The sequence below is a fragment of the Acipenser ruthenus genome, chromosome 20 (genome assembly GCF_902713425.1).
Source record: "Acipenser ruthenus chromosome 20, fAciRut3.2 maternal haplotype, whole genome shotgun sequence".
NCBI lineage: Eukaryota > Metazoa > Chordata > Actinopteri > Acipenseriformes > Acipenseridae > Acipenser > Acipenser ruthenus.
In genome coordinates this window covers 545,678-617,766 of record NC_081208.1, presented here as the reverse complement: position 1 = coordinate 617,766, position 72,089 = coordinate 545,678, and the positions used below count along the sequence as shown (strand labels likewise).

Sequence of the window (72,089 nt, the reverse complement as noted above, 5' to 3'; positions counted from 1 at the left end):
GCTTCAACAGCTTCAAACTTCACAACCCATCCAGTCACAGAGGGACCTTCAGCTGAGCCCTCTACACATGGTGCCACCTCTGCAGAAGTGAGTTCTACACCGCATTCAACTGCAGAAACGTCATCAACTGAATCAAATGCAACATCCTTTACAACACCCGCATCTCACTCCAACACAACTTGGGAATCTTCAACAGCATCAAACTTCACAACCCATCCAGTTACCGAAGGACCTTCAGCTGAGCCCTCTACACATGGTGCCACCTCTCAAGAAGTGAGTTCTACACCACATTCAACTGCAGAAACGTCATCAACTGAATCAAATGCAACATCCTTTACAACACCCACATCTCACTCCAACACAACTTGGGAAGCTTCAACAGCTTCAAACTTCACAACCCATCCAGTCACAGAGGGACCTTCAGCTGAGCCCTCTACACATGGTGCCACCACTCCAGAAGTGAGTTCTAAACCGCATTCCACTGCAGAAACGTCATCAACTGAATCAAATGCAACATCCTTTACAACACCCTCATCTCACTCCAACACAACTTGGGAAGCTTCAACAGCTTCAAACTTCACAACCCATCCAGTAACCGAACGACCTTCAGCTGAGACCTCTACACATGGTGCCACCTCTCCAGAAGTGAGTTCTAAACCGCATTCCACTGCAGAAACGTCATCAGCTGAATCAAATGCAACAGCCTTTACAACACCCGCATCTCACTCCAACACAACTTGGGAAGCTTCAACAGCTTCAAACTTCACAACCCATCCAGTAACCGAAGGACCTTCAGCTGAGCCCTCTACACATGGTGCCACCTCTCCAGTAGTGAGTTCTACACCACATTCGACTGCAGAAACATCATCGTCTGAATCAAATGCAACATCCTTTACAACACCCTCATCTCACTCCAACACAACTTGGGAAGCTTCAACAGCTTCAAACTTCACAACCCATCCAGTAACCGAAGGACCTTCAGCTGAGACCTCTACACATGGTGCCACCTCTCCAGAAGTGAGTTCTAAACCGCATTCCACTGCAGAAACGTCATCAGCTGAATCAAATGCAACAGCCTTTACAACACCCGCATCTCACTCCAAAACAACTTCGGAAGCTTCAACAGCTTCAAACTTCACAACCCATCCAGTAACCGAAGGACCTTCAGCTGAGCCCTCTACACATGGTGCCACCTCTCAAGAAGTGAGTTCTACACCACATTCAACTGCAGAAACGTCATCAACTGAATCAAATGCAACATCCTTTACAACACCCACATCTCACTCCAACACAACTTGGGAAGCTTCAACAGCTTCAAACTTCACAACCCATCCAGTCACAGAGGGACCTTCAGCTGAGCCCTCTACACATGGTGCCACCTCTGCAGAAGTGAGTTCTACACCGCATTCAACTGCAGAAACGTCATCAACTGAATCAAATGCAACATCCTTTACAACACCCGCATCTCACTCCAACACAACTTGGGAAGCTTCAACAGCTTCAAACTTCACAACCCATCCAGTAACCGAAGGACCTTCAGCTGAGCCCTCTACACATGGTGCCACCACTCCAGAAGTGAGTTCTAAACCGCATTCCACTGCAGAAACGTCATCAACTGAATCAAATGCAACATCCTTTACAACACCCGCATCTCACTCCAACACAACTTGGGAATCTTCAACAGCATCAAACTTCACAACCCATCCAGTTACCGAAGGACCTTCAGCTGAGCCCTCTACACATGGTGCCACCTCTCAAGAAGTGAGTTCTACACCACATTCAACTGCAGAAACGTCATCAACTGAATCAAATGCAACATCCTTTACAACACCCACATCTCACTCCAACACAACTTGGGAAGCTTCAACAGCTTCAAACTTCACAACCCATCCAGTCACAGAGGGACCTTCAGCTGAGCCCTCTACACATGGTGCCACCACTCCAGAAGTGAGTTCTAAACCGCATTCCACTGCAGAAACGTCATCAACTGAATCAAATGCAACATCCTTTACAACACCCGCATCTCACTCCAACACAACTTGGGAAGCTTCAACAGCTTCAAACTTCACAACCCATCCAGTCACAGAAGGACCTTCAGCTGACCACTCTACACATGGTGCCACCTCTCCAGAAGTGAGTTCTACGCCACATTCCACTGCAGAAACGTCATCAACTGAATCAAATGCAACATCCTTTACAACACCCGCATCTCACTCCAACACAACTTGGGAAGCTTCAACAGCTTCAAACTTCACAACCCATCCAGTAACCGAAGAACCTTCCGCTGAGCCCTCTACACATGGTGCCACCTCTCCAGAAGTGAGTTCTACACCACATTCGACGGCAGAAACATCATCGTCTGAATCAAATGCAACATCCTTTACAACACCCGCATCTCACTCAAACACAACTTGGGAAGCTTCAACAGCTTCAAACTTCACAACCCATCCGGTCACCGAAGGACCTTCAGCTGAGCCCTCTACACATGGTGCCACCACTCCAGAAGTGAGTTCTACTCCACATTCAACTGCAGAAAAGTCATCAACTGAATCTAATGCAACATCCTTTACAACACCCGCATCTCACTCCAACACAACTTGGGAAGCTTCAACAGCTTCAAACTACACAACCCATCCAGTCACCGAAGGACCTTCAGCTGAGCCCTCTACACATGGTGCCACCTCTCCAGAAGTGAGTTCTACACCACATTCAACTGCAGAAACTTCATCAACTGAATCAAATGCAACATCCTTTACAACACCCACATCTCACTCCAACACAACTTGGGAAGCTTCAACAGCTTCAAACTTCACAACCCATCCAGTCACCGAAGGACCTTCAGCTGAGCCCTCTACACATGGTGCCACCTCTCCAGAAGTGAGTTCTACACCACATTCAACTGCAGAAACGTCATCAACTGAATTAAATGCATCATCCTTTACAACACCCACATCTCACTCCAACACAACTTGGGAAGCTTCAACAGCTTCAAACTTCACAACCCATCCAGTAACCGAAGGACCTTCAGCTGAGCACTCTACACATGGTGCCACCACTCCAGAAGTGAGTTCTACACCACATTCGACTGCAGAAACTTCATCATCTGAAACAAATGCAACAGCCTTTACAACACCCTCATCTCACTCCAACACAACTTGGGAAGCTTCAACAGCTTCAAACTTCACAACCCATCCAGTCACCGAAGGACCTTCAGCTGAGCCCTCTACACATGGTGCCACCTCTCCAGAACTGAGTTCTACTCCACATTCAACTGAAGAAACGCCATCAACTGAATCAAATGCAACATCCTTTACAACACCCGCATCTCACTCCAACACAACTTGGGAATCTTCAACAGCTTCAAACTTCACAACTCATCCAGTAACTGAAGGACCTTCAGCTGAGCCCTCTACACATGGTGCCACCACTCCAGAAGTGAGTTCTAAACCGCATTCCACTGCAGAAACGTCATCAACTGAATCAAATGCAACATCCTTTACAACACCCGCATCTCACTCCAACACAACTTGGGAAGCTTCAACAGCTTCAAACTTCACAACCCATCCAGTTACCGAAGGACCTTCAGCTGAGCCTTCTACACGTGGTGCCACCACTCCAGAAGTGAGTTCTAAACCGCATTCCACTGCAGAAACGTCATCAACTGAATCAAATGCAACATCCTTTACAACACCCGCATCTCACTCCAACACAACTTGGGAATCTTCAACAGCATCAAACTTCACAACCCATCCAGTTACCGAAGGACCTTCAGCTGAGCCCTCTACACATGGTGCCACCTCTCAAGAAGTGAGTTCTACACCACATTCAACTGCAGAAACGTCATCAACTGAATCAAATGCAACATCCTTTACAACACCCGCATCTCACTCCAACACAACTTGGGAAGCTTCAACAGCTTCAAACTTCACAACCCATCCAGTCACAGAAGGACCTTCAGCTGACCACTCTACACATGGTGCCACCTCTCCAGAAGTGAGTTCTACGCCACATTCCACTGCAGAAACGTCATCAACTGAATCAAATGCAACATCCTTTACAACACCCGCATCTCACTCCAACACAACTTGGGAAGCTTCAACAGCTTCAAACTTCACAACCCATCCAGTAACCGAAGAACCTTCCGCTGAGCCCTCTACACATGGTGCCACCTCTCCAGAAGTGAGTTCTACACCACATTCGACGGCAGAAACATCATCGTCTGAATCAAATGCAACATCCTTTACAACACCCGCATCTCACTCCAACACAACTTGGGAAGCTTCAACAGCTTCAAACTTCACAACCCATCCGGTCACCGAAGGACCTTCAGCTGAGCCCTCTACACATGGTGCCACCACTCCAGAAGTGAGTTCTACTCCACATTCAACTGCAGAAAAGTCATCAACTGAATCTAATGCAACATCCTTTACAACACCCGCATCTCACTCCAACACAACTTGGGAAGCTTCAACAGCTTCAAACTACACAACCCATCCAGTCACCGAAGGACCTTCAGCTGAGCCCTCTACACATGGTGCCACCTCTCCAGAAGTGAGTTCTACACCACATTCAACTGCAGAAACTTCATCAACTGAATCAAATGCAACATCCTTTACAACACCCACATCTCACTCCAACACAACTTGGGAAGCTTCAACAGCTTCAAACTTCACAACCCATCCAGTCACCGAAGGACCTTCAGCTGAGCCCTCTACACATGGTGCCACCTCTCCAGAAGTGAGTTCTACACCACATTCAACTGCAGAAACGTCATCAACTGAATTAAATGCAACATCCTTTACAACACCCACACCTCACTCCAACACAACTTGGGAAGCTTCAACAGCTTCAAACTTCACAACCCATCCAGTAACCGAAGGACCTTCAGCTGAGCACTCTACACATGGTGCCACCACTCCAGAAGTGAGTTCTACACCACATTCGACTGCAGAAACTTCATCATCTGAAACAAATGCAACAGCCTTTACAACACCCTCATCTCACTCCAACACAACTTGGGAAGCTTCAACAGCTTCAAACTTCACAACCCATCCAGTCACCGAAGGACCTTCAGCTGAGCCCTCTACACATGGTGCCACCTCTCCAGAACTGAGATCTACTCCACATTCAACTGAAGAAACGCCATCAACTGAATCAAATGCAACATCCTTTACAACACCCGCATCTCACTCCAACACAACTTGGGAATCTTCAACAGCTTCAAACTTCACAACTCATCCAGTAACTGAAGGACCTTCAGCTGAGCCCTCTACACATGGTGCCACCACTCCAGAAGTGAGTTCTAAACCGCATTCCACTGCAGAAACGTCATCAACTGAATCAAATGCAACATCCTTTACAACACCCGCATCTCACTCCAACACAACTTGGGAAGCTTCAACAGCTTCAAACTTCACAACCCATCCAGTTACCGAAGGACCTTCAGCTGAGCCTTCTACACGTGGTGCCACCACTCCAGAAGTGAGTTCTAAACCGCATTCCACTGCAGAAACGTCATCAACTGAATCAAATGCAACATCCTTTACAACACCCGCATCTCACTCCAACACAACTTGGGAATCTTCAACAGCATCAAACTTCACAACCCATCCAGTTACCGAAGGACCTTCAGCTGAGCCCTCTACACATGGTGCCACCTCTCAAGAAGTGAGTTCTACACCACATTCAACTGCAGAAACGTCATCAACTGAATCAAATGCAACATCCTTTACAACACCCACATCTCACTCCAACACAACTTGGGAAGCTTCAACAGCTTCAAACTTCACAACCCATCCAGTCACAGAGGGACCTTCAGCTGAGCCCTCTACACATGGTGCCACCACTCCAGAAGTGAGTTCTAAACCGCATTCCACTGCAGAAACGTCATCAACTGAATCAAATGCAACATCCTTTACAACACCCGCATCTCACTCCAACACAACTTGGGAAGCTTCAACAGCTTCAAACTTCACAACCCATCCAGTTACCGAAGGACCTTCAGCTGAGCCTTCTACACGTGGTGCCACCACTCCAGAAGTGAGTTCTAAACCGCATTCCACTGCAGAAACGTCATCAACTGAATCAAATGCAACATCCTTTACAACACCCGCATCTCACTCCAACACAACTTGGGAAGCTTCAACAGCTTCAAACTTCACAACCCATCCAGTCACAGAGGGACCTTCAGCTGAGCCCTCTACACATGGTGCCACCTCTGCAGAAGTGAGTTCTACACCACATTCAACTGCAGAAACGTCATCAACTGAATCAAATGCAACATCCTTTACAACACCCGCATCTCACTCCAACACAACTTGGGAAGCTTCAACAGCTTCAAACTTCACAACCCATCCAGTAACCGAAGGACCTTCAGCTGAGCCCTCTACACATGGTGCCACCACTCCAGAAGTGAGTTCTAAACCGCATTCCACTGCAGAAACGTCATCAACTGAATCAAATGCAACATCCTTTACAACACCCGCATCTCACTCCAACACAACTTGGGAATCTTCAACAGCATCAAACTTCACAACCCATCCAGTTACCGAAGGACCTTCAGCTGAGCCCTCTACACATGGTGCCACCACTCCAGAAGTGAGTTCTAAACCGCATTCCACTGCAGAAACGTCATCAACTGAATCAAATGCAACATCCTTTACAACACCCGCATCTCACTCCAACACAACTTGGGAAGCTTCAACAGCTTCAAACTTCACAACCCATCCAGTAACCGAAGGACCTTCAGCTGAGCCCTCTACACATGGTGCCACCTCTCAAGAAGTGAGTTCTACACCACATTCAACTGCAGAAACGTCATCAACTGAATCAAATGCAACATCCTTTACAACACCCGCATCTCACTCCAACACAACTTGGGAAGCTTCAACAGCTTCAAACTTCACAACCCATCCAGTAACCGAAGGACCTTCAGCTGAGCCCTCTACACATGGTGCCACCACTCCAGAAGTGAGTTCTAAACTGCATTCCACTGCAGAAACGTCATCAACTGAATCAAATGCAACATCCTTTACAACACCCGCATCTCACTCCAACACAACTTGGGAATCTTCAACAGCTTCAAACTTCACAACCCATCCAGTTACCGAAGGACCTTCAGCTGAGCCCTCTACACATGGTGCCACCTCTCAAGAAGTGAGTTCTACACCACATTCAACTGCAGAAACGTCATCAACTGAATCAAATGCAACATCCTTTACAACACCCACATCTCACTCCAACACAACTTGGGAAGCTTCAACAGCTTCAAACTTCACAACCCATCCAGTCACAGAGGGACCTTCAGCTGAGCCCTCTACACATGGTGCCACCACTCCAGAAGTGAGTTCTAAACCGCATTCCACTGCAGAAACGTCATCAACTGAATCAAATGCAACATCCTTTACAACACCCGCATCTCACTCCAACACAACTTGGGAAGCTTCAACAGCTTCAAACTTCACAACCCATCCAGTTACCGAAGGACCTTCAGCTGAGCCTTCTACACGTGGTGCCACCTCTCAAGAAGTGAGTTCTAAACCGCATTCCACTGCAGAAACGTCATCAACTGAATCAAATGCAACATCCTTTACAACACCCGCATCTCACTCCAACACAACTTGGGAAGATTCAACAGCTTCAAACTTCACAACCCATCCAGTCACAGAGGGACCTTCAGCTGAGCCCTCTACACATGGTGCCACCTCTGCAGAAGTGAGTTCTACACCACATTCAACTGCAGAAACGTCATCAACTGAATCAAATGCAACATCCTTTACAACACCCGCATCTCACTCCAACACAACTTCGGAAGCTTCAACAGCTTCAAACTTCACAACCCATCCAGTAACCGAAGAACCTTCCGCTGAGCCCTCTACACATGGTGCCACCTCTCCAGAAGTGAGTTCTACACCACATTCGACGGCAGAAACATCATCGTCTGAATCAAATGCAACATCCTTTACAACACCCGCATCTCACTCCAACACAACTTGGGAAGCCTCAACAGCTTCAAACTTCACAACCCATCCGGTCACCGAAGGACCTTCCGCTGAGCCCTCTACACATGGTGCCACCACTCCAGAAGTGAGTTCTAAACCGCATTCCACTGCAGAAACGTCATCAACTGAATCAAATGCAACATCCTTTACAACACCCGCATCTCACTCCAACACAACTTGGGAAGCTTCAACAGCTTCAAACTTCACAACCCATCCAGTTACCGAAGGACCTTCAGCTGAGCCTTCTACACGTGGTGCCACCTCTCAAGAAGTGAGTTCTAAACCGCATTCCACTGCAGAAACGTCATCAACTGAATCAAATGCAACATCCTTTACAACACCCGCATCTCACTCCAACACAACTTGGGAAGCTTCAACAGCTTCAAACTTCACAACCCATCCAGTCACAGAGGGACCTTCAGCTGAGCCCTCTACACATGGTGCCACCTCTGCAGAAGTGAGTTCTACACCACATTCAACTGCAGAAACGTCATCAACTGAATCAAATGCAACATCCTTTACAACACCCGCATCTCACTCCAACACAACTTCGGAAGCTTCAACAGCTTCAAACTTCACAACCCATCCAGTAACTGAAGAACCTTCCGCTGAGCCCTCTACACATGGTGCCACCTCTCCAGAAGTGAGTTCTACACCACATTCGACGGCAGAAACATCATCGTCTGAATCAAATGCAACATCCTTTACAACACCCGCATCTCACTCCAACACAACTTGGGAAGCTTCAACAGCTTCAAACTTCACAACCCATCCGGTCACCGAAGGACCTTCCGCTGAGCCCTCTACACATGGTGCCACCACTCCAGAAGTGAGTTCTAAACCGCATTCCACTGCAGAAACGTCATCAACTGAATCAAATGCAACATCCTTTACAACACCCGCATCTCACTCCAACACAACTTGGGAAGCTTCAACAGCTTCAAACTTCACAACCCATCCAGTCACAGAGGGACCTTCAGCTAAGCCCTCTACACATGGTGCCACCTCTGCAGAAGTGAGTTCTACACCACATTCAACTGCAGAAACGTCATCAACTGAATCAAATGCAACATCCTTTACAACACCCGCATCTCACTCCAACACAACTTGGGAAGCTTCAACAGCTTCAAACTTCACAACCCATCCAGTAACCGAAGGACCTTCAGCTGAGCCCTCTACACATGGTGCCACCACTCCAGAAGTGAGTTCTAAACCGCATTCCACTGCAGAAACGTCATCAACTGAATCAAATGCAACATCCTTTACAACACCCGCATCTCACTCCAACACAACTTGGGAATCTTCAACAGCTTCAAACTTCACAACCCATCCAGTTACCGAAGGACCTTCAGCTGAGCCCTCTACACATGGTGCCACCTCTCAAGAAGTGAGTTCTACACCACATTCAACTGCAGAAACGTCATCAACTGAATCAAATGCAACATCCTTTACAACACCCACATCTCACTCCAACACAACTTGGGAAGCTTCAACAGCTTCAAACTTCACAACCCATCCAGTCACAGAGGGACCTTCAGCTGAGCCCTCTACACATGGTGCCACCACTCCAGAAGTGAGTTCTAAACCGCATTCCACTGCAGAAACGTCATCAACTGAATCAAATGCAACATCCTTTACAACACCCGCATCTCACTCCAACACAACTTGGGAAGCTTCAACAGCTTCAAACTTCACAACCCATCCAGTCACAGAGGGACCTTCAGCTGAGCCCTCTACACATGGTGCCACCACTCCAGAAGTGAGTTCTAAACCGCATTCCACTGCAGAAACGTCATCAACTGAATCAAATGCAACATCCTTTACAACACCCGCATCTCACTCCAACACAACTTGGGAAGCTTCAACAGCTTCAAACTTCACAACCCATCCAGTTACCGAAGGACCTTCAGCTGAGCCCTCTACACATGGTGCCACCTCTCAGGAAGTGAGTTCTACACCACATTCAACTGCAGAAACATCATCAACTGAATCAAATGCAACATCCTTTTCAACACCCGCATCTCACTCAAACACAACTTCGGAAGCTTCAACAGCTTCAAACTTCACAACCCATCCAGTAACCGAAGAACCTTCCGCTGAGCCCTCTACACATGGTGCCACCACTCCAGAAGTGAGTTCTAAACCGCATTCCACTGCAGAAACGTCATCAACTGAATCAAATGCAACATCCTTTACAACACCCGCATCTCACTCCAACACAACTTGGGAAGCTTCAACAGCTTCAAACTTCACAACCCATCCAGTTACCGAAGGACCTTCAGCTGAGCCTTCTACACGTGGTGCCACCACTCCAGAAGTGAGTTCTAAACCGCATTCCACTGCAGAAACGTCATCAACTGAATCAAATGCAACATCCTTTACAACACCCGCATCTCACTCCAACACAACTTGGGAAGCTTCAACAGCTTCAAACTTCACAACCCATCCAGTCACAGAGGGACCTTCAGCTGAGCCCTCTACACATGGTGCCACCTCTGCAGAAGTGAGTTCTACACCACATTCAACTGCAGAAACGTCATCAACTGAATCAAATGCAACATCCTTTACAACACCCGCATCTCACTCCAACACAACTTGGGAAGCTTCAACAGCTTCAAACTTCACAACCCATCCAGTAACCGAAGGACCTTCAGCTGAGCCCTCTACACATGGTGCCACCACTCCAGAAGTGAGTTCTAAACCGCATTCCACTGCAGAAACGTCATCAACTGAATCAAATGCAACATCCTTTACAACACCCGCATCTCACTCCAACACAACTTGGGAATCTTCAACAGCATCAAACTTCACAACCCATCCAGTTACCGAAGGACCTTCAGCTGAGCCCTCTACACATGGTGCCACCACTCCAGAAGTGAGTTCTAAACCGCATTCCACTGCAGAAACGTCATCAACTGAATCAAATGCAACATCCTTTACAACACCCGCATCTCACTCCAACACAACTTGGGAAGCTTCAACAGCTTCAAACTTCACAACCCATCCAGTCACAGAGGGACCTTCAGCTGAGCCCTCTACACATGGTGCCACCTCTGCAGAAGTGAGTTCTACACCACATTCAACTGCAGAAACGTCATCAACTGAATCAAATGCAACATCCTTTACAACACCCACATCTCACTCCAACACAACTTGGGAAGCTTCAACAGCTTCAAACTTCACAACCCATCCAGTCACAGAGGGACCTTCAGCTGAGCCCTCTACACATGGTGCCACCACTCCAGAAGTGAGTTCTAAACCGCATTCCACTGCAGAAACGTCATCAACTGAATCAAATGCAACATCCTTTACAACACCCGCATCTCACTCCAACACAACTTGGGAATCTTCAACAGCTTCAAACTTCACAACCCATCCAGTTACCGAAGGACCTTCAGCTGAGCCCTCTACACATGGTGCCACCTCTCAAGAAGTGAGTTCTACACCACATTCAACTGCAGAAACGTCATCAACTGAATCAAATGCAACATCCTTTACAACACCCACATCTCACTCCAACACAACTTGGGAATCTTCAACAGCTTCAAACTTCACAACCCATCCAGTTACCGAAGGACCTTCAGCTGAGCCCTCTACACATGGTGCCACCACTCCAGAAGTGAGTTCTAAACCGCATTCCACTGCAGAAACGTCATCAACTGAATCAAATGCAACATCCTTTACAACACCCGCATCTCACTCCAACACAACTTGGGAAGCTTCAACAGCTTCAAACTTCACAACCCATCCAGTTACCGAAGGACCTTCAGCTGAGCCCTCTACACATGGTGCCACCACTCCAGAAGTGAGTTCTAAACCGCATTCCACTGCAGAAACGTCATCAACTGAATCAAATGCAACATCCTTTACAACACCCGCATCTCACTCCAACACAACTTGGGAATCTTCAACAGCTTCAAACTTCACAACCCATCCAGTTACCGAAGGACCTTCAGCTGAGCCCTCTACACATGGTGCCACCACTCCAGAAGTGAGTTCTAAACCGCATTCCACTGCAGAAACGTCATCAACTGAATCAAATGCAACATCCTTTACAACACCCGCATCTCACTCCAACACAACTTGGGAAGCTTCAACAGCTTCAAACTTCACAACCCATCCAGTTACCGAAGGACCTTCAGCTGAGCCTTCTACACGTGGTGCCACCACTCCAGAAGTGAGTTCTAAACCGCATTCCACTGCAGAAACGTCATCAACTGAATCAAATGCAACATCCTTTACAACACCCGCATCTCACTCCAACACAACTTGGGAAGCTTCAACAGCTTCAAACTTCACAACCCATCCAGTCACAGAGGGACCTTCAGCTGAGCCCTCTACACATGGTGCCACCTCTGCAGAAGTGAGTTCTACACCACATTCAACTGCAGAAACGTCATCAACTGAATCAAATGCAACATCCTTTACAACACCCGCATCTCACTCCAACACAACTTGGGAAGCTTCAACAGCTTCAAACTTCACAACCCATCCAGTAACCGAAGGACCTTCAGCTGAGCCCTCTACACATGGTGCCACCACTCCAGAAGTGAGTTCTAAACCGCATTCCACTGCAGAAACGTCATCAACTGAATCAAATGCAACATCCTTTACAACACCCGCATCTCACTCCAACACAACTTGGGAATCTTCAACAGCATCAAACTTCACAACCCATCCAGTTACCGAAGGACCTTCAGCTGAGCCCTCTACACATGGTGCCACCTCTCAAGAAGTGAGTTCTACACCACATTCAACTGCAGAAACGTCATCAACTGAATCAAATGCAACATCCTTTACAACACCCACATCTCACTCCAACACAACTTGGGAAGCTTCAACAGCTTCAAACTTCACAACCCATCCAGTCACAGAGGGACCTTCAGCTGAGCCCTCTACACATGGTGCCACCACTCCAGAAGTGAGTTCTAAACCGCATTCCACTGCAGAAACGTCATCAACTGAATCAAATGCAACATCCTTTACAACACCCGCATCTCACTCCAACACAACTTGGGAAGCGTCAACAGCTTCAAACTTCACAACCCATCCAGTCACAGAGGGACCTTCAGCTGAGCCCTCTACACATGGTGCCACCTCTGCAGAAGTGAGTTCTACACCACATTCAACTGCAGAAACGTCATCAACTGAATCAAATGCAACATCCTTTACAACACCCGCATCTCACTCCAACACAACTTGGGAAGCTTCAACAGCTTCAAACTTCACAACCCATCCAGTAACCGAAGGACCTTCAGCTGAGCCCTCTACACATGGTGCCACCACTCCAGAAGTGAGTTCTAAACCGCATTCCACTGCAGAAACGTCATCAACTGAATCAAATGCAACATCCTTTACAACACCCGCATCTCACTCCAACACAACTTGGGAATCTTCAACAGCTTCAAACTTCACAACCCATCCAGTTACCGAAGGACCTTCAGCTGAGCCCTCTACACATGGTGCCACCTCTCAAGAAGTGAGTTCTACACCACATTCAACTGCAGAAACGTCATCAACTGAATCAAATGCAACATCCTTTACAACACCCACATCTCACTCCAACACAACTTGGGAAGCTTCAACAGCTTCAAACTTCACAACCCATCCAGTCACAGAGGGACCTTCAGCTGAGCCCTCTACACATGGTGCCACCACTCCAGAAGTGAGTTCTAAACCGCATTCCACTGCAGAAACGTCATCAACTGAATCAAATGCAACATCCTTTACAACACCCGCATCTCACTCCAACACAACTTGGGAAGCTTCAACAGCTTCAAACTTCACAACCCATCCAGTTACCGAAGGACCTTCAGCTGAGCCTTCTACACGTGGTGCCACCACTCCAGAAGTGAGTTCTAAACCGCATTCCACTGCAGAAACGTCATCAACTGAATCAAATGCAACATCCTTTACAACACCCGCATCTCACTCCAACACAACTTGGGAAGCTTCAACAGCTTCAAACTTCACAACCCATCCAGTCACAGAGGGACCTTCAGCTGAGCCCTCTACACATGGTGCCACCTCTGCAGAAGTGAGTTCTACACCACATTCAACTGCAGAAACGTCATCAACTGAATCTAATGCAACATCCTTTACAACACCCGCATCTCACTCCAACACAACTTGGGAAGCTTCAACAGCTTCAAACTTCACAACCCATCCAGTAACCGAAGGACCTTCAGCTGAGCCCTCTACACATGGTGCCACCTCTGCAGAAGTGAGTTCTAAACCGCATTCCACTGCAGAAACGTCATCAACTGAATCAAATGCAACATCCTTTACAACACCCGCATCTCACTCCAACACAACTTGGGAAGCTTCAACAGCTTCAAACTTCACAACCCATCCGGTCACCGAAGGACCTTCCGCTGAGCCCTCTACACATGGTGCCACCACTCCAGAAGTGAGTTCTACTCCACATTCAACTGCAGAAAAGTCATCAACTGAATCTAATGCAACATCCTTTACAACACCCGCATCTCACTCCAACACAACTTGGGAAGCTTCAACAGCTTCAAACTTCACAACCCATCCAGTCACCGAAGGACCTTCAGCTGAGCCCTCTACAAATGGTGCCACCTCTCCAGAAGTGAGTTCTACACCACATTCAACTGCAGAAACTTCATCAACTGAATCAAATGCAACATCCTTTACAACACCCACATCTCACTCCAACACAACTTGGGAAGCTTCAACAGCTTCAAACTTCACAACCCATCCAGTCACCGAAGGACCTTCAGCTGAGCCCTCTACACATGGTGCCACCTCTCCAGAAGTGAGTTCTACACCACATTCAACTGCAGAAACGTCATCAACTGAATCAAATGCAACATCCTTTACAACACCCACATCTCACTCCAACACAACTTGGGAAGCTTCAACAGCTTCAAACTTCACAACCCATCCAGTCACAGAGGGACCTTCAGCTGAGCCCTCTACACATGGTGCCACCACTCCAGAAGTGAGTTCTAAACCGCATTCCACTGCAGAAACGTCATCAACTGAATCAAATGCAACATCCTTTACAACACCCGCATCTCACTCCAACACAACTTGGGAAGCTTCAACAGCTTCAAACTTCACAACCCATCCAGTTACCGAAGGACCTTCAGCTGAGCCTTCTACACGTGGTGCCACCACTCCAGAAGTGAGTTCTAAACCGTATTCCACTGCAGAAACGTCATCAACTGAATCAAATGCAACATCCTTTACAACACCCGCATCTCACTCCAACACAACTTGGGAAGCTTCAACAGCTTCAAACTTCACAACCCATCCAGTCACAGAGGGACCTTCAGCTGAGCCCTCTACACATGGTGCCACCTCTGCAGAAGTGAGTTCTACACCACATTCAACTGCAGAAACGTCATCAACTGAATCAAATGCAACATCCTTTACAACACCCGCATCTCACTCCAACACAACTTGGGAATCTTCAACAGCTTCAAACTTCAGAACTCATCCAGTAACTGAAGGACCTTCAGCTGAGCCCTCTACACATGGTGCCACCACTCCAGAAGTGAGTTCTAAACCGCATTCCACTGCAGAAACGTCATCAACTGAATCAAATGCAACATCCTTTACAACACCCGCATCTCACTCCAACACAACTTGGGAAGCTTCAACAGCTTCAAACTTCACAACCCATCCAGTTACCGAAGGACCTTCAGCTGAGCCTTCTACACGTGGTGCCACCACTCCAGAAGTGAGTTCTAAACCGTATTCCACTGCAGAAACGTCATCAACTGAATCAAATGCAACATCCTTTACAACACCCGCATCTCACTCCAACACAACTTGGGAAGCTTCAACAGCTTCAAACTTCACAACCCATCCAGTCACAGAGGGACCTTCAGCTGAGCCCTCTACACATGGTGCCACCTCTGCAGAAGTGAGTTCTACACCACATTCAACTGCAGAAACGTCATCAACTGAATCAAATGCAACATCCTTTACAACACCCGCATCTCACTCCAACACAACTTGGGAATCTTCAACAGCTTCAAACTTCAGAACTCATCCAGTAACTGAAGGACCTTCAGCTGAGCCCTCTACACATGGTGCCACCACTCCAGAAGTGAGTTCTAAACCGCATTCCACTGCAGAAACGTCATCAACTGAATCAAATGCAACATCCTTTACAACACCCGCATCTCACTCCAACACAACTTGGGAAGCTTCAACAGCTTCAAACTTCACAACCCATCCAGTTACCGAAGGACCTTCAGCTGAGCCCTCTACACGTGGTGCCACCACTCCAGGAGTGAGTTCTAAACCGCATTCCACTGCAGAAACGTCATCAACTGAATCAAATGCAACATCCTTTACAACACCCGCATCTCACTCCAACACAACTTGGGAAGCTTCAACAGCTTCAAACTTCACAACCCATCCAGTCACAGAGGGACCTTCAGCTGAGCCCTCTACACATGGTGCCACCTCTGCAGAAGTGAGTTCTACACCACATTCAACTGCAGAAACGTCATCAACTGAATCAAATGCAACATCCTTTACAACACCCGCATCTCACTCCAACACAACTTGGGAAGCTTCAACAGCTTCAAACTTCACAACCCATCCAGTAACCGAAGGACCTTCAGCTGAGCCCTCTACACATGGTGCCACCACTCCAGAAGTGAGTTCTAAACCGCATTCCACTGCAGAAACGTCATCAACTGAATCAAATGCAACATCCTTTACAACACCCGCATCTCACTCCAACACAACTTGGGAAGCTTCAACAGCATCAAACTTCACAACCCATCCAGTTACCGAAGGACCTTCAGCTGAGCCCTCTACACATGGTGCCACCTCTCAAGAAGTGAGTTCTACACCACATTCAACTGCAGAAACGTCATCAACTGAATCAAATGCAACATCCTTTACAACACCCGCATCTCACTCCAACACAACTTGGGAAGCTTCAACAGCATCAAACTTCACAACCCATCCAGTAACCGAAGGACCTTCAGCTGAGCACTCTACACATGGTGCCACCACTCCAGAAGTGAGTTCTACACCACATTCGACTGCAGAAACTTCATCATCTGAAACAAATGCAACAGCCTTTACAACACCCTCATCTCACTCCAACACAACCTGGGAAGCTTCAACAGCTTCAAACTTCACAACCCATCCAGTCACCGAAGGACCTTCAGCTGAGCCCTCTACACATGGTGCCACCTCTCCAGAAGTGAGTTCTACACCACATTCAACTGCAGAAACTTCATCAACTGAATCAAATGCAACATCCTTTACAACACCCGCATCTCACTCCAACACAACTTGGGAAGCTTCAACAGCTTCAAACTTCACAACCCATCCAGTCACAGAAGGACCTTCAGCTGACCACTCTACACATGGTGCCACCTCTCCAGAAGTGAGTTCTACTCCACATTCAACTGCAGAAACGTCATCAACTGAATCAAATGCAACATCCTTTACAACACCCGCATCTCACTCCAACACAACTTGGGAAGCTTCAACAGCTTCAAACTTCACAACCCATCCAGTCACAGAAGGACCTTCAGCTGAGCCCTCTACACATGGTGCCACCTCTGCAGAAGTGAGTTCTACACCACATTCAACTGCAGAAACGTCATCAACTGAATTAAATGCAACATCCTTTACAACACCCACATCTCACTCCAACACAACTTGGGAAGCTTCAACAGCTTCAAACTTCACAACCCATCCAGTAACCGAAGGACCTTCAGCTGAGCACTCTACACATGGTGCCACCACTCCAGAAGTGAGTTCTACACCACATTCGACTGCAGAAACTTCATCATCTGAAACAAATGCAACAGCCTTTACAACACCCGCATCTCACTCCAACACAACTTGGGAAGCTTCAACAGCTTCAAACTTCACAACCCATCCAGTCACCGAAGGACCTTCAGCTGAGCCCTCTACACATGGTGCCACCTCTCCAGAACTGAGTTCCACTCCACATTCAACTGAAGAAACGTCATCAACTGAATCAAATGCAACATCCTTTACAACACCCGCATCTCACTCCAACACAACTTGGGAATCTTCAACAGCTTCAAACTTCAGAACTCATCCAGTAACTGAAGGACCTTCAGCTGAGCCCTCTACACATGGTGCCACCACTCCAGAAGTGAGTTCTAAACCGCATTCCACTGCAGAAACGTCATCAACTGAATCAAATGCAACATCCTTTACAACACCCGCATCTCACTCCAACACAACTTGGGAAGCTTTAACAGCTTCAAACTTCACAACCCATCCAGTTACCGAAGGACCTTCAGCTGTGCCTTCTACACGTGGTGCCACCACTCCAGAAGTGAGTTCTAAACCGCATTCCACTGCAGAAACGTCATCAACTGAATCAAATGCAACATCCTTTACAACACCCGCATCTCACTCCAACACAACTTGGGAAGCTTCAACAGCTTCAAACTTCACAACCCATCCAGTAACTGAAGGACCTTCAGCTGAGCCCTCTACACATGGTGCCACCTCTGCAGAAGTGAGTTCTACACCACATTCAACTGCAGAAACGTCATCAACTGAATCAAATGCAACATCCTTTACAACACCCGCATCTCACTCCAACACAACTTGGGAAGCTTCAACAGTTTCAAACTTCACAACCCATCCAGTAACCGAAGGACCTTCAGCTGAGCCCTCTACACATGGTGCCACCACTCCAGAAGTGAGTTCTAAACCGCATTCCACTGCAGAAACGTCATCAACTGAATCAAATGCAACATCCTTTACAACACCCGCATCTCACTCCAACACAACTTGGGAATCTTCAACAGCATCAAACTTCACAACCCATCCAGTTACCGAAGGACCTTCAGCTGAGCCCTCTACACATGGTGCCACCTCTCAAGAAGTGAGTTCTACACCACATTCAACTGCAGAAACGTCATCAACTGAATCAAATGCAACATCCTTTACAACACCCACATCTCACTCCAACACAACTTGGGAAGCTTCAACAGCTTCAAACTTCACAACCCATCCAGTCACAGAGGGACCTTCAGCTGAGCCCTCTACACATGGTGCCACCACTCCAGAAGTGAGTTCTAAACCGCATTCCACTGCAGAAACGTCATCAACTGAATCAAATGCAACATCCTTTACAACACCCGCATCTCACTCCAACACAACTTGGGAAGCTTCAACAGCTTCAAACTTCACAACCCATCCAGTCACCGAAGGACCTTCAGCTGAGCCCTCTACACATGGTGCCACCTCTCCAGAAGTGAGTTCTACACCACATTCAACTGCAGAAACTTCATCAACTGAATCAAATGCAACATCCTTTACAACACCCACATCTCACTCCAACACAACTTGGGAAGCTTCAACAGCTTCAAACTTCACAACCCATCCAGTCACAGAAGGACCTTCAGCTGACCACTCTACACATGGTGCCACCTCTCCAGAAGTGAGTTCTACTCCACATTCAACTGCAGAAACGTCAGCAACTGAATCAAATGCAACATCCTTTACAACACCCGCATCTCACTCCAACACAACTTGGGAAGCTTCAACAGCTTCAAACTTCACAACCCATCCAGTCACAGAAGGACCTTCAGCTGACCACTCTACACATGGTGCCACCTCTCCAGAAGTGAGTTCTACTCCACATTCAACTGCAGAAACGTCATCAACTGAATCAAATGCAACATCCTTTACAACACCCACATCTCACTCCAACACAACTTGGGAAGCTTCAACAGCTTCAAACTTCACAACCCATCCAGTAACCGAAGGACCTTCAGCTGAGCACTCTACACATGGTGCCACCACTCCAGAAGTGAGTTCTACACCACATTCGACTGCAGAAACTTCATCATCTGAAACAAATGCAACAGCCTTTACAACACCCGCATCTCACTCCAACACAACTTGGGAAGCTTCAACAGCTTCAAACTTCACAACCCATCCAGTCACCGAAGGACCTTCAGCTGAGCCCTCTACACATGGTGCCACCTCTCCAGAACTGAGTTCCACTCCACATTCAACTGAAGAAACGTCATCAACTGAATCAAATGCAACATCCTTTACAACACCCGCATCTCACTCCAACACAACTTGGGAATCTTCAACAGCTTCAAACTTCAGAACTCATCCAGTAACTGAAGGACCTTCAGCTGAGCCCTCTACACATGGTGCCACCATTCCAGAAGGGAGTTCTAAACCGCATTCCACTGCAGAAACGTCATCAACTGAATCAAATGCAACATCCTTTACAACACCCGCATCTCACTCCAACACAACTTGGGAAGCTTCAACAGCTTCAAACTTCACAACCCATCCAGTTACCGAAGGACCTTCAGCTGAGCCTTCTACACGTGGTGCCACCACTCCAGGAGTGAGTTCTAAACCGCATTCCACTGCAGAAACGTCATCAACTGAATCAAATGCAACATCCTTTACAACACCCGCATCTCACTCCAACACAACTTGGGAAGCTTCAACAGCTTCAAACTTCACAACCCATCCAGTCACAGAGGGACCTTCAGCTGAGCCCTCTACACATGGTGCCACCTCTGCAGAAGTGAGTTCTACACCACATTCAACTGCAGAAACGTCATCAACTGAATCAAATGCAACATCCTTTACAACACCCGCATCTCACTCCAACACAACTTGGGAAGCTTCAACAGCTTCAAACTTCACAACCCATCCAGTAACCGAAGGACCTTCAGCTGAGCCCTCTACACATGGTGCCACCTCTCAAGAAGTGAGTTCTACACCACATTCAACTGCAGAAACGTCATCAACTGAATCAAATGCAACATCCTTTACAACACCCGCATCTCACTCCAACACAACTTGGGAAGCTTCAACAGCATCAAACATCACAACCCATCCAGTTACCGAAGGACCTTCAGCTGAGCCCTCTACACATGGTGCCACCTCTCAAGAAGTGAGTTCTACACCACATTCAACTGCAGAAACGTCATCAACTGAATCAAATGCAACATCCTTTACAACACCCACATCTCACTCCAACACAACTTGGGAAGCTTCAACAGCTTCAAACTTCACAACCCATCCAGTCACAGAGGGACCTACAGCTGAGCCCACTACACATGGTGCCACCACTCCAGAAGTGAGTTCTAAACCGCATTCCACTGCAGAAACGTCATCAACTGAATCAAATGCAACATCCTTTACAACACCCGCATCTCACTCCAACACAACTTGGGAAGCTTCAACAGCTTCAAACTTCACAACCCATCCAGTTACCGAAGGACCTTCAGCTGAGCCCTCTACACATGGTGCCACCTCTGCAGAAGTGAGTTCTACACCACATTCGACGGCAGAAACATCATCTTCTGAATCAAATGCAACATCCTTTACAACACCCGCATCTCACTCCAACACAACTTGGGAAGCTTCAACAGCTTCAAACTTCACAACCCATCCGGTCACCGAAGGACCTTCAGCTGAGCCCTCTACACATGGTGCCACCACTCCAGAAGTGAGTTCTACTCCACATTCAACTGCAGAAAAGTCATCAACTGAATCAAATGCAACATCCTTTACAACACCCGCATCTCACTCCAACACAACTTGGGAAGCTTCAACAGCTTCAAACTTCACAACCCATCCTGTCACCGAAGGACCTTCAGCTGAGCCCTCTACACATGGTGCCACCTCTCCAGGAGTGAGTTCTACACCACATTCAACTGCAGAAACGTCATCAACTGAATTAAATGCAACAGCCTTTACAACACCCACATCTCACTCCAAAACAACTTGGGAAGCTTCAACAGCTTCAAACTTCACAACCCATCCAGTAACCGAAGGACCTTCAGCTGAGCACTCTACACATGGTGCCACCACTCCAGAAGTGAGTTCTACACCACATTCGACTGCAGAAACTTCATCATCTGAAACAAATGCAACAGCCTTTACAACACCCTCATCTCACTCCAACACAACTTGGGAAGCTTCAACAGCTTCAAACTTCACAACCCATCCAGTCACCGAAGGACCTTCAGCTGAGCCCTCTACACATGGTGCCACCTCTCCAGAACTGAGTTCTACTCCACATTCAACTGAAGAAACGCCATCAACTGAATCAAATGCAACATCCTTTACAACACCCGCATCTCACTCCAACACAACTTGGGAATCTTCAACAGCTTCAAACTTCACAACTCATCCAGTAACTGAAGGACCTTCAGCTGAGCCCTCTACACATGGTGCCACCACTCCAGAAGTGAGTTCTAAACCGCATTCCACTGCAGAAACGTCATCAACTGAATCAAATGCAACATCCTTTACAACACCCGCATCTCACTCCAACACAACTTGGGAAGCTTCAACAGCTTCAAACTTCACAACCCATCCAGTTACCGAAGGACCTTCAGCTGAGCCTTCTACACGTGGTGCCACCACTCCAGAAGTGAGTTCTAAACCGCATTCCACTGCAGAAACGTCATCAACTGAATCAAATGCAACATCCTTTACAACACCCGCATCTCACTCCAACACAACTTGGGAAGCTTCAACAGCTTCAAACTTCACAACCCATCCAGTCACAGAGGGACCTTCAGCTGAGCCCTCTACACATGGTGACACCTCTGCAGAAGTGAGTTCTACACCACATTCAACTGCAGAAACGTCATCAACTGAATCAAATGCAACATCCTTTACAACACCCGCATCTCACTCCAACACAACTTCGGAAGCTTCAACAGCTTCAAACTTCACAACCCATCCAGTAACCGAAGGACCTTCAGCTGAGCCCTCTACACATGGTGCCACCACTCCAGAAGTGAGTTCTAAACCGCATTCCACTGCAGAAACGTCATCAACTGAATCAAATGCAACATCCTTTACAACACCCGCATCTCACTCCAACACAACTTGGGAATCTTCAACAGCATCAAACTTCACAACCCATCCAGTTACCGAAGGACCTTCAGCTGAGCCCTCTACACATGGTGCCACCTCTCAAGAAGTGAGTTCTACACCACATTCAACTGCAGAAACGTCATCAACTGAATCAAATGCAACATCCTTTACAACACCCACATCTCACGCCAACACAACTTGGGAAGCTTCAACAGCTTCAAACTTCACAACCCATCCAGTCACAGAGGGACCTTCAGCTGAGCCCTCTACACATGGTGCCACCACTCCAGAAGTGAGTTCTAAACCGCATTCCACTGCAGAAACGTCATCAACTGAATCAAATGCAACATCCTTTACAACACCCGCATCTCACTCAAACACAACTTCGGAAGCTTCAACAGCTTCAAACTTCACAACCCATCCAGTAACCGAAGGACCTTCAGCTGAGCCCTCTACACATGGTGCCACCACTCCAGAAGTGAGTTCTAAACCGCATTCCACTGCAGAAACGTCATCAACTGAATCAAATGCAACATCCTTTACAACACCCGCATCTCACTCCAACACAACTTGGGAAGCTTCAACAGCTTCAAACTTCACAACCCATCCAGTCACAGAGGGACCTTCAGCTGTGCCCTCTCCACATGGTGCCACCACTCCAGAAGTGAGTTCTACACCACATTCGACTGCAGAAACTTCATCATCTGAAACAAATGCAACAGCCTTTACAACACCCGCATCTCACTCCAACACAACTTCGGAAGCTTCAACAGCTTCAAACTTCACAACCCATCCAGTTACCGAAGGACCTTCAGCTGGGCCCTCTACACATGGTGCCACCTCTCAAGAAGTGAGTTCTACACCACATTCAACTGCAGAAACGTCATCAACTGAATCAAATGCAACATCCTTTACAACACCCACATCTCACTCCAACACAACTTGGGAAGCTTCAACAGCTTCAAACTTCACAACCCATCCAGTCACAGAAGGACCTTCAGCTGACCACTCTACACATGGTGCCACCTCTCCAGAAGTGAGTTCTACACCACATTCAACTGCAGAAACTTCATCAACTGAATCAAATGCAACATCCTTTACAACACCCGCATCTCACTCCAACACAACTTGGGAAGCTTCAACAGCTTCAAACTTCACAACCCATCCAGTAACCGAAGGACCTTCAGCTGAGCCCTCTACACATGGTGCCACCACTCCAGAAGTGAGTTCTACACCACATTCGACTGCAGAAACTTCATCATCTGAAACAAATGCAACAGCCTTTACAACACCCGCATCTCACTCCAACACAACTTCGGAAGCTTCAACAGCTTCAAACTTCACAACCCATCCAGTTACCGAAGGACCTTCAGCTGAGCCCTCTACACATGGTGCCACCTCTCAAGAAGTGAGTTCTACACCACTTTCAACTGCAGAAACGTCATCAACTGAATCAAATGCAACATCCTTTACAACACCCACATCTCACTCCAACACAACTTGGGAAGCTTCAACAGCTTCAAACTTCACAACCCATCCAGTCACAGAGGGACCTTCAGCTGAGCCCTCTACACATGGTGCCACCTCTCCGGAAGTGAGTTCTACACCACATTCGACTGCAGAAACATCATCGTCTGAATCAAATGCAACTTCCTTTACAACACCCGCATCTCACTCCAACACAACTTGGGAAGCTTCAACAGCTTCAAGCTTCACAACCCATCCAGTTACCGAAGGACCTTCAGCTGAGCACTCTACACATGGTGCCACCACTCCAGAAGTGAGTTCTACACCACATTCGACTGCAGAAACTTCATCATCTGAAACAAATGCAACAGCCTTTACAACACCCGCATCTCACTCCAACACAACTTGGGAAGCTTCAACAGCTTCAAACTTCACAACCCATCCAGTCACCGAAGGACCTTCAGCTGAGCCCTCTACACATGGTTCCACCTCTCCAGAAGTGAGTTCTACACCACATTCAACTGCAGAAACTTCATCAACTGAATCAAATGCAACATCCTTTACAACACCCACATCTCACTCCAACACAACTTGGGAAGCTTCAACAGCTTCAAACTTCACAACCCATCCAGTCACAGAAGGACCTTCAGCTGAGCCCTCTACACATGGTGCCACCTCTCCAGAAGTGAGTTCTACACCGCATTCCACTGCAGAAACGTCATCAACTGAATCAAATGCAACATCCTTTACAACACCCGCATCTCACTCCAACACAACTTCGGAAGCTTCAACAGCTTCAAACTTCACAACCCATCCAGTTACCGAAGGACCTTCAGCTGGGCCCTCTACACATGGTGCCACCTCTCAAGAAGTGAGTTCTACACCACATTCAACTGCAGAAACGTCATCAACTGAATCAAATGCAACATCCTTTACAACACCCGCATCTCACTCCAACACAACTTGGGAAGCTTCAACAGCTTCAAACTTCACAACCCATCCAGTCACCGAAGGACCTTCAGCTGAGCCCTCTACACATGGTGCCACCTCTCCAGAAGTGAGTTCTACACCACATTCAACTGCAGAAACGTCATCAACTGAATCAAATGCAACATCCTTTACAACACCCGCATCTCACTCCAACACAACTTGGGAAGCTTCAACAGCTTCAAACTTCACAACCCATCCAGTAACCGAAGGACCTTCAGCTGAGCCCTCTACACATGGTGCCACCTCTCAAGAAGTGAGTTCTACTCCACATTCAACTGCAGAAACGTCATCAACTGAATCAAATGCAACATCCTTTACAACACCCACATCTCATTCCAACACAACTTGGGAAGCTTCAACAGCTTCAAACTTCACAACCCATCCAGTCACAGAAGGACCTTCAGCTGAGCCCTCTACACATGGTGCTACCTCTCCAGAAGTGAGTTCTACACCACATTCAACTTCAGAAACGTCATCAACTGAATCAAATGCAACATCCTTTACAACACCCGCATCTCACTCAAACACAACTTCGGAAGCTTCAACAGCTTCAAACTTCACAACTCATCCAGTAACTGAAGGACCTTCAGCTGAGCCCTCTACACATGGTGCCACCACTCCAGAAGTGAGTTCTAAACCGCATTCCACTGCAGAAACGTCATCAACTGAATCAAATGCAACATCCTTTACAACACCCGCATCTCACTCCAACACAACTTGGGAAGCTTCAACAGCTTCAAACTTCACAACCCATCCAGTAACTGAAGGACCTTCAGCTGAGCCCTCTACACATGGTGCCACCTCTCCAGAAGTGAGTTCTACTCCACATTCAACTGCAGAAACATCATCAACTGAATCAAACGCAACATCCTTTACAACACCCGCATCTCACTCCAACACAACTTGGGAAGCTTCAACAGCTTCAAACTTCACAACCCATCCAGTCTCCAAAGGACCTTCAGGTATGCCCTCTACACATGGTGCCACCACTCCAGAAGTGAGTTCTACACCGCATTCTACTGCAGAAACGGCTTCACAGTCCACTTCAATGTCACATCCTGTCACTTTAGTTCCTTTAAGTACTTCCTCTACAGACGCAGCTCATAAAACGCCCTTTACCTCGACGTCTGCTTCAACTGCAGGGACTTTGACAACAGCAGCCCCTTCGACAACAACCGTCACCCAAGCAACAACTAAAAAACTGTGCAGTGAGTCGGACTGCGACTGCAATGGGGCTCCTTGTGTCTACAATGAAACATCTGGACAATGTCAATGTAACTGCCTTGAGTTCACAGAAGGAAAAAACTGCATTAATGGGCAGAATGAAACCACAGTTGTTATAGGTAAGATTTTTTTCAGATGAATTTTTATATAATGTTATGGGTGGGCCTGGGTTTGCTCTTCCTATTATTGTCTAATTAATCTGTTAAAAGTTGTCTGGTTTCTGTTTTTTTTATAATCCTATTTCGTAAGATGTTTTTTTTTCGCGTAGTGATCTTTTCTCATTATGACTTACAGATAAGAAAACTGTGCCGACAAGAAACGTGAGCGTTTCTCTGAGTATAAACAAGTCCTTTAATTCCAGTCTGACAGACCCTTCATCTGACCTCTACCAGCAGTATGTTCGAATGATAAAACCCGAGGTAAGCCAGAGAAGGTTTAGGATCATTTATTTACTTTTTCATTTCAATTCCAACTTGTGCAAAGAGGAGCTTGAGATGAAGATGTATTCGTTTATTTGTTCACTGGTAACATCTGGGCTATGTAAAGAACATACTTCTTTGTATAGAGTTAGAGAAAGGGGTAGTTATGTTAACAATTCTCATGCTAAGGTAAAGGAATTGGGAGGTACTAGTGGGTCTGCAGAATCCCTCTGACCAGGAACACCTCAGGACCCCGGGCCCCCATTTGTTTTCCATGATTTACACCGCAGCACACTCCAGTGCATTATGAAAATGAATAGGATGATTTATTCCATGTGCAAAATGATTTTTCCCTGTTGTGTGTTTTTTTTTTAAATGTATTTATGAATGTATTTATTTTGCAGCTCGAAAGACTGTGTAGGCAGGCATCTCCACAAAACTTCAAACAAGTGATAATCACTGGTTTCAGGTAAGTTCCACTTTCTAGTTTAAAAAACGCGTTCATGAGCTTGCATCACACTTCCACACATCGTCTCACACGAAGTTCAGATTCGATTGCAGCTTAATTCCCCTTTCATTTTAAAACCTCCTTCTCTTTAACAATCAATCGAACGACAACTCTCCTACAAGTATCGAATGTACCTGGATACTAATTTGCATGGTACTGTAGTAGCTAATATATGTTTATTGCTTATTCTTTGTCTTTGCAGGAATGGCAGCATTGTTACAGAAAGTTTAGTGACATACAACTACCCCAACCAGGACTCAGAGATACAGTACCTTAACAATCAATTAGTGGCTGTGTTAAATTCGATTTTAAACGACACGACCAATCTCCGTAACCTGAGTGCTGCTGTTAACGCACCAGTAAATCTGCTAAACACCACTGGAGAAACCCCAGCTATAACAAGTAAGTACTGCTTCACTGTGTGGTGCAGCAGCTCAGGTCAGGTGACTGGTCCTGTGTTCTTTATTATAAGAAAACAGAGAGCACTCTTACTGTAAGATCAATGTGAACTTTTACCTCCATCAAAGTCAGTGCTCATATATCGAGGATGCAATGAGTAAGGTTAGCCAAATAACTGACGAGTGAAACGTGACATGTATGTGTAATGGGCAGTGTCAGGTGTGGCACTGCCGTTACGGATTCTGTACCGCCCCCTGGCAGCGAGATGAGTTTTAAAGCTGTGCAGCCAGGAATGCAGACGAGCCCGGCTCTTTTGCATTGTGGTCAAGATGCTTGCTTGCAGTGCGCGGGGGCGGGTCGCAGGTTCACAGGTTTGGTTTAATTACTTTTTTATTCTTTCTTTCCTAGACATCACAGAATTGAAACCCTTCGTTGACAAATGCAGTCTAAATTACGCAAACTACACAATCGAAGTCGTCAATGAAAGTCTGACATGCGTGGGACCCTGCGGCAGAATAGCCGATTACTGCTCTTACAAAGGCAGCTGCTACAATCGGCCACAAGGACCAGTGTGCACGTAAGAGCAATGCTTTACCTTCTAACGTGTGGGGCACGTCCCTCGCTAGGGATCATCTGATCTATCACATCGATACAGGGCTCATGTTTGCAGTCAGAATGAGAAGTTCAATTCTTCGACAAGAAGCCTTCCTCAGTGTCTTCGAGATTACACTACCACTGCATGCGTTACATCCATAGATGTTTTACGTGCTGAAGTTTTTTTTTTCTATTGTAACAGACCGGCCTTTTTATGACATTAAACTTTATATACTTATTAAAAACCCATAAAAAGCCCTTCTTCGTTGTGTTAGTCTGCAAATGTTTTTGGATCTCTGTGACAGAAATACAATGAGTTCTGGTGATAAATCTTCCTCCCGACCTGTGAGGGCGCTAAAGAACGGGAGGAGAAGTATCTGGAAGGGCTGGCCTGACAGTTCGTTTCCGGGACCGGAAAGTGGGTCAGCCTGGAAGGAAGCGAGACTCTGTTGTAAGACCGTATTGATTTGACAGGTAAACAAGGGGCAGCTGCAAGTAATAAGGCAGCTGCAACCGTTTACCTAGATATCATGCGGGATTACATATAGGGGCCAGGGTAACGCTGTTCTTTTCCTTCGTTTGGGTTAAGCCAAGGACCGAGAAGGACGGTATAGAGTGAAGTGCTGTATTACTCTGTAAAGAGTTGAGTGTGTGTGTGTTTTTGTTTGTTTATTGCTGTACAATAACTGTCTGTGTTTTGAAACCACCAGACAGCTAAAGCACATCCGGAGCTGTCGCCGTGGGCCAGCACCAACCGGATCACCACCTCACAACTGTCACCGAATAAAAAGTGTATTCATTCACCACCAGCACGACTGCACGCACCCGGGACGGGTGAACGTGTTTTTGTTTTGTTATTCAGGACTGTAACCTGTCGTTTCATCCCCGCGCTCTACACATCGTTGTGTATTGCCGGGGCTTATTATTTACGGTCGCTAGACCAGGATTTAAAATAAATAAAAACATTTGTCACTGGATTACCGTTGTCTGCCTGTCACTCCTGCACCGCATCACCGCTACACCTGTTCCCCTTACTAACCACTTTGCCACACGTGGTGTCAGACTACGGGATCATGGACCGCAACGCACTGGCGGAGCTGCTGCAGGCGCTGGAGAGCAGGCGCGACGCAGAGGAGAGAAGGAGGGAGGAGCGCTACACGGCGCTCATTGAACGGGTAGGGCTGGCCGTTGCTGCAGCGACGACCCCTACCACAACACCGCTGATGTCGCCCCCGAAGGCACGGGCAATGAAGATGTCGGCGGAGGATGACCCGGAGGCGTATTTGGTGGCGTTCGAGCGGCTGGCTACCGCGGCGGCTTGGCCGCGGGAGTTCTGGGCCAGCCAGTTGGGACCCTGCCTGATTGGGGAGGCTCAGGCAGCCTACCAAGCCATGAGCGACCATCACGCCACCGATTATGACTTGGTCAAGCAGGCTATCCTCCGCCGGCTGAACATCACCACGGAGACCCACCGGGCGCGATTTAGGGAGTACCGGAGAGCCCCGGAGACACGCCCCAGGGTGGTTGCAGAGCGGTTGTGCGACCACATGGTGCATTGGCTGACCCCCGGGAAGAAGACCGCCCAGCAGATGGGGGAAGCCATTGTGGTAGAGCAATTCTGCCATGTGGTCGGCGCCGAAACCCAGGCGTGGATACGGCGCCACAACCCCGACACCCTGGAGGAGGCGGTCAAACTGGCCGAAGACTTCGAGGACTCCCTGACCTCTGCCCGGATCGGGATCCTGTCGGCCCCTGCCCTTCGGAGCAGCAGACCTCTCCCTCCCTCTCCTCCAACACCACCACCACCACCCCCCACGTTCCAGGGACCCAGACCTCCCAGAGCACCGACCCCATTGGGCCCCCTTGCCTCCCCCCCATGGAGACCAAGGTTGGCCCCCAGCTGGGGTAGAGGTGCTGCCCCTGCCCCGTTGCCATACCAGCAGCGGGACAGATTTCTGACCTATGCCCCCTCTGTCCCTCCTATCTGTTTTAGGTGCCACCAGCCGGGACATCTGGCCAGGTCATGCCCCGCTGCCATGGAGTGTGACGTGGCCGCGTGCAATTGGGCACCTGAAACTGGTAAGCGTGGGGAATATGGTCGGGAGGGGCCTTGTTTGATTAATGTTGTGTTAGGGAATGTGAAAACCCACGCATTAGTGGACACAGGGTGTGAGCAAACCTTGATTAGGACAGCTCTCCTGGGCGGTGTGTCGTGGCGGCCACGAGGTCAGGTGGCCATCTCCTGTATCCATGGAGACACGGCGGCATACCCCACATTAAAAGTATATTTATCGGTAGGACCGATAAAACGTCACCTTGTAGTCGGGGTGGCGGAAAGGTTGCCACACCCAGTTATTCTGGGTCGAGACTGGCCAAAATTCAAAGAATTGATGCAAACAATGGCAGTCTCAGCCACACACGTAAACGTGGCAGAAAAAAAAAAAAAAGAGGAACGAATTGGTGATGTGTTTCCTTTTCACACTGAAATGTTTTCCCCTCTTTTCCGTCCTAGAAAAACAAATAAGGAGAGACGGACCGCGAAATGGGAGGGAGCATTTGTGAGACAAGGCTGGGGTCTGGTGGGAGAGTGCTGCAATGGTAACAAACGCCAGTCGAAGGGAGTGGGAACGCAGTGTGACCGAGAGAGCGAGGTTACTGGACCGACTAGAGCAGAGGTTATTCCAGCCCCTCTCAATGTACCGGACCCGTGGTACTCAAGCGCGGACCTAGTGTGGGGCCAACAAAACGACCCGTCACTGGTGCACGCTTGGGGGCAGGTCCGGTCCATTGAAGGTAAGGATGTTGACGGCGCTGGGGCGCTAGTATATCCACATTTCAGTATCAAGGGGCAATTACTATATAGGGTAAACCTAGCCGCGGGCACAGGACAGCCTGTAACACAATTGTTGGTTCCCCCGTCTTGTCGGACCGAGGTCATGAGGCTGGCGCATGATATCCCTTTTGCGGGGCACCTCGGAGCCGAGAAGACGAGGGAACGGATATTGGCTCGATTCTATTGGGTAGGTCTTCATACTGATGTGTCGAGATATGTAGCCACCTGCCCAGACTGCCAGCGAGTAGCGCCGGGTCGAGTGCGCCCCGCCCCTTTGGTCCCACTGCCGATTATTTCCACTCCTTTCGAGCGCATTGCAATGGACATAGTCGGCCCTTTGCTACCTTCTGACTCCGGGTATACGCACATTTTAGTAGTGGTGGATTATGCAACGCGATACCCGGAGGCAGTTCCATTGAGGTCCACTAGTGCCGCTGCAATAGCCACCGAGTTAGCACAGATTATGGCCAGAGTAGGGATCCCCAAGGAGATTTTGACCGATCACGGAACTAACTTTTTGTCCAATACGTTACAGCAGGTGTACAAAATATTAAAAATACGTCCCATCAGGACGTCCGTTTATCATCCACAATCGGACGGTCTGGTGGAACGTTTTAATCAGACCTTAAAGTCGATGCTGAGGCGATTTGTGACACAAGAGCAGAAACATTGGGCATCACTTCTCCCCTACCTCCTTTTTGCAGTGAGAGAAGTGCCGCAGAGTTCAACGGGGTTCTCCCCCTTTGAGCTCCTGTACGGCCGGCAGCCTCGCGGCATTCTCGACCTGCTGAGAGAGGGGTGGGAGGAGCACAAAGGCTCGTCTAAAAATGTAGTGAAGTATGTGCTCCTACTCCGAGATCGCCTGGATTTGGTCGGTCGTTTGGCCCAAGACAACCTCAGATCGGCTCAGCACCGACAAGAGCAGCATTATAACAAAAATGCACGGATTCGAACCTTTCGACCAGGGGACAAGGTAATGCTGCTACTTCCCTCATCAGAGTCAAAACTGTGTGCTAAATGGCAGGGGCCGTATGAGGTGATTCGGGCTATAGGGAAAGTAAATTATGAAATTAGACAGCCCGATCGCCGGAATGAACGTGAAATTTACCACATTAATTTGTTGAAGCCCTGGCAGGCAAGAGAGGTCTTATTTATAGCCCCAGGCAATATGGAGGATGATTTAGGTCCCTGTCCAGAGACCCCGAGCACAAGAGCGATTTCGATGGGGGAACAATTAGTTCCGGATCAGCAAAGAGAGCTGCGTAAGCTTATTGAGGAGTTCAGCGATGTTTTTTCTGATGTGCCCGGCAGGACGAACTTAGTTGAATATGACATTATCTCTCCCCCAGGTGTCACAGTGCGAGAGAGACCGTACCGGATCCCGGAAAGTCGACGAAGTGGCGTTCGCAAAGAGGTACGGGATATGCTCGAGCTTGGAGTGATTGAACCTTCCAGGAGCGAGTGGTGCAGTCCTATTGTAATAGTGGCTAAGAAGGACGGCACCAACCGCTTCTGCGTAGATTTCAGAAAGGTGAATGCTATTGCCAAGTTCGATGCGTATCCCATGCCTCGGGTCGACGAACTTTTAGACAGACTGGGAAAAGCGAGGTTTATTTCCACTCTGGACCTGACGAAGGGATACTGGCAAATCCCTCTAACCCGCAGCTCCAGAGAGAAAACCGCATTTTCAACACCAGAGGGGCTGTTCCACTTTAAAACCATGCCGTTTGGGCTACATGGTGCGCCCGCTGCCTTTCAGAGACTGATGGACCAGGTTTTACGCCCACATCATGAATATGCAGCAGCGTATATTGATGACGTGGTGATTTACAGCTCCACCTGGCGAGAGCATTTGGCTAGGGTTGCAGCCGTTCTTCAGTCTCTAAGGGCAGCCCGGCTGACAGCTAACTTGAGAAAATGTGCGTTTGCCAAGACAGAGACTCAATATTTGGGATTTGTAATGGGAAATGGAAGGGTGAAACCTGTGGTCACCAAAATCCAGGCTTTGGTTGATGCAGCGATCCCCAAAACCAAGACTCAGGTGAGGTCACTACTGGGCTTAGCCGGTTATTACCGCCGCTTCATCCCCGAGTACGCCACAGTGGTTAACCCGTTAGTCGACCTCACCAAAAAGAGTGCTCCAAATTTAATTAAATGGTCAGCTGAGTGTCAGGGGGCGTTTGATACGATTAAGCGTAAACTTTGCCAGGCCCCCACTCTTATTACCCCAGATTTCACCAAGAGATTCATCCTCCACACCGACGCCTCGGATGTAGGTTTGGGTGCAGTCTTGTCCCAAAAAGTAGCTGGAGTAGAACACCCGATATTGTACCTGAGCAAAAAAATGTTACCTCGGGAGCGTAACTACTCCGTAGTCGAAAAAGAGTGTTTGGCCATTAAATGGGCTACTCACTCTTTACGATACTACCTGCTGGGACACTCATTTGATCTTGTCACAGACCACGCCCCACTCCAGTGGTTAAGCACCATGAAGGACAGCAATGCCCGGATAACTCGGTGGTATCTGGCGTTGCAGCCCTTCATGTACCATATGGTACACCGTGCGGGGAAAGACCACCAAAATGCGGATTATTTTTCCCGGGAGGGGGGAGCAATGGGAAAGGTAGATTTAGCCGAGTGTTCCTTCGGCTCCACTCTGAGCGGTGGGATATGTGACAGAAATACAATGAGTTCTGGTGATAAATCTTCCTCCCGACCTGTGAGGGCGCTAAAGAACGGGAGGAGAAGTATCTGGAAGGGCTGGCCTGACAGTTCGTTTCCGGGACCGGAAAGTGGGTCAGCCTGGAAGGAAGCGAGACTCTGTTGTAAGACCGTATTGATTTGACAGGTAAACAAGGGGCAGCTGCAAGTAATAAGGCAGCTGCAACCGTTTACCTAGATATCATGCGGGATTACATATAGGGGCCAGGGTAACGCTGTTCTTTTCCTTCGTTTGGGTTAAGCCAAGGACCGAGAAGGACGGTATAGAGTGAAGTGCTGTATTACTCTGTAAAGAGTTGAGTGTGTGTGTGTTTTTGTTTGTTTATTGCTGTACAATAACTGTCTGTGTTTTGAAACCACCAGACAGCTAAAGCACATCCGGAGCTGTCGCCGTGGGCCAGCACCAACCGGATCACCACCTCACAACTGTCACCGAATAAAAAGTGTATTCATTCACCACCAGCACGACTGCACGCACCCGGGACGGGTGAACGTGTTTTTGTTTTGTTATTCAGGACTGTAACCTGTCGTTTCATCCCCGCGCTCTACACATCGTTGTGTATTGCCGGGGCTTATTATTTACGGTCGCTAGACCAGGATTTAAAATAAATAAAAACATTTGTCACTGGATTACCGTTGTCTGCCTGTCACTCCTGCACCGCATCACCGCTACACCTGTTCCCCTTACTAACCACTTTGCCACAATCTCGCACCTATCTTTTAACGTCCTCCTGGCCTGTGAGAGATCAGCGGGTCGCTTTAGAGCCGAGCACATGGGAGAGTTGAGTGGAAAGGAGCTGGCTGGCTGACTTGGGCTGTGATAAGCAGATCGCTTTAGAGCCGAGCACATGGGAGAGTTGAGTGGAAAGGAGCTGGCTGGCTGACTTGGTCTGTGTCTTGTTTTCAGGTGCTTCGTGTCAGACTTCCAGCAGTACACTGGGACGCACTGCGAGCTGTATCAGAGGACGGCTGGGTTTTACGGAGTCCTCTTCGGCGTGCTCGGAGCTGCTCTGCTTCTCCTCATTGTGCTCATAGTGGCTGTCATAATACTGGCGAGGAAGAGGAAAGAGCCATGGTAGGTTTCTCTGCCTGTCAGCCGAGTGTCAAAACCAGACGAATGTTTTTAGCAAGGTACCTGAATACACAATAATGAGAGTTAAAAAGAAGCGACAGAACGGACTCACTGAAATGGGAAAAAAACACGGGCAACACACAAACAGAAGAGGTGTCTGTGTTGCTGTACACGCTCTCAGATCAGGGCTTGACTGGCTAACACTGCGTGTGTGAGCTTCAGCAGCCAGTTCCCCATATTACAACTATACACATTTAAAAGGTGCAGTCAGCAACTCCATACACAACAGCAAACTGTCCCAGTGAAACTGGCAACATATGATCACTCCAGAAAAGCTGTTTAGATTACACCCCCCACCCCAAAAATAAATAAATAATTATAACCATTGCAGCACATAACACAAAACAGTGAAAAAATGTATTGCGTCCTCATTAATTCTATCGCTATGCAAGTACTGTGGTTCAGCGTCCCTCCCTTGTGGCTCTTTCAGTCCATTCCAACCTGGTCCTAAATTACCCAATTATACAACTACTGTGGGTTTCGATTGAGCAGTTAGACCTGGTTGAAACAAGCTGCTGGGCTGCTCAGTTCAATAATTAAGAGCCTGGCTGGAAAAGGATCACGGAATGACTGGAAAGAGCCAGGAGTGAGGAACACTGCTCGTCTGTCCTCAGCAAGTTTGTCCTTTTTCTTTGCAGGAACAGCAACGCGCTTCATCCAAGACGATGGTTCTCATTGGACGAGGAGTATTTCAATTTTTCCCACACAGGTATGAGGGATCTTCACTCTTGACTGTAAAGACCGCTTGACGGATAAGCACAAGAGAAATCATTAGAGAGACCACAGTAGACTTCGTGAATACAGATCTGGCTGTTTAAGAAAAATGTATAAACCGTACTGCACCAAAAGAAAATGTGTTTCATGATTATTTCCTGAACTAGAAGAGCCATCACCTTTGGGTATCAAGGAAACGTAGGGTGAAATACAAATGTGATTTCCCCTTAGAGAATTCCTAGCTTTTTTCCGGAGTAGCCAAACATCCAAACATTTTGTCTACTTAAATTCAGATTTTGTGTTCGATTATCATATGTAAAGTTATGGGCGGACCTAAAAGAAATAAATAATAATTAATACATTTAGTTTTTTTGCCTCTAGATTTGGGTACCACAGCATCAGCCTCTGAAGGAGTTTCCGGGAGATCCGGAAGATATAACATGGGTGATAACCTCATGTTCTCCAATGAATTCACGCCAGGCGTTTTCAAACCTAACTTGGAAAACGTCGACACCTCACTAGACGTAGGTACCACGGTCAAAGAAGCTTAGCCCATTACATCACCTGGAACCAGAACCTCAGACACTTACTAGGTTAAATTCTCTGTGTTCACGTGAAAATGCAACATTCTAATACGTTTTTGGAAAAATGAAATATGATTTTTAAAAAAAACCAAACATTTGAAATCTTTATTATTTTTCTAAATTCTTGTGTCGTTGATTTGATCGTTGTGCACCCCGCCAGCTAGATTTTTATTTGTATTTTCATGTGTGAGCATTTTACAGCACTGTATAGCAATCAATACCTGTACGTGGTTATCCAGTGATTAAACACAGATACTATTTATTATTGATTTCTTAGCAGACACACTTATCCAGGGCGACTTACAATTGTTACAAGATATCACATTATTTTTACATACAATTACCCATTTATACAGTTGGGTTTTTACTGAAGCAATCTAGGTAAAGTACCTTGCTCAAGGGTACAGCAGCAGTGTCCCCACCGGGGATTGAACCCACAACCCTCCGGTCAAGAGTCTAGATACTAGCTATTGCTAATCCATTGAACCAATTAGACCTTCATCCAGACCCTGAAGCAGTTAATGATCTCATTGTACCTGTTAAACGTGGACTGGAATCACCCTCCAGGACCGGGCTTGACAACCCTAGCTTTAGAATAATGATACAATCAGGTTGGACATTTTGAATAAACTCACTAAATCTCTTTTTTACAGGTGAGGACGAAAAGGCCGGAGCTGACGCCTTCTAGCGACCAATAATGATTAGAGTTCCTGTTTACCTGCTCCTGAGAACGCTTATTTATTTATATGAAGAAAAGATTGTCTTGTCATTAACAAAAGCATGCATTTATATGAACCTAATTCATTCTGCACATCCAAACATGCCACTTTAGCCCACCTGTTGGATGTCTTTCTGAATAATAGTCAGAAACATTTTTGAAAGCTAAATCAAAATTCAGTTCTATAAAAAGGTCGTATTTCAATCATCAATCAGCTGCTAATTCTATTTTCTTTTTATTTGTTTACATATATGCTTTAGCGAACAAAGACAAAAGCCGTGGAGAGTACATGACGTCATTCATTTGAATATTCCGTGCTTTATTAACGCAAGCGCCATGCATGATTTTAACTGGATCCTGACATCATGTAACCTGTTGGGAGGAATGTATATTTATATTAATAGAACACTGAACTACAGTCTTTATCTAACCCTAATTTATTCAACATCTAATAATGTTTTCTACTGCAACAGATTGTTTTATTTTATTTTATATCTGAAAACGTACATTGTTGTGTAAATGTGTCATTTATAGTACCTGCCTGCGTGAAAAACTCACGGTGTGAGAATTTCAATTTTTGCTCGGTAGTCAGTAGAAACAACTGGCTCGCTCGTGTGAAAATGTTAGACCACTTTGTGCTTTAATTAAGCGTCTTAAACAACTTCTAAAAAGACATGCATTTCACCATGGGTGGCTCTGTAGTCCCTTTCTAGTACTATTTTAAATGAACTTATTAAAGTCACTATTTTAATTACACAATCCCTCATTTGCCTATGTTGAAAATGTTGCACGGCTGTATGCTGACTTTATAACATGTAACTAAATCAGAACGGTGTTACCTTGCAAGTGTATGACGCTTTACAAGCATGTGCCCATCTGTTTTACACGTGAACAAAAATACATTAAAAATATGAGTCTCGAAATTGAATTTTGTTTTTACTGTGCCTTCTGTTTACATTGTGATGGGTATGAAGCTACAGCTGGTTCGACCCGACATGAACCAAATGAGGCCAACAGCGTCACGAAGCAAAGGCGCATTCGGCTCAGCTGAACTACTGCACTGTGAGCGTTCCTTTGAGAAATCTGGTGACGTTGAGTTTCCTATCTCTGTATCTATTTTACAAGGCATGGAAGGTTTTTATTTATTTATTTATTTATTTATTTATTTTAAAGTTTTGGCAGTGCAAACCTTTTTCAGGACCAAATGGGATATATATATATATATATATATATATATATATATATATATATATATATATATATATATATATATATATATATATATATATATTATTGCATGTTTAAACGACTACTTTGCCTTGACTTTAAAGCTTGTACAGATCTACCATTAGATGGCACTAAATGCATAACAGGCATGTGATGCAGAACAGTGAACCTTTTACCAAAGCAGTGGATGAAAGGGCTCAGTGATTCACAAGGCTTCACTTTTTCCATCACTATTAAAGAGTGTTCTGTAGCACTTCAAGGCACTTTTCACATGTATTTAGTTAAGGGTACTCAGAAAAGCCCACAAAGCAATCAGGCAAAAAGGACGGAAATCAAGCAGCCAGCGAAACAGCAATGCTATTCAGCACACTTATTAAGCAACATAAATCAAATTATTTGCAAATACCTTTCCACTTTCCATTGGCTCTGCTTCCTAAACCCCAGAGTGAGCAGGCAGGCTAGTTGCTGCCTTTTATACACACATCAGCATCCCTGACTCCAGATTAAACGTCTCATCCACGGATTGGACCACCAATCAACGCCCACAGTTTCCTCCATTCCATCCACATTCTCACATGGAAATGAACATGCGTTCAAATCAAGGCTCAGAATGAACCCTTTCCTGGGTTCGGTTAATATACACATTTAATAAGGACAACGAGCACTGTGGAACATGTATCAGATTAAGTTAAAACACATTTTAAAAAGAATATAAGGATCAGGCTGTTGCTGGGTGAGTTGGGTGGAATAATGATGCCCGTTAATCGGTGAATATGGAAGTGAATGAAAACGAGTACCGGTACAGAATAAAGAAGCTATTTACACAAATACAAACTATATTTACATGTGAGGGGGTTTCACCCAGCCACACCCACCCCCCTGGTATACCCATTAAGACGCATCAAAGAAGCACTAGGGTCACATTGTGAGGAGTATTTCATTACCTTGGAGACAGTAAGAAAACACAATCTTCCATTTACAAAGAATTGCAGAATATTTGCAGCGTATCTTCACTGCCTTTGATTTGCTGATGTATCAATGGCAGTTCTGCAGATAAGGATCTGGTAATGTTGCAGGTCATGCATTCAGGCAGGTAGCATCCCTCATAACAGTGGACCAGAGCAGAGTGTAATACAGCACGGTGAGCACTGTAAAGAATAACGGGATACAGTAAAGCATATTAATAAGCAAATCAGGGTCAACTATGGTAAAGGCATAGCATAACCATGGGAAAAGCATGGGAACACTGCGAAATGACCCTGCAGAAATACTGTGATTTACCATGTGTGCATTCAGAGACATCAGGGACAGAGACGCCTGTATTGCATACAATGGCCACTAGATGGCCTCGTTGCTTTTCCTTTAAAATTAGAACGTGCATACCGCCAGCTTTTCCAGTGCCGTTTTCATTAACCCATTAAGTGCCATGGTCCTCATTTGAGGACAGGCTGTTTTGTCATTTTTGTAAGCGCCTGTTTAACCAGCATCTACCTGCTATTCGAATTTTCTCTTGAGCTATATTGTAACTCAAAGGCAACTGTTAATCCTGCAAACATAGCCCTTCAGATGCTTTTCTGACACCTCGATATCAAATAAGATATTTCAGCAGTGCGTACAGCACAGGAGACAGCAGTGGTTAGCAGTGTGTTTGCTCTAACCATTAGGGTGTAACACATTAATGTTTACTCAACCCCTACAGGCAAACTCTGTCATCCATGACTCTACAATTATTCACCGGTATAGGATGTAGTCATACTAAAATAAACTTTTTCATTCTTATTATTAACAAGCGTTTTGAGCAGAAGTCCTTCCCGGTGTCTCATGCTTTGTCTCTCCGTGGGTGTTTTCCTGGTAGCCCTATTCAAGAAAGGAATTCAGATAAATACCCCACTTCTGAAGAAATAAATACAATGCCAGTGGGAAGCCACAGTTAACCAGGTAACAGCTAACATGCAAAAGCAAAGAATTCCACATGCTTGTGGTCTGGTTAAACCAGACAGCTTTTAATCACTGTTTTTGTTGTGGTTTGTTTCCATGCATTAGGGTTAGTGGTAGAGATGGGGGTTGGTTTCTGTATCCTCTAGGTATTGCTTTAGCAGCTGCGCTATGACAACAATCGCAGCACTGCATGGTCGGTATGTGGGACATAAAGATTGATTCGTGTCCGCTAACATGTAAAGAATAGTACTTCAAATGATGCATGCATCCCTATTTGAAAAAAAAAGTGCCTGATTGATGTTGCTGCAGCTTGCCCTCAGGAAAGTAAACACAGTTTGAGGTCTGTGTCTTTATTTATTTCCATTGAACCCGTTTGTTTGACTAATAATTGCTATTGCAGATTTGTGGGGCTGGTCATTGATCACAGACTCTCCCCACGTCCCCACCCACATACATGAAAAACACTCTTACTCTCTGGAGATCGCTGGAGGTCAAGGTTCGAGCCCGCTGTAGCTGGTTTGTGGATTAGGGATTAGGTTGTGTTGGGAATGGCTGAACTTGGACATCCATCAGGAAGCTCAAACCAAAATGGGAAAGGAATGAACCCCAGAAGATAACTCTGGAGACAACGCCTTGTCTAAACATCTGCCTTCCCCTTCGTAACATGCCTTAAACTCAGAAACACTTTGAAAGACAAGTGCTCTGACTAGCAAACTTTTGAAATGTCTCTAAATCAGGTATTGTAGGTATGTTTCGTCTCAATTCAAGTGGATCTGACGCTGGCAGATCTTTCATTCATAACTGGAAAACACTCAATAGGTCAACATGCTAAAAGAAAGTGAACAAATTCACTGAGGTTCTGGGGGTCTACGCTCCTGCATGGAGTGGTCCACAATCACTCTATAATGCCCGTGGCCACACAGCCTTCAGAACATAAGAACATTAACGAACGAGAGGAGGCCATTCAGTCCATCAGAGCTCGTCCGGTTTCTGGTAGCTGATTGGTCTCAGAACTTTGTCGAGTCGGGTCTTAAAGAATCTAAGTGATTCTGCCTCAACGCCATGACTGGATAGCCCTTTCCACACCCTCACCAAGAAGTGTCTCCTTCCCTCTGTCACAAGTCATGGAATAAAAGTCTCTGACTCTATGGCCGAAGAAAATTAGACCCCTAACGCCCCAACTGGGTTCAGGAAACATCCCATTGGGATACCATTACAATCCCAGTGTATTCCTCTGAAGAAATCCTTGCAAGGAGAAGCATTAGTGAAGCACAGCGTAACCAGCAAGCTTCACACAGGATTGGAGTAATCCTGACGAGCTAGCACACAGTCTGGAACTGCAATGTGAGAACCGGGGCGACGCTGGTTATGTCTACAGAATTATTAAATGAATGAATAAATAGATTCCTGTAACCGGTGCTATAAAACCCTTCCCAGATCCTCTTGCAATCTGACCTGATAATACTGGCCGAAGTTTGCTCTGATTACTTAATCGCGGCTCAACATCAGCTATTTACAAACTGTAACAGTTCCAGGAACTGCAATGAAAGACAAGCAACCACTCCAAAAGAGTAAGCAACGCGAGGTAAGGCCGCAGGAATGAAGACTGCAGGAATGAATTGAACAGGGATCCCTGAGCGTGTCTCACACTGCCTAGCCACGCTGTTTATTTTTGAAACCCTTTTATCTCTTCTAGGCTGACAAGCAGCGGTTTGGTTTACTTTGGGCATGGGGCTGGCTGAAGGAGGACTGTGGTAATTCCATGGATAGGAACAGCGGGAGACCCCGGGGGAGACCCCAAAGGGGGTCGTTTACGGCTAACCACCCAAGAATGTTTAAACAACTGCTACTGTAGATTGACTTTCCCTAGACGGTGCTCTGCATCCCCTAATTCTGTCACAGGATTTGAATGAATGAATGAATGAATGAATGAAGATCCCGTAAGAAAAATTATTGACGTACACAAGTAAAAACAAACTAAATGTTTAAACAAATATATATGGTTACAGAAATCTGTTTCCACACCTGCCTTTCCAGCAGCCCTGAACTCCCTTGTTCTTCTCTCCCCATCCCGTTTCTAGATTTTCCTATTTTCTAGATTTTTTTCTTCATGCCTTTAAAAACTAAAGTCGTTTATTCTTGTAGGTTTACCTCAACAACACTGATGAAGGCGCACGCAGAGACGTTTCTCTGCTTGACTCGGTTTCTTCTAGTTTCACCTAAAAAACAAACAAAAACCACAGGGATGAAGACACTATATGAAACACGTGTCTAGTTGACGTAGTTCCTTCTAGTTGGACCAGTCTCTCTGTGTCTCTGCAGGACTGTTCCCAGAGCCCTGCTGGTTGCGAGCCCTGGTTTCACATTTCTTCACAGTTGCACTGCTGCACAGTTCACTTGGCGAACAGTCAAGCGTGTTGGCCGCACACCTGCTCTTCTCTTCCGCTGCCCGTGGTGCACAGAGGCTGTGGGACCAGTCCTTGACTAATCAGCCTCTGCACAGATGGCAACACATGTCTGTGCAGAATGCTGTGATAATGACACGATAATCCCTCTTCCCTTTCCTGGAAATGTGGACCACCTCTGTAGAGCGCAGGAGGCAGGGAACGAGGGGCGATTAAGGCACCACCACTGATTTCGACACAATTATTATTTGCGTTTAGATTATTATTATTTTTTTAAACAAATATTTCTGTATTCTCCTCCTCTAATGACGAGGTTCTGGTCACTTTATTATCCATCCTGGCTAACTCCCTGCCCACTGGTTCTGGTGCATTCAGTATCTAGGTTATGGGTTGAAGCTGGATCCACTGCAGCCATCCTCTTCCAGTCACCAGTTATTCCTAACTACATTCTGGGACATTTGCCATTTCTTATTACGCAGCCAAACAGGTGACACATCTTGTGGTTAATCTCAGAACAGGTGGGGCAACTTTGTGCTCCATGTCACAGTTCACACCAATTTGTTTTCACCTCAATATGTTCCAGACAGTAAAACCAAATTAGGAGGTTCTGGTACACATTGCCTTTAGGTTTTTAAATAGCTGACCAACAACTACTCCTCAATAACTTTAAACTATCAGTTGAAGTTGAAGTATTTTTACTCCGTGTCCAGCGCTTTGACAGGGCCTGCTGTTGAAAGGCGCTATACAAGGGCAATGCTGTTGTATTGAAATGTTACCTCAGGTAAGGCAGGAGCAGGTAAGTGCTATTCAAGCAGGGATGTACCTCATATATAATGCCAGCAACATTACATTCTGCCACCAGTAGACATATTTTTTTTTTTTATTCCTTAGCAACCACAGACGATGCTAGTTTCTCATTGGGTCTGGACGACTCGCATGACTCACACTCAGGAGAGAGGGTTTGTGTCGTGTGGGAAGTCTCTCATCATAGTAATAGATTACTACTTCTCTTCTTCAGCAGTTTATCATTCCAGCAAAACCCTGGCACAACATTTCATCCGGTACCAGTCAGCAGAACGGTCGTACGTGGATTCATTTTGAGATACGCAGCGAACGACACCACAGAACCAAGCGCAGCCACACAGCATTTCATAAATAAGTAGAATATCATTTTATTATGTTTAAAAGACTATAGGACATCAACAACAACAAGTATTTAGCATTGCATATACATTTTGCACGATGACAAAGGGAATTTTGTCAAATACTGTACACATTACAATACCAGTGCATTAACTCTTAGCAGAGAATATGCATTTCATCTGTGAAGAACATGCCTTCATTTAGTTTAAAAGTAAGACTTATAATATGTTATGATATTAAATAATTCACATAAATCACAGCGAACAGTTTTTCTAATGTAAACAGGTTTCTTTACAAGAGTAATACACAACAAAAACGACTCTAACAATAATCTTGCACATCAGTTATGCAGCAGGTTGTCTTGTACATTGATGGGTGGAAGTACAGGGACCAGGGATGTAAAAACGTGTGAAAAAAAAACATCAAACTTGGTGCGCTGGTCTTTCAGATTCCATTCTCCAAGCTAGACGGTATGTAATTATGTCAGCTTCTATAACAACTGAGGCTTTTGTGTTGACAGGTAGGGAAGGTCAGCAGACCAGGTGGCTACAGCTTCAGGGATAAACTACACAAGACAGGCTAACAGCGTCATTTAAACGTCACTTTAAAGCCACTTTGCATCTCCTGGTTCCCCCAGCTGTGCTACAGCAGAAAATGCTACATTTACTGTTTCAGCTTCACAAGCACTCGGAGGCGCTTATAAAACTTGCGAACCGTTTCCTGGCTATACCAGTAGCCAAAGCATGCATGACTGTGCCCAAATACAGCATTACATTACAGACAGGTGCGCAGCATAAATCAAATCCACTGGATAGCTTTACATACGCAGAATCAAACCTTCATTTATTGCAACCAGGCAGAGTGCCTCGTTGGAAGCTATACAATTGAAAAGGCGTTGGGAGAGGAAGGCTAAAGGCTTGGGTGAAAGGGAAGAATACTGAGACTGTCACATACTGTACCACGCAGATTAGGACTTTGTAAAAACAAAACGCTCAGGGGTGGGATTCAATCAAAATAATAATACAGCACCTGCATTATTCACCTGTTCTTTTGTTCTATTAATCTTTCCAGGAGGTGCAGTTTTGAAAATGTAATTGAATGCTTACACAAGCGACTGTGTGTCCGCAGCAGCAAAGTTTAACTGAGCTGCAACACAGAACAGGGCAGAAATGGAAGATGTTATTTACTGGGAGATTTCCACATCGAACTTCAAACCGCCACAGAGAACCCTTCGTTAGTATGTTGCATAAATCCTTTTTCCCCAGGGCTTTAATTTCCAAAAGGTCTCACGAACGCGAGGGACAATTTTGAGTTTGTTTTTTCAAAGCAGGAGTTCAAAGTTTGACTCGTACAGTCAGCACACAGAACACAAATTTCCTTGACTGCTTTGAGGAAGTATTCCGTGAATCACCTGGCTTTCAAAACGCTAGATCTATACGCACATCAGTAAAATGAACTGCTCCAGTTCAGTGAGGCTGGAGCCTGAAGCACAGGCAAAGAAGTGAAGGCATGAGAAAGATTTCAGCTCTTTCACAATTTCAGTAAGAGACCAGACTGATACAGGCCAACACGCACACACGCTCTCTGACCATCCCTGGCAACAAAGACACACAAAACCAGAGTCTGTAGCATCCTCTCCAGAACACACACACATTCATCTTGCATTGCTCATAAGTCCAGCTTATGTCATCACTACAAACCTCAATATAGCAACAACAATAATATCAAAAATAACACATTTCAGCGACAGCTAAAATCCCACAACAGAAATTATGACTTGCGTGTACGACCAAACTTAGATATTGCAGTGTTATCTGTGTCTTTCTCTCTAAATATTCCCAAACATGTTTAACTAAATCTCACTTTATAAGGGGATGCTTTTATGAGTTAGAAAAAAAATAAAATAAAAACCTAAAACAAAACCACCTGGCAGTTCTTACTGTAAGTGAGTGAAAGTCCAGCAGGCAAGCACTGTGGATTACTGGAACCAGCTTCTAAAAAGAACACTTGTAAATATCTCTCACTACTGTGACACTTGTACGTTTTTTTTTTCTTTGAGTTCAGTTCATAGCTCAAGTCTATAGCGATACGATGTCCAGGAGGTGTTTCTGTTGCATGTGGTTGACCATGTCGGGCTTGGCTCTGGAGTCCGCTAGTCTGTTCGAACCCTGAGGTATGGGTAACGGGCAGCCCCCTGAAGACCAGGGCTGCCCCAAGTCCGAGTTGTCGGCTACCCCACTGAACTCCAGTAGTGGAGTAGTGGAAGCAGTGCAGGATGAGGACGACGTAGAGGCTGTCTCGCTGAAAAACTTCTCGAACTTGTCCAGGTAGGCCGGCCGCTCGGGCAGGAGGTAGTAGTGAGTGGTGCTGGCCTTGCGTCCGTTCTCCATGATGGGGAGTATGCAGGGGGAGCGGGTGGGGGACCCCTCGCTGTTCTGCCTGTGCAGGGCCTTGGCGCTCACGTATTTGGGGTTGGGGGCGAAGCTCTGGGTCGTGGGCATCACCCCGTTCGTGTACGTGGGGAGGCTCTTGGGGCTGGGGGTCCGGGAGCCGCTACGGGACACTGGTTCCCTGGGGGGCACCTTGGGGGGCTTGTCCTCGTCGCTGTACGCGCTGGAGGAGGTGACCTCCGCGGACCACCGCCTGTAGTCGGCTTTAACGGGCCGGGGCGGGATGGGCACCCGGGGAGGGACCACCGGCTTGTCCTCAGAGTCCCGCTGGGAGGTCCGGTGGCAGGACAGCCTCAGGACGGGCTTGTTGAAAGAGCCGGCCGGGCCCGAGTGCGACCTCCGGAGCCGGCGGTGGGGCCGCTCGTGCTGCCTGTGACAGGGGCTCTCCTCCGGCACTGCCCGTTTCTCCTCAGCGTGCTGCAGCTGGCAGGAGGACGCTGGCGCCGCGCAATCCTCGAAGTAGGCGAGGTTGACCTGGCCGCACCCCCTGAGGCTTCGCCGGCTGGGAGCGCTGGAGCGGAAGGCGGCGGGTTTGTCCTGCATCAGCGAGATGTTGTCCGAGCTGGTGAAGAACTCCACCTCGCTGTCCACCTCGTCTGGGGAGAGCTCCCCGCTGGTCCCAGGGCCAGGGAGAGGGGGCAGGGGCTTGGCTCCTCGCTCCCCGGACCTCAGCGGGGTGTGGGGAGGGGTGCGCTCGTAGAAGGACCCTCCGTTTACAGACAGCCTCTTGAAGGAGGGGACCACCTGGTCCTCCTCGGAAGAGCTGTGGAAGGAAGGCTCCATGACAGAGGACAGGTTGAGCCGAGCCGGACGAGACTTCTTGGGTGGCAGTCGTACGCCGCTCCCGGAGCAGCAGTGAGAGTGCAGTGACTCTGTGTGAGGAGCCTGCCCTGCAGAGGAGGAAAAAAAAGAAGAGGAAGAAATCTCATTAGAAAGTCTCACATGTATTGCTATTTAAATAGAGAACTCACTTTGCATATCCCCCCCACCACCCTCAAGGATAGTAAAATATACTAAGCATCAAAAGATACTTGTATTTGAATAAAATTCACTAGATGAGATCGAAAAATGACAAACTCTGTTTTAGAGCAGGTGCAGCGACGTTTTACTGTGCGGATTAACAACTGACTTGGGCAGGACTCTGGGTCTCCCAGTTCGTGGCCTGTCATTGACAGAGTGTGTCTGGTTATACCGTCTCGCCAGGTTTGAAATTGCTGGCTGCGAGCACCCAAGACGGCGAGCCACAGCACGCTGCCCTAATCCAGCCTCCGACATGCCGATCGCACGAAGGCGCTGCTCTCTTGGCAGACGTGGCATATTGTTTTTTTTCTGTGATTTTCTTTATTGCTTTTATTCAAGCTTGCAATTCAACAGCTGAAATCACTCCATACCCAGCGTCCAATCAACTGGATCACTAATTAGGTGATTAAGTGCATCTGCTTCGTGTCATTGTCAAGGATGGATTAAAAAAACAAAAAACAACATCTCGTCAATATCCATCATTTATATGCCTTATTTTTTTTTTTAAATAAATGTTATATTAGGTAGTAAGTTTTTGATGCTCGGTATACATCAACCTTCCCAAAACTCCAGACACACATGATAGCGGTCCTTAAAGGGTTCAAATTGAAGTTTTGTTTTTTGTTTATCTGGTGCTGGGCTAGTCACAACAGGATGGCTGCTGTCTGATTATTTCTGGACTCGCTATCATACAGCAGCAGCAGAGTCTTCCTGTAACTTCTGATAACCTTCCCTGTGTTTAAAAACACCAGAGTATCTGTGAAGCCTCACTGTGCACTCCAGCCAGTATAACAAAATGCTTTGATGCGTTTCTTATATGTGCGCTCCTCCCAGATCCAATGCTATTTTAAACACCAATGCAAGCTCGCTAGACCTCCTGGCCAAGCGCCGGCGTTTCCACAGCACTACCAGTCAGGGTTATCTGAAGTGACAGCAGGCTCCTCACCACAGACAGTACCAAGATAACAGGGAATTGGAGACAGGACAATGGGAGGCAGCCTCTCCCTTGCACCTACCACAAAGTAATCCCATCCCAAGGCTATACTTAGAGCCCATTCCAATGACAGTGTGGAGCTGCCAACCCTTGTCATGCAGGTAACCTCACCAGCAAGGTAACCTGGGGTGTGTAGTGGAGCAAACAGCGGCACGATTGTTTAATACTTACTCTCAAATCCCAGAGACGCAGGGACCTGCTGGTGCTGTTTAAGGTACCCCATCGACCCTGGATCAAGGCTGAAGTACAAGCTGCAAGATAAGAGAGGCACTCGATCAGCGAGGGTCAGTGGTCAGGTTACCATGTAAAGTCTTCACCCCCACGCATTCGCTTTCTCACTCAAATTATCTTTCACATACAGCAGCAGTGTGGAGTAGTGGTTAGGGCTCTGGAGTCTTGACCGTAGGGTCGTGGGTTCAATCCCAGGTGGGGGGGGGACACTGCTGCTGTACCCTTGAGCAAGGTACTTTACCTAGATTGCTCCAGTAAAAACCCAATTGATGTACTGTATTTGGACGCAGGGCTGGCTGTATGGCGACACCCTTATAAAAGCTGACCACAGTATTTTTGCAGGTTTACCACACTCTTTCCAGTAATGCTATGCATTTATCATAGTTTGCCAGGTTACTTCTGCTTTACCATATCTTGCTGGTCTTTCCCATGCTTTTCCACTTTGCTATGCTTTCCTGAGAGCAGTACTCACTTCTGGAGCCTGCTGTGCTGTTCCCAGCAAGTCTTGGCACTCCCCATGCTGTGGCAATGGGTGCCGTGCAGGAATCCGCTTTTCAACGGCACACTGATCTCCGGAGCCGTGAGTCCAGCTGTTGACATTGTGTGGAGCGTCAGGAACGCATCCAATAACTTCACTTGGCTGGATTATCTAAAGCAGCTGTCGTACCTTTTCAGAACAAAAAATAAAATGGAAAAAAGGTAAGAGAACGGGAACAATGAATTTATGCAAAAAAAAAAAAGAAAAAAAACCACACGCACACACACACACACACACACACACACACACACACACACACACACACCACAACCTGACTCTTACCTCTAAACAAGCTTGCACAGTATTTATTTTAAGACAGCTACACTGTAGAAGGCAGTGTGCTGAAATAGTTATCTAATAGTGAGAAATGCAAAGAGTGTGCCGAACTATGCGAGGACGGGAAAAGTTTCCAAAAACTAGCACAGAATATTTTCTCCTCCTCCCACCTTTGACACGATAAACAAATAAAAAAAATTTAAAAAAAGACTAAGAAAGAATGCACTTTGTGTACATTTTTCTGGAACTGGTTGTCTCAGACCTAGTTATTGCCCTTGGGTTGTTTTTGAAGAGTCCTCCTTACCCCTCCCATCTCTCTCTCCCCCTCACCCCCTGGAGACTGTGCCAAGCAGCCCTACCAGTAATTGCAGTGTGACAGCCTATTAAACAGGCCTTAAGCTCTCCTTTCAGCACTCGGATTGTGCAACATTCGTATCGCCCTCACATCTCTGGAATTTTAAACTTTCGGTTCGAAGGCACTCTAACACTTTGCTCTTCCTGCGGCTCGCTGAATTGAAAGAAGGTTTTTATTTAAAAACGGGCACGGGTTTGGTATTAAAAAATGAAGTCAGAGAGAAGGGGGGGAGAGAGAGAGAGAGAGAGAGAGAGAGAGAGAGAGAGACAGGGGGCTGCATCATACACAAGAGAGAGAGAGAAACACAATGTGTTCTCTGTGGGAAAATCGCAGACACTGTCACCCCTGCAGAGGTGCACACATGAGCAGCTTGTGTTGCAGCTGAAGAACTGTGAATGGGCTGCGTTATGAAACAGCTCAGCAGTGTCTTCTTACTTGATGTATGGTAGAGGAGATGGATCACATGTTACAGAAAGTGTGACAGTATTGTTGTCAATGTACAGAACACAATGTTCACAGAAGAGGCGAGGGCATGATAATCCCAGAAGAAGAAAATAAAATAAATCCCGCAGAGAAATACGAGAGAGAGAGTCACAATTAAACTTTCTATTTCAGGAAGAAAACGATTAGTCCTCACGTCAGATATTGAAACTCAACTCTTACTGCTCAAGCCAAGCATGCGAACCACTGCATGTCACCGACGCGGAGCACAAGCAAGCTTACGCGGTTACAGGGCAGACAGTGTAGATTGTTTGAGCTCTTTAAAAAGAGTTGTTCCTTCGCATTCTTGTACATTAACTGAAAACATAATGTGTGCCCCCACCTCCCCTCCCCCCCCAAAAAAAACTGCAATCCCACGCATTCTACTACAGATGCAATTTAAAACGTACACTTATCTAGAATGACAGCTAACAATGTAAACAAACCAATTCCTGGAGAAAGTACAGTCTTTGTGATCCTGGTCAAAGGGCAGCCCCCACACAACTGCTAAAGCCACGATTGCAATGTTAGTAGAGGGAGATTTACAGCAGGTAAACCGACGTACAGGAGGACAGTGCAGCTAAGGTGCAGAAGGAGGTACGTTTCCATTTAGTCTCAGGTGTTTCTGTTTAGGAGATTAGGGAGCTGCCACACAGAGTACTGCTCCACAAGGTGCGATGATTGGCACATTCTTGTGTTTCGGATCAGAAGGGCAGCTCGATATACATCTGCAATCCTCCAACGTCACTGTGCACGAAAAAACAAACACCCAGCAAGTAGCACACCCAGCCCTGATGCAACAAACACAGACAAGCTCTCAGATCCAGAACGAGGTGCCCTTGTGTGAATCACACAAGCAAACCAATACGATAGGTTTGCATTGCAATCATTCTGAAGCAATGCAGCCGGCCGGGGAGGGCAGAGCAGAATCCGAGTCAAACGAAGAGCAGAAATGTGCGGGCTGTTACTCTCAGATGAAAAGACAAGCTGGTTTGTGATAGAGAAGTCTGGACTTTCAATCCTGTTGCACTTTGGTTAACTTCCACGTATTCAAAGTGAATGAATTCGATTGCAAACGCTGGCAGTGAACTCAAAGCCAGCCCCGGCTGCAACCTGGAACCAATAAGCACGGTTTATTATGACATTATGAAGCAAGCTTCCACTTCGATTGCTACTGCGATCTGATGCATGCACTTACTGGAGGGGGGGGGGGGGGGGGGGCAGGTGCAGAACAGTCCACTTTGCAAATTCATAGAAAAATGCTTAATGCATCAATTGCATTAAGACTTAGTAAGTTATTTGCTAACTATTGTGAAAAATAATAACACATGAACCTGTACTAGCTGAAATATATACACCCCCCCCCCCCCCCCCCTCCAAAAAAAAAAAAAAAATATTGCGCAAACTCAGAGGCTGTATAACTCAAGTCCAAGAAATAACTTGGATTGAATGAAGGGGACAGCAGGGGAATGAAACCGCATGCTGGCTCCTTGGGTTCATTGACTTTGAAACTGAATCTAATCGGACCTCAGTATTATCTTTGAGCAAGTGCCAGCGAGCTGGTAAGACAGTGAATCGTGCCCTGGCGCGGGCAACGCACTCTTCATTAAAACCGCACTTAGTCCCTGAAGACGTGAAAAGACCACACAGGACGCATCAGAAGCGAATGCAGGGGTGGCCTGGATAATTGCTAATCTGTTTTCACTTGGGGGCACACACGTATCCGCCGCCCCACGGAGCAGAAGCGTATGAATACCCCAACCCCCACCCATATATCTGCCAACAGCTCCGCGATGCTTTGACAATACCCTCAGTTACGTTTATTATTAACTCGCTAGCTAACCACCAGAGTACAGGTACAGCCAATAAACACACGAGCACACTCCCAAGTATTATTAACAGACGTTAAAGATTATTCAGACAAAACTTTTTTTAAAAAAGGTAAACAAACAATACAAAATAGTTCGCCCGATCTGGACGCACGCACGACTAAAACAGGCGTTTTTTTGGTGTAATTCATTTTAGGTGCCACGTTATTGAACAGACGCACTGCTGACCAAATATACAGCGACAGAATAAAGTATTCGAAGACCACAAACGTTCCCTCTTTTACCCGATAAGAAAAAGCAGCAAAAAACACACACACCTCACCTTTCCTCACCCTATAGCGGTTGCTTGGCAACAATACCAGCCCTACCTGTGCTGCAGGTGCTCCTAAACTTCAACTCACCCAGCTGCGCGCGCACACACACTCTTTTCTTGAAGCGAGTTCTGCCAACATCACACCTCATCGGAATGTGATTCAAGGGATAGTCGTGTGTTTTTTTTTTATATATCGCATACGTGACTGCTGCTGTACTAATGACTGACCAAACGATTCGCTGATGCAATCTGGTGGTGGCGAGTCTATAAGCAAGCAGTAAACACGGTGCTAGATCTGCTATTAAGGGTTTTGTTGCCTCCTCGCTCTGGTTTTTAATAGCTAACTCATTAACTTGCTAGAGCTTGATTCAATCTGCGTTGTGCAGAGTGCTAAACGACACACACATCAAAACATGCACACACGCACGCACACACATCAAAACATGCACACACGCACACACACACATCAAAACATGCACACACACGTGTGCACAGGCGCGTTTGTGAAATATTGCATTTACATTAGAAGCGTTTAATCTATGGATCAATGAATTATTTATTTTACCCCTGCAATTTTCTTGCAACCCTTCCACGTCACGTCAGTTAACGTTAAGATCGATACATGCACGGGTATTGTACACACAGACGGTAGAATTTAAAAACAAATGCTACAGTCAGTGCGCACACTATAACCCAAGAAGCAATAAATAAATAAATAAATAAATAAATAAATAGAAATACTGTTCTCAACAGAATGGAGCCATTACATTACACTAAGCAAGTGAGTCAAAGAGGCGCTTTTCTCTACACTGACAACACAGACACATTCGCTATATAACGAAACCCGGTATTATTAATGGCAACAATAACACATCAATGTGTTCATATATATATATATATATATATATATATATATATATATATATATATATATATATATAGTGAATACATTGGTTTATTATGCCATTAAACACACACACACACTATATAAAATCTCACCTTATTTTCAAACAAGATTCTCCTCATTCGTCCAAATGTTTGCACACGTATATAACTGTGTACATGTACCCTTCGTTGTTACTGTATATCCAGAAGGCTCGTTTTATTTGCGTCCCAGGACAGCAGCTCGCCTGTGCTCGCAGTAAATCGTATCTAATGTTTCACTTGCTCTCTAGCGAGCTGAACCAGCAATTTATAGAGAGCGAGCCGCAGCGTCTCCGCCCCTTTCAGCTCTTAAAGAGAAAGGCCGCTTTTGTTAAACCACACGTTTGGAGGCGTAGATCTGCATGAAATAAAACATTGAAAATGTTTAAATGCATACCCGTGCACAGCTGTCACCGCGAGGTGTGAACTGGGGAATATGACGGCGTGAACATGCAAAGAGTAAGGTTGCAGTCGTGAAACAAGTATATAGTTTGCAGATGAATCTATAACTACATGCATACAGTGTGTATGTATGCGTGTTTATAGTATACGTACATACTATGTGAACGCGATTCTTTCTGTGTGAACGCGTTTCTGTTTCTGCAGGTAGTGAGGTATGGCTTGATCCTGATCCTTTATTAATGTAATTAATATACTCTAATCAATACTACAGTACTACTACTAATAGTACTTCTACTACAGCTACCACTATTAACAACAACAACAACAATAATAATAATAATAATAATAATAATAATAATAATAATAATAACTATTACTATCACTTCTACTACAACACTACCATGAGTAATAATTCTAATCACTTTTTGAATTGCTCATTGGTGCTATGTATTATTTAAAATAAGAGGGAAAATAATACCCAGGTCTGGGTTTTTTTTAACACGATCCAGTGAGGCTTTTTACTAAAGCAAAATTCAACTGTGCCTGCCTCTGAACAGTGATAGTGTCCGTCTCTGGAGCACGCTGTTTGAACACAGTACAGTAAATGGGCAGCCTGAGTCTAATGATGCTGAACAGCTCTGTGAAAAACACAAGGTAACTGTACCAGTCTGCTGTTCAGTGTGTGGGCTGCAGTCTGTTTACCTTAACTGACAGTGGATTGAAAACAGTGCTGGGGGTGATTTGTGGCATGATTCCACTGGCTTCTCCAGCACATTCCAGAGTGTTCTACCAAGAATCACCTCGTTCTTTAGAGCATTCTAGATTCTGGAACCCCTAATGAGTTCCATTAAGAACAAGAGTCTCCAGCACTGATCTTAATCAGTGGCAGGTCAATATCTTGCTTCAGGGATAGGCAAACTGAACACAACCGCATAGATCCAGCTGGTCAGCAGATTGGAACAGCAGTGGCAGTTTGGAAAACAGGTACAGGCAGGTATTAAAAAACGGACGTGCGCTATTTTGAAGTGCAGTTATTTTAAGCACGTTGTTGTTCGAAAGCCCTCTTGTTTTGCGAATGGCAATCTGAGTGTTTTGTGGAGTTTCATCCTGTTTAGGAACTTGCAGTTGCTCTTTGTCTCTGGCAGCGTTCCTTGACTTCTCCTCTTCCCTGCCCCCTGTCTAAGCACTGTAGTAGGGTTAGTAGATACAGTAACTAACCTGTTATTACCAGCATTGCCTACACGCTGATGAGCAACACAGGTGATTCATGATTTAATCAGATGCGTGTAAATGGCACAGCTTCACATCTACGTGTATGTTCCTTTTTAGAAAACAATTGTTTCCCTTTTTAATGCCTCACTTTCTATATTTATTTAATGCTTTATTTATTGTATTGCATATTTATTAATGATTAATAGATGCTACATAAACACAAAAGAGCAAGCTATAGACCTCTATATAGGCATGTATAAATGAGGTTATTACAGTGTATTAGCAGACCTTTTAAAGCATTAAATTAGGGCAGCAGTGTGGAGTAGTGGTTAGGGCTCTGGACTCTTGACCGGAGGGTCATGGGTTCAATCCCAGGTGGGGGACACTGCTGCTGTACCCTTGAGCAAGGTACTTTACCTAGATTGCTCCAGTAAAAACCCAACTGTGTAAATGGGTAATTGTATGTAAAAATAATGTGATATCTTGTAAGTCGCCCTGGATAAGGGCGTCTGCTGAGAAAGAAATTATTATTATTATTATAATAATGACATTTATATTGTGCTTGAATAATCTCAGCTCCCTACACTTAATAAGTATAAATGTCTTTATAGATATCTATAGCGTGCTCTTTCATGTGTATGTAGCATCTATTAATCGCTAATAAATGGTTAATAAAGTGATTATTAATGGACCTTAGTATAAAGTGCTACCGATGGGAACTTGGGTAGCCTGGGCGAGAGGACAGTGAAACGAAGCTGAAAAAACGAATCTGGCTGCTCAAACCGTGCAAAGTGCTTTTTGTAATAAGAGACCCCCATCACACAGCGTCTGCTACATCACAGATCACTGGAAACACTATTACATGTTGCAAGATGTTGCTGTTTGCCTTTAGAGGTATGCCCGTATGTTCCAGGCATGGGATGACATGGGGACACAGGCGTTCTGCAAGCCTGACAAACCCTTATCAGTGATTGGTCCATTTATCTGCGTGATTTAGACGATAGAACCTAAACAAAACAGGGGCTCCAGAAAAACAAGGAATAGAAACGAGTGAACCACGTGGGTTTGTATAGAGGCTAGGGGCAGGAATGCTGCTGTGTAAGAGTGCTGAAATCCGCCAGGGAGTTGGACTGGAACCTTATGTGGGTCAAACTGGAGCACAATAGAGAAAAAAAGGACATCAAGAAGGGAAGTGGGAGCGTATGTCTTTAGGTATGACTGCAGTATAATGCAATGACACTATATGTCTATATATATGTATATATGTCTCTATATATATATATGTGTGTGTTGAAATATAGCTTTAAGGAAGTGAATCACATGTTCTGGAAATGTATGTATACAATTGTGCAACAGTATTTTATTAGTTAAAGGAAGGAAATGGTCAAAGCTAGGCATTAAATTGAACCTTCTAGTTATCTCTGGTTCCCCTTACAAAAGTCTACCACTGAATTGCAGCATGGTGTTTTTGCACTTTTACTAGCTTTACCCCTGGTTATACTCATTTATCATAGTTTACCCTGTGTTTATTAATATGCTTTACCAGACCTGTCTGTGCTTTACAATGCTTCCCAATGCTTTACCAGACCTCTCTGTGCTTTACAATGCTTACCTATGCTTCACCAGACCTCTCTGTGCTTTACAATGCTTCCCTATGCTTTACCACACCTCTCTGTGCTTTACAATGCTTCCCTATGCTTTACCAGACCTCTCTGTGCTTTACAATGCTTCCCTATGCTTTACCAGACCTCTCTGTGCTTTACAATGCTTCCCTATGCTTTACCAGACCTCTCTGTGCTTTACAATGCTTCCCAATGCTTTACCAGACCTCTCTTTGCTTTACAATGCTTACCTATGCTTCACCAGACCTCTCTGTGCTTTACAATGCTTCCCTATGCTTTACCAGACCTCTCTGTGCTTTACAATGCTTCCCTATGCTTTACCATGCCTCTCTGTGCTTTACAATGCTTCCCTATGCTTTACCAGACCTCTCTGTGCTTTACAATGCTTCCCTATGCTTTACCAGACCTCTCTGTGCTTTACAATGCTTCCCTATGCTTTACCACACCTCTCTGTGCTTTACAATGCTTCCCTATGCTTTACCAGACCTCTCTGTGCTTTACAATGCTTCCCTATGCTTTACCAGACCTGTTAAAAATGTTAAAATGGTAAACATTTATAAGGGACGTTTAAGATTTGTAACTTCAAACACTCATTTATAATATCTTCAGCAAGGTTGATATTAAACTCCATCATTTTTACTCTAAAGTAAGCAAACACCTGTCAATTCTGATTCTAAGACTAACTTAAAACAATGCAACACTACCTAAATGAAAATCTCTTGAGTGGTTTATCTGGGTTTGTTAATTTCATACCTGGGTGCATTTTCTCCTTTCTGAAATAAACGTGCCGATTGAGAATTAGATTGAAAAAGATCTGAGAATTTAGCGCTTGTCAGAAACACTTGAAGTTTCTTTACAGTGTTTCACTCTTTGTTGAAAACATGTTGAATCAGGTACCATTAGGAATCAATTAAAAAAAAAAACATTTTGTACTCTCTAATTGGAATTCTTGAAATATTTCACAGTTGAATTTTCAGGTAACAAAGTTGCCACTTTTCTACACCTTGCTAAACCTGACTTGACAAGTTCAAACATACAATGTTACCATCCAGGAACAAGATGTGCCTTTTCACTCTTTTTAAGGCTGGTTGAATTCTTTATAGGCTTGAATTTGGCCTTCTGGGTTTGGACGGCATGCTGTGTCACCAGAGGCATTTCCTAATCCTAGAAATAATTATAGACACATTTTTCAAATTCCAGCTGCAGGATTTGTAGTCGGAGCTGACTAGAGATTGTTTAAATGTCTGTGTATATACTGTATGTCTGTGTGTGTCTCTGTGTGTGTCTGTATGTCTGTGTGTATGTGTCTGTTTGTGTGTGTGTGTGTGTGTGTGTGTGTGTGTCTGTTTGTCTGTGTGTGTGTGTGTCTGTGTGTGTGTGTCTGTTTGTGTGTGTGTGTCTGTTTGTCTGTGTGTGTGTGTGTGTGTGTCTGTTTGTCTGTGTGTGTGTCTGTGTGTGTGTGTGTGTGTCTGTTTGTCTGTGTGTGTGTGTGTGTGTGTGTGTGTCACGTCTCATAGTATTTGTTGTAGCTGTGAAACGTATTAATCTTAATAACTTTAAAATGTTGACCAAGACAAGTTTGTTTTATGACGAAAAGACAGCAGGTCAGGAAGTCTGTTTGAAACCAGCCCTCCCCCTCTCTGTGACGTGCCACAGACAGGAACTGCCTTATAAAGACAGGCAGGTACTGTGACTTGATACAGAGGGGGAGGCAAGAGCAGCAAAGCGTGGAGATTGATTGGAGCTGGCAGCAGCCTCTATTGTTTCCCTGATTAATGCAATTATAGGTTTCTAGAGAACAAGGGCAAAGGGATTACACAGCACTTCAGCCAAAACAGCGTTGGCTTAATAATGCATTCACGTTGTACAGTCCGGAGATGCTGTATAAAATGGGTTTTATTACAGCTCTGAGTCAGCAGTGACACTGTAGTGTTTCTGAGATCCTGAGGTCAATGCAGTTCATCTCAACTGTGCTGGATGTTAATGCTACTGCCATGGCTTGCAAAGAAGAGGACTTTGTTAAAAACAAGGGCTCCAGCAGTGCTGTCTGAGTCTCTAAAAGTGAGCACTGAGCATAACAACGCCAGCTCTTTTTTGTGTAGTGGTTGTCGCTGGTGTGCGGTGTGCCGGGTCTCCTCTCTGTTAAAGACAAGGAGCGACAGTGAAGGGGCCTCCCCAGACGAGATATCCCAGACTACTTAGTGACAATGATAACGAGAGATATAGCCTCTAGATAAGGCAGGTAGAGCACAGATAACACCAGCAGAGACACATGCAGAACCCCTTCCTTCCTGACATCCACAGGCTGGCAAACCTGCCGAGCAGTAAGACAGAGCTTCCTTTAGTAATGTTTTCTGAGTGTCTGAGGAACTCTCAGCACAACACTCCTCAGAGGGGAAATACCGTAATTTCCCTTTAACAGGTTAGCACGGCATATAACAAGGAATCTACTTCCTTCATCTAGATCGCTACAGTACAGGTGCCAGTAACTGATATGCACATAGCAGACTCAATCCCAGCGGCCAATGGAAACTCATCTCAAAGTGCAGCTATCCTCTGCACAGCCTGCTTGGCTGAACGGTCTCTTCAGCTCCGAGCGACTGACCTATGGGTGCAGAGGTGGGCTGAGATCCTGAGGGAGGAGGGGTCGGGTCAAGCCATTTCCTGTCCCAAGCCCTCACAGCAGCTGGAACCCTGGGGGGAGGCAGCCCCCCCCCCCTTCCCCCCCACCCCTTACCCAGAGCGTTATTACATGAACATTTCTCTGCAGTGCTAAACTAAGTCCGAGCTGTTTACTGCTTTCTGTTCCACTGTAAAAATGTGAAATACGTGGGCTGCAGTGCAATCCCCTGTGCCATGTTCTCTATATGCAGGGCTCTTCGTTTTTGCTTTTTATTTTTGATCGTCCCTTTTTTTTGACTCTGTTCAATTAAACTGTGTTGATTGTGAAACAGGTTCTAACCCTGAGACATATAATGCAAGAATAATGCCACATTAAGTACATTGTTGTGATCTGTAAAGCTGGCAGTCAGATTGTGTAATGTTATGGTTTCATAAGAGTACTGAGTGACCCCAGGCTACAGCTAAAACAATGTGGTAACCCAAATATTACAAGATTACGACACACCTTGAGTCATTATCCCTGATTTTTATCCCCACCTAAAAAAAGATCAATCATTATTTGTTTTCCATAGATTCCTTCGAGAGTACATACCCCACCCCCCCCCCTTTATTAAAGTTTGAAAAGGTTCTTTACTATGCTGCATGTTAACTTTCAAGCACTAAATATTTTAAAACATAGCCGAAATAAGTCAATTTTTCATTGAATTTTCCATTGCTTTATATGGGGAAAAAATGGCATCCCCTTATGAGGCTGTCATGCATTTGCATTTCCCATCCCATCTAAAGACTCGAAGACAGGGCTTTGCATCCGTCCCCGTATGAGGACGCCCTGCATTAAAGGGTGAAGCGTTTTGGTAAAAGCCAGCTGTCAGGTTAATCTTGAAAAGATTCCTGGTGTTAACAGCAGGTGGGTGCATGCCGAGAGAGTGAGTGACTCCCCAGACGTTGAGTTTGAGACACGCGATCGCACGATGGGGACGTTGCGTAATCAACGAACAACGTTTCTGATGCAAAACTCAAAGGGTGTTACACATGTGACAGCAATTAGCTGTGATTCAAAAGAGGGGAACATTGTTAATTTGCCTGTGTGTCGATTACACAAGCAAAGACACTGGATACATGCTGAGCCTGTTTAGTTGATTAGTCATATACAATAAAGACATGTTGGCCACCCTTTACGACAGTAGCTTTAGCATAACTTACAAGATATACTGTATAGCTAGAAGGAAATTTATTAAAAAAATAAATAAGGGTCATTGTAATATACTTAATATGCTTTCACCTGAATGCCTTATCTTGATTTCTATGCTGTGAAGAAATCTATGGTATTCTCTTCTGCTAATTCATTTAAACGAAAGCTTTTTAGAAAAGCCATGGGTCTTTTGTTAAGGGGTTCAACTTTAATTTAGAGACACGAAACGTTTAAAGTCAAGTCAATGATAATCTCAGGTTTAGCTGTGCTTCTGTGGGCCCTCACAGTAGACAGTGCTCGTTTTTGTAATAATCAATATAATTGAGAATGACAGAGGAGCACCTGGGGGGGATGGCTGGCTAATCCTGCCTCACTCTGAAACATCCTGTTTAGGGGCCGAGCGAGAACTCCCCACTGCCTACCTCCCGGCTGATATAGATTTCAGATGTCTGGACTGTAATTAAAACTCTCGATACTCTTTCAAAGTAAAGAGTTTGAGAATGAAAACAAAGCGTTCAGAACAAGCTCCCGTTGACTCGGAAGAGAAATAATGCTGTTGACAGAAACAGGAGAAAGCTCTGAACCAGCAATCGCAAAGTCACACGGGTTCAAATGGAATGTCACGTGAGGAACATCGGAACAGCTTTTCAGGAGACCGGGAGACCTTGAGGTCGCTGTCTCAAACCCCGAGTCTCCCCTGGTGCGCCGTGCAGTGAAGTCTCCAAGCCCCAAAGAGGCTTTGTGTTCCCTCAGCTTTAGAGGTGACCTTTACACAATGTGTTTCAAACTATGTTCAGGTGAACTGAGCTGTGTCTAATTAGCTCACAGTAAACACTGGAATAGCACAGACCATTACCGCTATGTAAATCTTTTTATTTGATTTTTGTTTCCATGCTGCACCTATTAAAAGTTCCTGCCGCTGCATTAGTTGTGGTTGTTTTGAGTCCTACATAAGGGTTCAATGTCAAAGATAAAGAGAGGGCAAAAGAGCCTGGAGAGCGATGGCCCGTGCCCTCATGAAGCCAGCCGACTCCCGCCAGAGATTTCTAAAAAAGTTTCAAAACAGAACTAGAATTAAAACGAGCCACATGAAATTATACAAGGTCTCTTAAGCAGCAACTTAGTGTGTGTGGCTGTGTGGTCCGGTGGTTTAAGAAAAGGGCTTGTAACCAGGAGGTTCAAATCCCAGCTCAGCCACTGACTCACTGCGTGTGACCCTGAGTCGCTTCACCTCCTTGTGCTCCGTCTTTCGGGTGAGACGTAGTTGTAAGTGACTCTGCAGCTGATGCATAGTTCACACACCCTGGTCTCTGTAAGTCGCCTTGGATAAAGGCGTCTGCTAAATAAACAAATAATAATAATAATTATAATAAATGTAAGACGTGCAACAGTCAGTCTTACTAACTCCAATAGGGGCGCAGTGTTTCAGGGGGGCAGATTAATGGTTACACGCAGAGCTCTCCAACCTTTTTGACTGAAAGAGTCACACCGAGGAGCAGGGAATTCTTAGAGAGCCATACAAACCATGAAAAAAAAAACCCACACACATCCTGAATGTGTTTGTGCTCATCAGACCTCTTTAAACACAACATGATTTACTGTCGTGTTTTGGCTTGCTTCTGCAAAAAACTACCAGCTATCCAGCTCTAAATCAAAAGAATCATTTTGCAGATCTCAACGGACAGCAGCATCAACTCCCGTCCAAACAGCAGCAGGGCTGAATTCCGTGCTCCAGCAATGAACCTAGACTTGGTTCAGTTACTGTTTCTGTTTACTCTGAGCAGTGAGAGTTTGAAGAATCATGATGTAATGTGTGAAGGAAATGAATCGAGTGGTGTGGTGTGGCACCGTGTTTATTTAAGCCTAGAAATAAAAACTGACTCTATCTCCGGGGGCTCGCCTTGATTAATCACTTGTAAAGAAAAAAAAAAAAATTATTTAAAATGTCATGTTCAAGCCTCCTGCACAGGAAGGAGACACTCACCCCATGACACTTTTCAAAACGCTACCAGAGCGTAAATCATTTAAAACCCCCCAAAAAACCGAAAGGTTTCTCCTTTGTGTATGCAGAAACAAAATGACTCAGATCCTGAGCTGAGACCTTGTTTCAGATTCATCAGGGGAGCCTATCCTTAACAGGGCAGAGTCTGCGCTCCTCGTTAGTGCAGTGGAGGGGGAACACATGGTCAAATGTATTTTGCTCAGCCGTCATCTACTTTAGCAATTAATTTACAGCGTAGGAGGACTTTATTTAATTTAACTTCGCCTGCCTGTCTGTCTCAAGCACACATCATTACACTAAGTGCTTTGCCAATTACACTGTATATACAGCCCTAGCAAAAACCAGTTAACCCCTAGAGCCTCCTTCCATGGGGGTTTGAAGAATGCTTTTACCATGCACAGCCATCGTTATCTACAATACTTTGCAAAATCTCCAAAAAGTATTCGCGAATAGAATACAATCTCAATTTAAATTTGCGTAACACTGCACAAAACTTCATGAAATAAATGGATACACCGATACGGTCATTTTTCACTTGACCATGCTCCCCCCCAGCGTGTTTGACCGCACATCACTGCCCTTTCATTCGCTCTGCTTGGCTGTTTTGCTCAGCTCTCGCTGTGCAATGTACAACACAGTACGTTTTTAAAAGGGATGCGTCTCCATGGTGTAGGAGCAGCAGTTACTTTTCATTTAGAGCCAGCGTAGGGAGCTGAAATGATTAAGGCAAGGCAAGCCTCCACATCCTGCCTTTGAGTTCCAGACAGACCTGTAAAACTGGCAGTGCAGCTCAGAGCATTAACACATCTCCTGCCCTGTCTGCCCTGCCTGCCTGCCTGCCTGCCTGTCTGCCCGTCCTGTCTGCCTGAGCCTTAACCCTGTCAGCACCCTCCACAGTGCAGAGGTGTGCAGTGCAATGCATATACCCTGCCATACAGGCCAGTTCACAAGACGTTAACTCCAGCTTTTAGAACTGCGGTATACCATGGTAAAAGCACTGCAAAGTGCAGTCAAACAAGTCCAGAGCATGGTAGAGCACAGTCACAAGCATGCTAAAAAAAACAAGGTTGTAAAGCACGCTAAGCATAGCAAATGCATAATTACCCTGCAAATACCATGGCAACGTTTCAGAAAAGGAAAACTTTTTTTTTTGCATTGAATAACTGTAGTGTTTGTGAATCATGCCCGATATTTCGTATGATTTGAATGCATAGAAAAGTTTCCCTTTTCAAACATGCACAGCAGCAATAGAGTCCCCTTTGTGCTTTTATGAGACACCTCTATCAATGAATGTCTTAGTTGTGATGCATGCACATGTCCTTCATGTAAATGCATGCGGGTTTTCTTCCATGTGGAATTCCAGTAATGACAATGATAATGATGACGACTCTGTTTCCAGACATTAAAAACAGGAACACAACGCTTTTCAGTGCGCGGCTTGCATCCTGGTACTGTTCATTAACCCCTTTGTGTCTGGAATGCTTCCCACACCTCAAATGCTTTGCACCGGGCATCACTTATTTCCTGTATCTTTAAAACCCTAACCCTACAAGCAAAAAATAAAGAGTGGAGGCTTTGCAGGTGAACGACATGTTACTGATGCAGCTTGCTTAGCTCATCACAGACAACTCTGTCAAAAAACAGACTGGGAGGTTAGGGGAGGGGGGGGGGGGTCTATTTAAAACATGTTCCCTATTAAAGTGTTAGTTAAATAAAGGGGGAGGGTAAAAGCCAAGAGTAAGCAATGGGAAAACACAATGCATTGCAAAACACATTGCACGCTAGCTTGTGTGTGCTTGGCAGCCAGCCCAGAACAATTAGAACATTAACACTGTAGCTTGCACAGTCAGCAGCTTAACCCTTGCTAGGGCTGCACTGTTTCCCTGTTGCTGACTCCAGCGCTGGGGTTTCACATGGTCCGGAAGAGTGGGGGGGGGGGGGGGCTGGTTCTCATCTGGTCATGGTGGTTCATGCACTTGTAATGAATCTCCTCCTTGGGGCTGATGAGTTAACAGTACTCACACTGGTGTAAGACCCTCGCTTGCCCCTCGACTCCAGAGCTGGCTGTGCAGCTGAATGGTAAGACGTTCCTAAGACGTGCAAATATAGGCTTGCAAATGCAAAGTTCAAAACAGAAACAGCTATTTAAGGCATGCTAAAAAAGCGCCATACTTTGCCTTCCCAAATGATCTCCAGTGGCAATACAGACAGGCAGTGGCAATGTGACAATGGCAGCACAATATAGGGCTACATTGGCAGAGTGGTACCACAGTCAGCTACATTCAGACATGCCAATTTGAAAACCTCACATGAAGCACCGTGCACTGCGGTGTTCTGTCGTCATTTGTTTAACTGTATATTAGACCTTTGCTTGTCGTTTGATGCTGGTGCACGTGAGTTTCATTGATGTCAGTCTAGACAAGCTCTCTCCTGCCTTCCTTGGCAATAAAAACTGAGCTGAACAAAACAAAACAGAAAAAAAAACAACAGCAAAAAAAAAAAAGAATAAGGACGTAACAATGCTTCTGCTGCAGTCCATGTCGCGTGTGAAGCTGTGTGTCTGGCACGGAGGGGAACCTGTTAAGGCATGTGCTGATTGGAAGAGCATCACATCTGCTTTATTATTTGCTAAAACAAGTAAAGGCGTGTGATAAAGCCATGACTCCGGGGGCATTATGACGTCATCGTGTTGACCCAGGACGGGCTGTGGGGTACGCGGCATCATTTCAACTCCTTTCCTAATCGTGGCAATGCCAGCGTTAGAACCGCGCTTGCAGACCATATCGGTATAATTCTATTCATTTGTTGTTCATGGTTATTATTAAGGAATAATTACAAAAGCGTGTTATGAGCTGCTATAGCACATCATTACCATGTTTATTAGCAGTAGTCATGGCAGTGTTATTAGCTGTTTATAACACATGCATAGAGGCTTGATTGGATTTTGCTGTCTTGCCAGGCTTCTAATGATTTCCCATGCTTTTCTTTTCCTCGTTAAACTCTGTTATTATTTTTCATGTCTTCACTGTCTCTTCCAATGGCCAAACTGCTCTTTCACTGCACCCTTTTGTTATGCCTCTGCCATGGTGTACCGCTGTAAACTTTTACAACAGCAGGGCTTTATGGATCAGTCTGATAAAGCAGGGGCAGCTGCTGGGTCACGTGACACGCCATGTTGTTTGAGTGCTGAGCTCTGAGCAGGTGAGCAGCCTGCTGTCCACAACTCTGTTTACATCTCCCAGGCTCTGCACAGGACAGAACTTTCCGTTCAGAACACAGCCCTGTTATCTCCAACAACAGTAACTACCTGGAAATACAAAAGCATGGCTGTGTGGCAGCTTGCCATGGTGACTTTTAATGTAGGAGCTTGTAAGCAGTCTTTAAGCTGTTTCTTATCCGGTTTTGGCCAGACTCTAATCTGGTGTCCCAATATGTTTTAAATGAACCATACACCCAATGACTAACTGGTGCAGCCTGAAGCAAGCTGCATTGGAAATGCAATGGGGTTTTCTGAGGAGACTCATTTCTGTCAATGTCTGTCACCCAAAGCACTTATTAAAATGAGGGGTGTTGTGAAGCTTGTAACAGGAACTCTATAGATAATGATTGTGTGTGCGTGTGTGTGTGTGTGTGTGCCGGTGTGCGCGTGTATGTTCCTGTGTGTGTGTGTGTGTGTGTATTTGTGTGTGTCTATGTGTATTTGAGTGTGTGTGTCTGTGTATGTCTCTGTCTGTGCATGTCTGTGTATGTGTCTGTGTGTATATGTGTGTGTGTGTGTCCCTGTGTGCATATGCATCTCTGTGTGTGTCCCTGTGTTTGTGTGTATGTGTGTGTCTCTGTGTGTGTGTGTGTGTGTGTGTGTGTTTCTGTGTGTGTCTCTGTGTCAGTGTGTGTGTCTGTGTGTGTGTGTGTGTGTGTGTGTGTGTGTGTGTGTGTGTCTGTGTCAGTGTGTGTGTGTCTCTGTGTCAGTGTGTGTGTGTGTGTGTCTCTGTGTCAGTGTGTGTGTGTCAATGTGTGTGTGTGTCAGTGTGTGTGTGTCTCTGTGTCAGTGTGTGTGTCACTGTGTCAGTGTGTGTGTGTGTGTCTCTGTGTCAGTGTGTGTGTGTGTGTGTGTGTGTGAGTGTGTGTGTGTGTGTCAGTGTGTGTGTGTGTGTGTGTCTCTGTGTCAGTGTGTGTGTGTGTGTGTCAGTGTGTGTGCGTGTGTGTGTATGTGTGTGTATCAGTGTGTGTGTGTGTGTCTCAGTGTGTGTGTCTCTGTGTCAGTGTGTGTGTGTGTGCGTGTGTGTATCAGTGTGTGTGTGTATCAGTGTGTGTGTGTGTCTCTGTGTCAGTGTGTGTGTGTGTGTGTGTCAGTGTGTGTGTGTGTCTCTGTGTCAGTGTGTGTGTGTGTGAGTGTGTGTGTGTGTCTCTCTGTGTCAGTGTGTGTGTGTGTCAGTGTGTGTGTGTGTGTCTGTGTCAGTGTGTGTGTGTGTGTGTGTCAGTGTGTGTGTGTGTCTCTGTGTCAGTGTGTGTGTGTGTGTGTGTCTCTGTGTCAGTGTGTGTGTGTGTGTGTGTGTGTGTATCAGTGTGTGTGTGTGTGTGTGTGTGTGTGAGTGTGTGTGTGTGTGTGTGTCTCTGTGTGTGTGTGTGTGTGTGTGTGTATCAGTGTGTGTGTGTATCAGTGTGTGTGTGTGTCTCGGTGTGTGTGTGTGTGTCGCAGTGGGTGTGTGTGTGTGTGTATCAGTGTGTGTGTGTGTGTCTCGGTGTGTGTGTGTGTGTCTCAGTGTGTGTGTGTGTGTGTCTCGGTGTGTGTGTGTGTGTGTCTCAGTGTGTGTGTGTCTATGTGTCAGTGTGTGTGTGTGTGTGTGTCTCTGTGTCAGTGTGTGTGTCTCTGTGTCAGTGTGTGTGTGTGTGTGTGTGTGTGTGTGTCTCAGTGTGTGTGTCTCTGTGTCAGTGTGTGTGTGTGTGTGTGTGTGTGTGTGTGTGTGTCTCAGTGTGTGTGTCTCTGTGTCAGTGTGTGTGTGTGTGTGTGTGTGTGTGTGTCTCAGTGTGTGTGTCTCTGTGTCAGTGTGTGTGTGTGTGTGTGTGTGTGTGTGTCTCAGTGTGTGTGTCTCTGTGTCAGTGCTTCTTGTCAGTGCTCTGAGCAGGAATCTTATTCATCTGTGAGTCACAGGATACAAAGACAGGACGGCGCTGAAGCTGAAGGGATTAGAAGGCGTTTGTTATGATCTCCGGATTCAAATACAAAAGAGAACGGATGGAGGGAATGAGGGAGGGAGGGATGGATAGAGGGAAGGTTACTGTAATAAGTCTAGGAAAAAAAAAACTGAAAAGAAGGGATTAGGGTTACCACATTCCACTGCTTTTATCAGAGTGTGTCTGTCTGTCTGTCTGTCTCTCTGTCTGTGTGTGTGTGTCTGTCCGTCTGTCTGTGTGTGTGTGTCTTCTGTACGTGTGTGTTTGTAAAATTGTAAAGCCACAAGTTCAATTGTTAAACTATCTTAAGTATTTGAAAAGTATATTGTATGCTGTCTTGTTCACTCTTTGGGTAACAGAAACACTTTTCCTAAAGCATCGCAGTTTTCTCGTTTTCGATATATAAAACTGTACAGTTTTGCTGCTGTAGAATACGGCTTTATTTCATAATGGACATGGTCGACTGCACGTACCATGAATGCAAAGACAGAATGTATCCCGTAACTGATAAGCAGCCTGCATACAGAAAGAAAATAAGGCATCACTCTGGTTCCTGTATGTCACACTAGCAAACAGTTACATCATATCCAAGCTGTGCAACATCCCCAAGTCCGGGATCAATAAACAGCAAAGCTCACAACGCGGTAACACAGCAAACACCCCACCAACGCATTCATGCTTGCTTTCAGCTTATTTAAACCTCAGTAACGGTGATTCACAGTTTCTATTAGGTTTGGAATGCCTAGGTGTGATATCTGCATAGTGAAGCTGTATTGTAACTGCAACGTGCCCATGAAGGGACACCAAACAAACCCAGCCTTGGGCAAGAGAGCGCGTCACACCTGATAAAGAGCTGCTCGTGTGTCTTTCAAGGCAGAAACGTGAGGAAATGTTGAAACGGTCTAAGAGTGTTTGAAATATCAATCTCCTCTTAGAATCCCGCCCCCTTTAGTGGAATCTTTCATGACCCTTCCGTTTTAGAATAGCGGAGCCTTGAGTAGAATCCAGCCCCCTTTAGTGGAATCTTTCATGACTCTTCCGTTTTAGAACAGCGGAGCCTTGAGTAGAATCCAGCCCCTTTTAGTGGAATCTTTCATGACCCTTCCGTTTTAGAACAGTGGAGCCTTGAGTAGAATCCAGATCAGAGTTAGCAGAACCCTGGTCGCTTAGATTGCTGGCATCTGACCCGGCTGCCTTTAGCACACCTTCCCACTGACTTGTGGGTTTTCCCCATGTGCGGAAATTAAACAAAAAAAGAAACAATCCTACGCAAACGTTTCAAAGTCTTCCCGTCAAAACTTTGTTCTTTGTACTTATTTGTTTTGTGATACGATGGTGCGTTTAAAGCTATGGACAGAATGGGCACACTGTACTGAAATTGGAGGGTTTTCGTTTTTGTTTTTGTTACCAATAGCATATGACTTACTGACTCGCGTTTCTTTGCTGAAACGTGACTGACGTGAAAAGCATGCATGTGTGAGATAAGGTGTTCAGTGTGCAGGAAAACACGGGACTGCACTGGCTTGCGTGTAACAATCCGTGCTTACACAAAGACAGTGAAGTGGCTCCGCCTTCCTTGCGTTTGCTCTCCTCGCCCTTTCTGTCAGACTGCAGGGGAGTTTGAACCTGCAATGTTGACGGCTGTCAGCCACACACACGCACGCACACCTCTGCCTGGGGCATGAGTCACGAAGGGTTAGCACAGAGCCTAGTTCCCTGGCTCTGCATCATGACATCACCTTTATTGCTGCTGCCCAGGCCAGTCCTATCATTTACACAGTAATAAAACAGCCTCTGGGATTCTGACTCAAACCTGTTCTGGCCTCGCTGCTGCAGTATCACCTGTTATCAGCAGCTCACCTGATAAAAAACAAACATAATTGCGATGGGTAAACAGAACTACACGACAGTGTTGGGATAACTATATAATAAATAAGTCCGTACAGGGAGCCCTTCTCGGTGCTTCCCACGCTTGCAGAGTGATCAGTGGAGGGAGTGCTACCACGTAATCCTGCAAATACACTGGATCCCAACAAGGTGCATAAGACATCGCTTTTCAGAGTGTCGTTTCTAACCGTTCTTACAAAAAGCTTTGGGGACTGCGCTGTGACGTCAAACTAATTCTGCGGTCAACGGGGTGGGGGAACCCTTCTGAAAGTTCACAGCATTTTTACAGTTTTCTCCCCCATGCTTTTCCCATGGTTGTAACACTCTGCGTTTCCCATAGTTTACCCTGGTTTGTCTTGTTTAATAATGCGTTACCATACCACAGTATTCTTTACAATATATGGCACAATTCTGAATCATATTTGTAATTAAAAATATATGTTTATTAGTAGTTCCAGAGGCTTTGATTTTGGGGATTTGTTTAATAAGCTAATAAGCGTGTTTCATTGCGTGTGCAGGGCGTCTGATTACGTGTGTAGGGTGTTGCATTGCGTGTGCAGGGTGTCTCATTTTGCACAGTTTCATGACAGCTCTTAAAACAACAAGATTAATTCATTTCTAGTATAAGAATGTTTCACAGTGGGAGTGGGAGTGGGAGTGGGCCCCAGGTGACAGTGGTGACACGCGGTTCACCTCCTGGTAACTTGTCCCACAGGTTCCCATCATGCACAGCACTGCCAGGCATTCCCTTTGTCATTAAAGTGGGGGTGGAGCCTGGCGGGGGTGTTGCACCAGAGATCAGGATCTGTTTTATCAGTAGAGTCTGCAATACTCCCCGGCACCCAGGGATGCACATGCTACGACTGCCAGCTGACTAGTACCAGTGCATTGGGTCATAAGGTGTACTGTCAAACTAGAAAAGCCTTCTATCTTTAAAAACAGATGTTTGCCACAGTTTTTTTTTCTTGTCAAAATGCATAAATAAATGATGACAAATAATAACTGCACCTGTCGTTCACCTTGGTGAACTCTGATAGGAGTTTGTCACCATGGAAACACAGGGGAGGAGAAGGCCTGGACTGATCTCATGCAGGAGCTAAGCTGTCGTGTGCCAGACAGAGCCACACAAAAGACAACCTACATCATCGGAGACAAAAGCTATCATTTCTCACCTCGCTCACGCCTTTACGAATACGGGCCACCACCAATCACCAGCCGTCCTCCTTCGAAGAGATGGATCTGCACGCAGGGCGGTGTCACGTGTCCCAACACGCAGTCTCCCCGGCAGGCTGGGCTTTAGAAACGAACGGTGACGTCTGCACACTCAGCGATCAGTGGACTGTAAAGCCTATTATCCCTGGTTAAGAAAACAAACACAGCTTTCTGATTGTGAGGAGTCGTACTCTGGAAATGTCAGACAGGCAAACACACACACACACACACACGCACACACACACACGCACACACACACGCACACACACACAGACGGGTCATTCATCAAAATCCACAGCAGAGCCACTCATACACGGAATGCGTTTCAGTGTCCAGGGAACGCAGTTCCAGTACAATTATTATTATTATTTATTTCTTAGCAGGTGCCCTTATCCAGGGCGACTTACAATTGTTACAAGATATCACATTATTTTTTACATACAATTACCCATTTATACAGTTGGGTTTTTACTGGAGAAATCTAGGTAAAGTACCTTGCTCAAGGGTACAGCAGCAGTGTCCCCCACCTGGGATTGAACCCACGACCCTCCGGTCAAGAGTATTTCACACTGCTGCCCTGCACAAAGGGGTCAGGGTAGCTCAAGTGCCGCTCCAGCAGTACCATTAGAACGCTGGCGCATTTGGAAACCTAGATTATTCTGACATCCCATCGGCATCGCAAAGGTGTGAAACTAACGGTTACATTAAGTGTCTCTAATTACTGGGAATGTACACAGAAGTTACTTACTTGCAATGCTGCTATGCACAGTTGCAATGCCCTTCATGTGTACATTTTTTTTTTTGCATGATATAACCCTGACTCTATCCCTAACCCTTTTCTCACACAGTTGTGTTCTTACATGTAGAATGTGCTTTTCGTTTCCTTGTGCGCTAGCTGCTCTGTTGAGCCGTGCTGCTCTCAGTCGGACACACGCGTAACGCTGAGACGACGCCTCGGCTTCCTGGAGAGAAACAAATAAAAAGAAACCCAAATGAAATACACAAACTAATGTCCTGTCTGCTCCTGTGCTGCAGAATCACCCCCACAGCCAACCCAGTGGAAGATATCCAAGTCACCGGAACACCACTGTGAAAGGAGGTGGAACTGCAGGTTTAAATGATAAAACAATATTTGATTTCAGTACGTTTCAGACAAAAGACCTTCAGACTACAGCATCTCAATTAGACAGGAATGCATTCTATAAAACACAAACGAAACAAGGATGCTGTATTTATCTTTCATAAAAAGATATTAAAGAAAATGAAAGTCTCCATGAGGCCACTCTGAGTTCTGTTTCACTGTGTCAGTTGCTTATAGCAACGTGGAAAAAAACCTGGCAACAGCAAGTGTGTTTAAAATTGACATTGTTTGTGTTAAACATTTTAAGTATAATTATTGGAGCACAAAATGTTACCCCCTTACAGTAACCGCGTGGCTTTGTGTAAAAGCAGCGGGTTCAAAAGCCACGCTATGGTGA

The 72,089-nt window shown here is 45.8% G+C and overlaps 2 protein-coding genes across 4 annotated transcripts; one reads left to right on the top strand and one right to left on the bottom strand.

Moving 5' to 3' along the window:
- Nucleotides 1-25,177: 25,177 nt before the first annotated feature.
- Nucleotides 25,178-38,205, top strand: LOC117963600 (mucin-3B-like). 3 transcript variants are annotated; one of them, XM_058992975.1, is made up of 9 exons: nucleotides 25,178-26,659; nucleotides 26,835-26,959; nucleotides 27,364-27,428; nucleotides 27,670-27,869; nucleotides 28,275-28,443; nucleotides 34,922-35,089; nucleotides 35,785-35,855; nucleotides 36,242-36,384; nucleotides 37,098-38,205. In XM_058992975.1, the coding sequence occupies exons 1-9, from the start codon at nucleotides 26,281-26,283 to the stop codon at nucleotides 37,140-37,142; spliced, it is 1,365 nt and encodes a 454-aa protein (XP_058848958.1). In that variant the 5' UTR covers nucleotides 25,178-26,280; the 3' UTR covers nucleotides 37,143-38,205. The 3 variants fall into 3 exon arrangements, 2 of the variants coding, with proteins under 2 accessions (XP_058848958.1, XP_058848959.1); XR_009307834.1 differs by lacking the exons at nucleotides 25,178-26,659; nucleotides 26,835-26,959; nucleotides 27,364-27,428; ... (3 more) ...; nucleotides 36,242-36,384; nucleotides 37,098-38,205 and adding an exon at nucleotides 28,769-34,309 and having other exon boundaries at nucleotides 34,922-35,032; XM_058992976.1 differs by lacking the exons at nucleotides 25,178-26,659; nucleotides 26,835-26,959; nucleotides 27,364-27,428; ... (3 more) ...; nucleotides 36,242-36,384; nucleotides 37,098-38,205 and adding an exon at nucleotides 28,775-30,539 and having other exon boundaries at nucleotides 34,378-35,164.
- Nucleotides 38,206-43,879: 5,674 nt separating this feature from the next.
- LOC117425672 (ERBB receptor feedback inhibitor 1) lies at nucleotides 43,880-53,539 on the bottom strand. Its single transcript, XM_034042809.3, has 4 exons — nucleotides 53,361-53,539; nucleotides 49,043-49,237; nucleotides 48,511-48,590; nucleotides 43,880-47,215 (listed from the first exon to the last, which is right to left on the bottom strand). The coding sequence occupies exons 2-4, from the start codon at nucleotides 49,168-49,170 to the stop codon at nucleotides 45,954-45,956; spliced, it is 1,470 nt and encodes a 489-aa protein (XP_033898700.3). The 5' UTR covers nucleotides 49,171-49,237; nucleotides 53,361-53,539; the 3' UTR covers nucleotides 43,880-45,953.
- Nucleotides 53,540-72,089: the final 18,550 nt, after the last annotated feature.

Bases quoted from the DNA above. Each gene is read 5' to 3' on its own strand.
- LOC117963600 (XM_058992975.1), top strand. From the start codon at position 26,281: ATGCCCTCTACACATGGTGCCACCACTCCAGAAGTGAGTTCTACACCG. The intron at 35,090-35,784 runs GTAGGTTTCTCT...TTTTCTTTGCAG, and splicing joins AGGAAGAGGAAAGAGCCATG to GAACAGCAACGCGCTTCATC. The intron at 36,385-37,097 runs GTAGGTACCACG...TCTTTTTTACAG, and splicing joins ACGTCGACACCTCACTAGAC to GTGAGGACGAAAAGGCCGGA.
- LOC117425672 (XM_034042809.3), bottom strand. From the start codon at position 49,170: ATGTCAACAGCTGGACTCACGGCTCCGGAGATCAGTGTGCCGTTGAAA. The intron at 48,591-49,042 runs GTGAGTACTGCT...CTTATCTTGCAG, and splicing joins CAGCACAGCAGGCTCCAGAA to CTTGTACTTCAGCCTTGATC. The intron at 47,216-48,510 runs GTAAGTATTAAA...CCTCCTCTGCAG, and splicing joins TGCGTCTCTGGGATTTGAGA to GGCAGGCTCCTCACACAGAG.